The sequence below is a fragment of the Diceros bicornis genome, chromosome 9 (genome assembly GCF_020826845.1).
Source record: "Diceros bicornis minor isolate mBicDic1 chromosome 9, mDicBic1.mat.cur, whole genome shotgun sequence".
NCBI lineage: Eukaryota > Metazoa > Chordata > Mammalia > Perissodactyla > Rhinocerotidae > Diceros > Diceros bicornis.
The window spans coordinates 13760674-13832762 of record NC_080748.1 but is presented as its reverse complement, the minus strand read 5'-3'; the positions used below and the strand labels follow the sequence as shown (position 1 = coordinate 13832762).

The 72089-nt window shown below is 42.4% G+C and overlaps 2 protein-coding genes and 1 pseudogene across 2 annotated transcripts; 1 reads left to right on the top strand and 2 right to left on the bottom strand.

Annotated features, from left to right (window-relative positions):
• Nucleotides 1–13658: 13658 nt before the first annotated feature.
• Nucleotides 13659–45059, bottom strand: TEX26 (testis expressed 26). The gene is made up of 7 exons (XM_058547678.1): nt 44999–45059; nt 39560–39644; nt 34574–34739; nt 28814–28970; nt 21054–21230; nt 18929–19090; nt 13659–13840 (listed from the first exon to the last, which is right to left on the bottom strand). The coding sequence occupies exons 1-7, from the start codon at nt 45057–45059 to the stop codon at nt 13767–13769; spliced, it is 882 nt and encodes a 293-aa protein (XP_058403661.1). The 3' UTR covers nt 13659–13766.
• Nucleotides 45060–50794: 5735 nt separating this feature from the next.
• On the bottom strand, nt 50795–67934 carry MEDAG (mesenteric estrogen dependent adipogenesis). Its single transcript, XM_058547676.1, has 5 exons — nt 67445–67934; nt 57361–57470; nt 54436–54548; nt 53706–53991; nt 50795–51954 (listed from the first exon to the last, which is right to left on the bottom strand). The coding sequence occupies exons 1-5, from the start codon at nt 67714–67716 to the stop codon at nt 51830–51832; spliced, it is 906 nt and encodes a 301-aa protein (XP_058403659.1). The 5' UTR covers nt 67717–67934; the 3' UTR covers nt 50795–51829.
• On the top strand, nt 63546–65482 carry LOC131410374 (large ribosomal subunit protein eL30-like; annotated as a pseudogene).
• Nucleotides 67935–72089: the final 4155 nt, after the last annotated feature.

The following is a 72089-nucleotide window of genomic DNA, read 5'->3' as shown; positions in this document are numbered from 1 at the left end:
TGTCATCTTGTAGATGCCTTCCCCGACCACCCAACCTAAAATAGCAGCCCCTCTTGCCTCTCTATCCTTAGCCTGCTGTATTTTTCTCCACATTCCTCAGTTCAACATCGTATTATATATTTATGTGGTATTTTATGTATGGTATACATATTTGTATTACATGTATATGTTTTTCTTCATACTGTTATAACTGTCATTGTATCATACATTTGTTTATTAGTTTGCTATCAATTTTCTCCTTTCAGAACACAAGCTCCATGGACATAAATTTATCTCTTTCCTGCAGAGATTCTGTGCTATGGCACAGCTGAAGGATGAATGAGTGGCACTTCCCAGTTTGCCAATCGCTCCCAGATGCTTCATCTACTTAATCTTTGGGAAAACCCCCTGAAGTGCTGTGATCCTCATTTACACATGAGAAGAAGCCCAGATAGGATGCAACTCACCTGAGATTTCATAGACAGTCCCTGATACAAACATTTCTCTTTTGAGATGTGCCAGCTCTGCTCTCTGTCCTGAAGTGTCCTGAAATGTTGAAGTGTGGGGTCCTTGGAACTTCACTACAGCTGCATCACCAATGGCCTCTTCTGACTTTTTATAAAAAGTATGCGATGCTCTGACTCTAAGTACCACATGTGAGATATCTTCCAGTATAGAACTATGATGTCAACTCCTCCACACACAGTGTACTGTGGCGGACATCTGTGTATTTTTGTTTTGTTTATTTTACATTTATGTGAAGGTGTACAATTTTATATAAATGGGATTACATCATTTTGTAATCTACTTTTTTCACTTAGCAAGATGTCTAGACTGTGTTTCATTATCAGTAAATATAGACCTAAATGTGTGCATGGTGTTCTACTCTGAATTTACTTAGTCCCCTATCGATGGACATAAAGGTCATTGGCATTTTTCTGCAGTTTTATACAGTGCTTTGATATAAAAAACAAACAAACTGGGCATGTAACTTTTCCCATTTGTGCAAAGATCCCCTTAGGGTAAATTCATCAAAGTGGAACTCTGAAACATATTACTGAACTGATGTCATACTGGATTAGCTGGGCCCTAATCCAGTGTCCTTATGAGAAGAGGAACATTTGGACAGACACAGAGGGAAGATGACCATGCAAAGACACGAAGACATGGAGGATGTCATGTGACAAGGGAGGCAGAGGTTGCAGAAGTGATGCATCTACAAATAAAGGAACACCTGGGGCTACCAGAAGCTGGGAGAGGCATGGAAGGATGCTCCCATAAAGGCTTCAGAGACAACATGACCCTGCCAACACCTTGATTTCTGACTTCTAGCCTCTAGAACTGTGATAAAATAAATTTCTGTTGTTTTAAGTCACACAGTTTGTGTACTTTGTTACAGCAGCCCTAGGAAATTAATACACACCCCAATAATACATGTTTGGCTCATCTTTGCCAATATGGCAAACATTTGCCCATTTTTCCATTGAGGTGTTTGTTAATTTCTTATGGACTTATAAGAACTATTTGAATATACTACTACTTAGTTATAAGTGATACTAATACTTCTTCAGTTGTCTCTCATGTTTATGTTAGGGGTTTCTGGGGTGGGTGTTGTTTTGTCCATAGTGAAGTTTTAAATTTTTAGGAAGATAAATTTAGTAGTCTCTTTATGTAAGGATCTGGTTTTTGCAATATGCTTAGAAAGGGCTTCCCTAGCCAGAGAATTAAAAAAAAATAAATTCTTCTAGTAGTTGGATGATTTCACGTTTTTAATATTTTACATTTATTTATTTCATCCATCTGCAATTTATTTTTATTAAGGGAGTGATATGCAGATACATCTCTATTTTTTTTTCAAAGGTTGGTTTTTCAATGACATTTATTTGATAAGCCATTTTCTCCCCATGGTTTGGTACTGGCATCTTCACTATATAGCAAGTTCCAGATATATTTGAGGCTTTTCCTGAAGCCTATTTTTGTTCAATTAATCTGTTCATTTTTTCCTGCTCCTGTAACATAGTTTAATATGGTAACTTATAGTACATTTTAATATTTGTAAGAAATTTTCTCCTAATTATTCATCTTCTGTATCAAAAATTTCCTGGTTATTCTTGATATTTATTCTTTCCAAATGAGGGTTAGAAATTTTTGTCTGGTTACATACACACACATACATACACTCATGAAAAATACTGTTGGAAATTCTACTGATATTAAATTCATAGGTCAATTTCGGAAAAAGTATTATTTTTACAACATTGAACCTTCTGTATAAAACTGCGATGCCTCTTCATTTACTCAAGTCTTACACTGTGTTCCTTAGTGAATTTTATGAGTTTTCCTCATATGAGTCCTGTATATTTCTAATTAAATGTTATCCAAAGTATTTTATGGAGGATTACAGTTACTATAAAACTTTTTAAAAATTAAATAAAATTTAAAAATTAGTTAATTGATTACTGATTAATTACATACATCAATTAATTTTAAATGTTAATTTCTTTTAAAAAATATTTTATGATTTCCTTATTGAGATATAAATATGTTGTAAAATTCACCTTTTTATTTTATTTTTTCCAGTTTTATTAAGACATAATTGACATATAACATTGTACAATTTTAACATAATGATTTGATATATGTATGTATTGCCAATTAGTTAACATCTATCACCCTCATAGTCACAAAATTTTTTCTTGTGATGAGAACGTTTAAGATCTACTCTCTTAGCAACTTTCAAATATACAATACTGTACTGTTAATTATAGTCATCATGCTGTAAATTCCATCCCCAGAAATTATTTATCTCATAACTGGAAGTTTGTACCTTTTGCCCACCTTCACCCATCTTCCCTGCCTCCCACTCCCCTGCCTCTGGCAACCATGAATCTGTTTTCTGTTTCTAGGAGTTTAGTTTTTTCAGATTCCATATGTAAGTGAGATCATACAGTATTTATCTTTCTCTCCCTAACTTATTTCACTTAGCATAACGCCCTCAAGGTCCATCCATTTTGTCACAAATGGCAGGATTTCCTTCTTTTTTCATGGCTGAATAATGTTCCATTATGTATACTGTGATAATTCACATTGTCGTTACCATTCATCAGCTGATGGACACGTAGGTTGTTTCTATGTCTTGACTATTGTGAATAATGCTGCAATGAACGTGGGAGTGCAGGTATCTCTTCGGGATGATGATTTTGTTTACTTCAGATGAATGCCCAGAAGTGGGATTGCTGGATCATATGGTAGTTTTATTTTTAATTTTTTGAAGAACTTCCATACCGTTTTCCATCACGGCTGCACCAATTTACATTCCTACTAACAGTACACAGGGGTTCCCTTTTCTCATATCCTCACCAGAATTTGTTATCTCTTGTTTTTTTTGGTGAGGAAGATTGTCCCTGAGCTAACATCTGTGCCAATCTTCCTCCACTTTGTATGTGGGACACCTCCACAGCATGGCTAGATGAGTGGTGTGTACATCTGTGCCGGGGATCCAAACCCTCGAACCCTGGGCCGCTGAAGCAGAGCACATGAACTTAACCACTACGCCACTGGGCCGCCTCCCTCTTTGATAATAGCCATTCTAACAGGTGTGAGGTGATAGCTCACTGTGGTTTTGATTTGCATTTCCCTGATGATTAGTGATGTCGAGTACCCTTTCATGTACCTGTTGGCCATTTGAATATCTTTTGGAAAAACAACTATTCAAGTCCTTTGCCCATTTTTAAATTGGATTATTTGCTTTTTGCTGTTGAGTTGTCCTTCAGTTTGGCTAAAGAGGTATAGAGAATCAGCTGGGCCGCTAAGTGGCACAAATTAGCATGTAGCAGTACCGGGAGCAGAGATCACAAATAAACACCCACGGGCCACTTCATGTCCAAGTTATGTTTTGGCTTGCACATTTTAAAAATTTGAATTAGTTGGAAACTGTTAAAAGACAGAACACTTCAAATAAAAACCATATTTTTGACTTTCAGTTTTTGCTCAGCAATTTAGAGAGCTGGAAAGGGTATGATTCCCACCCTTATAAGAACAACAACAGAAAGCTGGACAAACTGCAAGTTCACAACTTTTCTTGCACCCATCAGAGAGTTGAAGTCACAGGGCAACCAACTAGCCCCAAATCTAAGGAGCAACAGGCACCTGCAGCGAGAGAGGGGCACTAGCATTTGCTTACCTGGGACAGAAACAGCTGGACACCAGAAAGGAGAATTCCGCAAGAACAGGCTGTTACCAGTGATTTGCTACTGGTGATTTGTAACTACTTTGTTAGTGATTTGGTAGAGATTGAATATGGGCTGGCGAGAGAGTGTGGACCCCAATGAGGCCACAGATACAGGGGGAGTTCACACTCCCTTGCAGAGTTCTCCATGGACCCCACCAGCAGCTCACAAAAGGGATTGGTGAACCTCCAGAGAAATCATCCTTTATGGTATAGGCCTTAGAGAGAGCAGCTACTACAGCAGGAGCATGAAAGCCTACCCAGACCCCTTTCTTCATCTCCCCTGTGGAATAAAGCTTTAATCTGTACGGGGAAAGGAAATACCATTGCCCTTAGGGCACAGGTGAAAACCCATTGCTGCTGGGGGGAGGAAACAGAAAATACCCTCTACTCATGCGGGAAGGACAGGAATAAGAACTGGGCCCGGAACTATAGCAGGGAGAGGCAGGAGCCCTGAGAAGGCCACGCCCCAAGACCCAGGAACATAGTATCTGCCTAAGAATAAGGCTTAACAAAAACAACAGAGAATACTCCCACCAAAGGGCTAACAGGCCCTTGGAATAACAGTAGAACACTGCTGGGAGAATTGCAAGAGTGTGGAGACATAGCCACACGGAGGTGCATTGTAAAGGAAAGACCTAAAGCTGAGGATGCAGCAGAAACTGAAAAGCTTTCTGGAAAACCAGCCACCACCCTAAACACAGGTTTGTTAGAGGAATTTGAAGCCTGTGGTGCACTGAGGGTAACCATAACAACAACAAACCTCAAACCCAGCCCAACTCCTGCTTAGATTAACTAACCCTCCCACTAAAGGTCTACCAGAAGGAAAAGCCTTAGAAATGTTAAAGGAAATTCTTTTGGCAGAAGGGATAGGGCATCAGACAGAAACTTATATCTATACAACGAAATGCAGAGTGCTAGAAATACAATGAATGATGGTGATATAAAATTTAATTTTTCTAAAAGAAAACTGACTCTCTAAAAAATAACAGGAGTGTATAATATATTTATAGCATATGTAAAAATAAAATGTATGACAACAATAGCACACAAGAAAGAAAGGAGGAATTAAGCATATACACATTTAAGGTCCTTAAACTACATAAGAAGTCGTAAAATATTTGGTGGTAGACTCCAATTAATTAAAGCTGTATATTGGAGAAACTAGGAAAAAAACTAAATATTTTCTAAAAAAATGTAGAAAAGCAGCAAAAATAAAATAGTGGAGGGGCTGGCCTGCTGATGTAGCAGTTAAGTTTGCACGTTCCGCTTCGGCAGCCTGGGAATTGCCAGTTTGGATCCTGGGCGCGGACCTACTCACTGCTCATCAGGCCATGCTGAGGCAGTGTTCCATATAGCAGAGCTACAACTCTACAACTATGATACACAACTATGTACTGGGGCTTTGGGGAGAAAAACGAAAAAGAGGAAGATTGGCAACAGATGTTAACGTAGGGCCACTCTTCCTCAAAAAAAAGAAAAACAAAAACCAAAAAAGCAGCAAGCTTTCACTAAAATAAATAAAATAGTGGAGACAAAGAGGGAATAATAAAAAACGATGAGTTAATCCAAGAGTAGGCAGAAAACAAGAAAAAAAAAAGAACATATGGAACAAATGGAAAACAGATATCAAGAGGGCGGATTTTAATCCAACCATATCGATAATCACATTAAGTATGAATGGCCTAAGCACACCAACTAAGGACAGAGATTGTCAGATTGGATAAAAAAACAAGTTCAGCTATTTGCTATCTACCAGAAACCCACTTTAAACGAGAAGATATAGATAGGGTAAAAGTAAAAGGATAGAAAAAGGTATACCACTCTGAAACTAACCAAAAGAAAGTTGAAATAGCTACATTAATATCAAAGTAGGCTTCAGAATATGGAATATTATCAGGGATAAAGAGGGAGATTATATAATGAAAAAGGGGTCAACTGTTCAAACAGACATAGCAATATGTTTGCACCTAACAACAAAGCTTCAAAATACATGGGGGGAAAAACTGATAGGACATAAATGATGAATAGATAAATCCACAATTATAGTTGGAGACTTGAACACTCCTCTCTCAAATAGAAAATCTATAAAGATACAGAAGATTTGAACCACACTATCAACAAACTTGACATTTATAGAATGCTCTACCCAAAAGCATATACACATCATTTTCAAGGGCACATGGACCATTCACTGAAATAGAACATATTTTGGGCCATTAAACAAACCTTAACAAATTTAAAAGAATAGAAACCATACAAAGTATGTTCTTGGACCATAACAGAATTAAACTAGAATTCAATAACAGAAATATATGTGGAAGCCTGGATTTTTGTATGTAGTACAGTAGATTGGCACAAAACACTTTAAAGAAATATTTTTAAATGAATGTTGAATGAAGGATAAAGTTTAAATTGTCAGAATCACACGCCTTGGATACTTCTTTTCTGGAACAATCCCACTTTCATGCAATGTGATTGTTTTTTATTAAGATGATTCTTTAAATGAATAACTAATTTCACTTTATGTTTGTGAAGTGTTTCATAAAATTACATTCAGAAATCATATTCAGTACTTGGCCACACACTGTGCATTTGCTTTTGGTTCAGAAAGGCTGACTGGCTGTGTTGGTTATACTGTTTGGCCTCCAGATCCCTTTAACACCCTTCCCTAGCCTCCTCTGTGCCACTGGAGGCTGACCCTTTGGGCTGCGCCTCTCTCGATACCTTTCTGGTGGGCTTGGTCAATGGGACCCATCGACAGGAGGTCAGATTATATCACAGGGGAGGAGAAAGCAAGAATGGAATATTTCTCCCCACCTCTGTTTCATGTCTTTAGCCGTGGCTCTGTCCTCCCTGACTACAGGTCCCAGCAGACAGCGGATCCTCCACTTCTCTGGCTCTGACTGGACTCCAGTCACATTGTCCATTCAGGCCCAGAGATGCTCACAGCTTCCTCCCATTGCTTGTCTCTGCAGGCCTCACCCTCAGAAGTAGTCCCTTCATTTAAGCCCCATCCTGTGAAACAAATGGGGTAGATTCTGTTTCCTGCCTAGAACTTGACTGAACCGTCAACTTTAGCAGGGGCAATTGGCTAATTAGGTCAATCCTCTAGGTCCGTGGGTCTTCCTCTTTGCTGCACATTGGAATCACCTGAAGAACTTTAGAACAGACTGCTACTGGGTTCCATCCCCAGAATTTCTGATGTAATTGGTCCAGGGAGTGGCCTTGGTATTAGAACTTTTAAAAATCTCTCCAGGCCATTCTACTGTGCAGCCGAGGTTGAGAAGCACTGCTCCGGCTTGCACACCTCCTGTACAGAGAGGAGATTTTTAGCTCTTAATGAAAACTCAATTAATTATGCCCCATTCTGATTTTTTTTTCTTTTTTCTTTTTTTTACAAATTATTGCAGTCTTCAGTTTAAAGCAATGTTACTTTTCTACTCTTCCATTTGTGAAAATATTTTTTAACAAAATAGAATAGGCTTAAATATATTTATACAACAATTTCCTCAAGAGGTTAAAAACAAAGAACAGATGTCTCTAGAAAGCATAGAAATGTGCCATGTGTACTTTTTTTGATTGGCTGTGTTAGCGGAGGCGAGTTTTGTGGGAGGGTAGAAAGGGAATCAAAGAGCCGTCAGGGGATTCCACAGGAGAAAAAATTTCAGAATCATTATCTGTGTTGAAACACTGCTCTCTTTGAAATATAATAGAAGTACCGGCGCTGCATAATTAACTCACATCAATGCACTGACTGAGCTGGTCTTGACAATCTGCTCTGAGCAGGAACCATATTAAAGCAATCATTTACACCTTTTGGCACATTAAAATAAGCAGCGGCTACTGGCCTCAAGAGAACCTTTGGAAGCGTTCAATGTTTAAAACGCCTTCACCATTTGGCAGATTTTAAAATACAAAAGAACCACAACTGCATTCTCCTATTTTAAAAGACAACTTTACTTTTTAAATACTACACATTTGTTAGTGGTGCTCCGACTTAATATTTTTTAAGAGGGAGAACTGATTCCACCAAGCTTTTCATTTCATTTTGAGGATCCAGAGATGTCTCATCTAAACAGACACCGTGCCTGTGTCAGTTAGCTATTGCCACAGTCACCTCAGTCGCATGCAGCGAAAAGTATTTCTCACTCACAGCTTGTGGGTCACTGGGGCAGGTCAGCTAGGTAGCTGTATTAGTCCATTTGGGCTGCTATAACAAAATCCTGTAAACTGGGTAGTTTATAAACCACAAACACTTATTTCTCACACTTCTGGAGACTGGAAATTCCAATTTCATGGTGTCAGGAGATTGGTGCCTATTAAGAGCTTCCTGGTTTAGATGGCCATCTTTCCTCTGTGTCCTCACATGGTAGAAGGGGCTAGGGAGCTCTGAGGGGACTCTTTTATAAGGGCACTCATCATAATTATGAGGGCTCTGCCCTCACGACCTAATCACCTCCCAAGGGCCCCACCTCCTAATACCATCATCTTGAGGATTAAGATTTCGACATATGAATTTGGAGGCAGGGGTCTGGAGGGACACAAACATTCAGACCATAGCAGTAGCTCTCCTCCACATGTCTCTCATCCTCCCCCTGGGCCCAGTGGGCAGCCCAGGCTTACGTCTGCTAACATCCCATTGGCCAAAGCAAGTCACGTGGCCAAGCTCACAAAGGCTGGAGAAATACGTTCCATCTTTAGTGGGAGGGACTGCAAAGTTACACAGCCAAGAGTGTGGGTACAGGGAGAAATGAAGAATAAAGGACAATAAACCAATTTACTACAACAGTCTATCAAATAGTACATCCCAATACTGTGTGTGCAGGTAGAATTTCTGGCTCCAGAGTGGCAGTCACTGACCAGTTCTAGAACTCTGTATGCAAGATGCCTTCTGTGTCCAGACAGATGGTAACACTCATCCATAGGCTGTCTGCCACAAGGCCATGGACCTGATGTTGGCTTTTCTTGGCTGTCCTGCCATTAGAATACCAAAACTATCTGCCAAGAATTAACGAGGGGTTTTTAAACACTACTTTTTAAATACTACACATTTGTTAGTGGTGATCAGACTTAACATTTTTTAAGAGGGAGAACTGATTCCACTAAGCTCTTCATTTCATTTTGAGGATCCAGAGATGTCTCATCTCTGTGTCAGTTAGAGATGGGGGGTGGGGGTTGAATAGTTGAAGCGCAGGGGCCATCTAGGGCAGTGAAACTCTTCTGTGTGACACTGTAATGGTGAATATGATACTATGATTTTGTCAAAACCCACAGAACTTTGCAGCACAAAGAGTGAATTTTAATGTATAAAAATAAAAAAAAAATTATTTAGGAAGTCAGGGATCCCATTTGGGACTCCTAGGATGCAGAGCCCTCTCCTTCTGGAGGTGGGTGGAAAGATACAGCCACATGTCTGCAGGGGCTGAAAACTCTCGGACAAAGCTTTGCTACCGCAGTTTGAAGAAAAGGATTAGCATAAAACCAAACCGTGTTCATGAGTGATCCACAACTTAAATCAACAGAAATTTATTGAATATTCTGGAACACAGAAACTAGAATAAGAGAGTCCATGCTGCCAGGAATTGGTGGCACTCAGGCCATGCATGATTTGACCCCTGCCTCCTTGACCTCCATTTGTGTGTTGTCCCTCCACCCCACCTCTGGACAACTCACAAGGATTCAACCACTCTGCCTTCTGTCGGTTGCTAGAACACTTCAAGATCTTTCCTACCTCGAAGTCCTTGCCTTGCTGTTACCCAAGCCAGGAAAGCTATTGCCTCATCTCTTCATGTGGCTGGCTCCTTCTCCTTTTGAAGGCTCAGCTTAAACGATGGCCCCTCATAGGAGTCTCCCACTGTTCTCTATCACAGCACTGTTTATATTGTGTGTAGCACTTATATTCTGTAATTATAATGTTCATTTTTACTTGTTTATGATCTGTCCCTCCCTCCAGAATATAAGCTCCCTGTCTGTCTTTTCACAACAAGCATATTCCCATTACCTAAAACACTGCTTGGCACATAGCTCAATAAATATTTATTGAATGAAGAGGCTACTCATTTTTTAAGATTTGGTTCAAGATCCCAATGGAGTGTGGACCATGCTTTGGAGTGAGTGTTGTGAGGACAGTCAGAAAGTCTCACACCACACACACTAAACTCAGAGCGAGTCCATATGGAATTACTCGTTGGCCACAACTACAGTCCCTAGTACACCCAGAAAGGCATAAACAGCAACTTGATGCTCAGGTGCTGGCCAAAAACTGCAAAGCAGGGCAAACACAGCTACTAGGTAGAAAATTACCCCTGTCTGGAAGAGACACAGTTGGTGTCTTACTGTTGCAATACAAATGGAAGCTGAAAGTAGGACAGGTCCAAACAAGAGATCCATAAAAATCCGTAGTGGTCAAGCTGCCTCTCCATGCAAGTCCTGCAGGCGGTTGTCATTCAGGGTGGGGAGGGCAGGAGAGGTGCCCACACAGGGCTTCCAGGTAAGCAGAGAACAGAGTGAGGCAGAGAAGCCTTGCACCCACTCCAAATCTCTAAAGAATTTGTGGCTTCAGACACACTCCAGACCTCTCACCACCACCAAATTGAACATTGTGAGAGGGGCTTGGGTTGTGTGTGGAGCCATAGACGCTTCAGAGATTTGGAGTAGGTACAAGGTTTTATTGTCCTTGAACCCTTGTGCCATGAGAGAGCAGGAGGCTCAGAGCCATAGGACAAGGCTGTCTGCTGGAGCACATGGCAAAGATCTCAGACTCCAAGGCTCTCTGATGGGCCCCAGATGGGCAGATGTGGGAAGACTCCTTCCAAAAGGGCCATACCTGTCGACTTGTGGCTTGTAGTTCTTAGAGGAGCTGCCCAAGCCTGATAACCATATAAAACCAGGAGGGGTTTGCAATAGTGGGATAAACTTTCCCCAGGCTGTGCAGTTGAGAAAGAGTTGTCCTTCCCCTCCTTAGAAGAGGCCAGAGGGAGCCTGGGACTCTCATCTGTACTTCAGCAGGCAGGTGAACTCCTTCTCTGTTAGCTCAGCCCTTTTACTGCTCATCCAGTAAATAAAAACTGACCAGCCTTCCCTAAGACTTTTTTTCCATGGCCCAAGAGGCCCCAGTGGACTGACCTAACTTGAGGGCATAGTCAACCCATGTTCCCCATTTATGGGAACTCTATGTGTTGAGGGAGAAGACCAAACCCAACAATTAGAAAATGTGGCACCAATTAAGGCAGAGTCGATGGAGAAGGTAAAGGATAAGTTTAACAAAACAGGAGTGACTTTCAAGGAGATTCAATTACAGAGGAAAAGAAGACTTCCTAAAATAAAAGCTAAAATAGAATTTGATGCATGGATTTTACAATGTGGTAAACAGAACAGTCACTGCTAAGAACCAAACTGATGTCCTGAGTGAGCAAAAGGAAAAACTATCATAAAATGGAAATTAAAAACATTAAAAGAGGGAAACTATAAAGAAAAAGACAAAAAACTCTAAGGATAGATCCAAGAAGTCTCTGATGCAAATATTACTACATTCAGAAGGAAAAAGAGTACCAGAGAGAGTAACATAGAGAAAAAAAGTCATAATAAGAAAAGGTGAAATAAAAGAAATTTCCTGAAGTTAAAGAAAGATTTCAAATGAAAATGAACATAGCCTCAAAAAATTACTGAAATACGCCAAAGGAAAAGAGACAATCTTATAAACTTTCAGGAAAAAATCAGATCACTTATGGTGGTAATTGAACCAGACTAGTATCTGACTTACAAATTACACTCTAAACCAAGAGACAATGGAATGACTGTGGACTATTGAGAAAATAGGAGTAAGATCCAAGAATTCTATACCCAGCCAAGATATCATTTAATGCAAAAAAAAAAAAATGATATTTGGGGGCAAATAAAGATTCAATGTGTTTCCATCCTTGTAACCCATCTGAGGAAATACTTAGAGACTATTCCAATCAAATAAAAGTAAATCAGAACTTGGATCTCATGATTTGGGAAAACAAGAGAATGCAGGAAACCGTGATAGTTAAATATAAATGGATAACATTGATGACATGACTGAAAATTTATATGCCTTAAATTTTCTTTAAATAGAAAAGGAAATTGTAAGGAAATTCCTAATAAAAGCTTAAAACAAAAGTTCCAAACTAACCCAACAATGAAGTGTGTGTGTGTGTGTACATGTGCATGAGCATGTGCAGGGGATGAGGCCGGAAGTACAATATGGAACGGAAAATAAAAGATCTCCTATCAGTGACTGGGGATGGGAGGAACTGTGAAGGCTAAGGTACTGTGCATAGGGATTAGGTAATTTTTATATATTAGTAGAGAAATCTAAATTTAGTAATGACCATGTGTGATTAAAAAACACTACTAGTATAGACAAAAATAGTATAATTTAAAAATTAATAGTGTAAGAAAGAAATGTGGAAAATTAGGAAAAGTAAAACTAAAAAGAACAACAAAGAATAGCAAATAACATAATATAGAAATCATAAAACCAAGCACATTAAGCATCGTAATTACTGTGTACTGACTAAATTCTCCTTTCAAAAGAGAAAGACTCTCATATTAGTTATAATATATAACTCAGGCATAAGGTATTTTCTAGAAACACACCAAAACAAAGTTACAAAGATTAGAAATTAAGGGAAGGCAAAGATCTACTAAGCAAACGCAAAGAAAACAACAAACCCAGCATGAATTGCAACACTGACATCAATTAAAATGTAATTCAAAGCCGAAATCATTAACAAGGTCAAAGAGGAATAACATACAATGGAGAAAAAAAATCAATGAGGAAGTTCTGTATAAGTCATAAACATTGATAAACAACATAGCAGCCACACGTATATATACGTATATGTGTGTGTGTGTATATAAATACACTTATATATAAATAAAATCTATATACATATATATATAAATAAAATCCCAGAACTACAAGGCGACATTGATGAAAACATTTTTATTGTGGGATTTTTAAAATATTATTCTTTCAGAATTTGACAGTTCAAGTATACAAATAAGGCAAAGATATAAGGGGTTTGAAAAATACAATAAACTACACATTTTTTCTCTTCTTTTACTGATGTGATACAGAAATGAATTATATACTTGGCATAAAAGAAAACTTTGCTAAATTTCCCAAAATAGATATTTTTTTTGTACTTTCTTACAGGAAATCAACAATAAAAGGATTTTTAAAGTCCTCTAATTACTGGAGAATTAAGAAACCTCTTCCACATAATTCCTAGTTCAAAGAGGAAAACAAAATCGAAACCACGAATTAAGTATCAAAAAGAGAATAGGAAAACACATTATATCATTGGATACTTCATATCATTGGGCACTATTGGATACAGTTAAAGGTATGTTGGGGAGGGCAAATTTATAGCCTTAAATGATTTTATTGTTTAAAAATAAAACAAAATTACACCAAGTCATGAGTATCATATTTGGAAAAGTTGGATCTTATTTTTCCTTAATTACCAAGAAAATTACCCAGTAGGCCCTAGTGCTTCCATTGATTTTCAGATTTCCTTCATTTGAACTATTTTCCTTTTTCATTCATCCCTTTGTCAATGTCACAGTGAGAGCGAATAAAGCGATCAAGAATTTGTCTGTCTGAAAATTATAAAGAAAAACAGGAAGAAAATTTCCATTTAACTATTTAAGTGCTAAATAGAGAAATTCTAGGAAGGAGGCAAATATCTGATAACAGTACTCTAAATAAATATTTGATGAGACTAAAATAATCTAAGAGAATTATGTCTAAGAGCTAGAAAGGCACAATTGTGTAATTATTGATTAAAAAGAGCAGATTTTATATTCAAAGGATCAGCAAGTCTTCCCAGAAAGAGTATGGGTTTTGGAATGAAACAGACTAAAGTTTCAGTTCTGCGCTGCAAGTATTAACAAGTCGTTTGACCTCTCCATTTCTCCATTTCCTTGTCTTTGAATACAGGTATAGTACTTACCTTGCACAGTTGTTGGAATGGATTAGGAATGCTATGTGTGAAGCACCTGGATGGTGCCTGGTCCTAAAAGACACTCAATAAATAGTATAGCCTTATCCTTTTATTACTGGGTACACAGTAATAAATAGTGACGATAAACAAACAATAGAGACTGCTGTTCCAAAAGTTTCATTGAAGCCAGGACTGTTTTTCTGCTCATCAATGTTAGTATACTTTGCTATCTTTGAGTGATGACTGAACATGAGAAGGCCCTTCAACTCTCTGGCCTCCATTTCCTCACCTGGAAAATGAAGGAGTCTGTCTGGTTTTGAATATCTATGGTTCCCTAATCCTAATTACGTATTTTTTTAATGGTACAGAGTGGAGCTGTAAAACTTTGCTCACTACTAGCAATAGTCATCTGTGCAGCCAAAACCAAAAGAGAGGAAGAATGCAAGTGATAACATGTTATCACGTTCAATGTCCATGTTGTCACGCTCAATGTTACACGTGCCAGCTCAGGTCTATAGATCAGGTGAGTGTGTGTGTGTGTGTGTTCCTTGTTTACTCTCCAATGATATTTGCATTTATTTGTTTATGTGATCTCATATTTAATTTTGAACCATCCCTACCCTACTCCATATCTTTTTTGACCTCAGCATTTTTCAGTTGAGGTATATTTTTCATAAAGTGGAATGCACTGATCTTCCATGTACAGTTCGATGGGTTGACCCTTGCATACATGTAACTCACATTCATATAATGATATGGATCATTTTCACCACCCAGAAAGACCCATCATGCTCCTTCATGGTCAATACCTTCTACACCAAGACAGACACTGCTTTGATTTCCTTCATCGTAGATAAGTTTTACCTGTTGTAGACCTTCGAATAAACGAAATCATACAAAATGTATTATTTTGTGCTTGGCTTCTTTTGGTCAGAATAGTGTTTTTGAGGTTCATACATTTTGTTGAACACATCAATAATTCGTTCTTTTTTATTTTCTAGTAGTATTCCATTTTGTGAATATACCACAGTTTGTTTACTCATTCTCCTGTGATAGAGATTTGGGTTGTATCCAGTGTGCGACTATTAAGAATGAAGGGATTATAAACATTCTTGCACAAGTCCTTGTGTGGACGTGTTTTCTTGCCTCTGGAGTAAATACCCAGAAGTGCTATTTCTGGGTCATGGAGTAGATATATGTGTAACTTTATGAGAAACTGCCAGATCTGTCTCTAAACTGAGTGTACTATTTGATACTCCTACCAACAATGTATTGCTCCATATTGTCAACATTTGCTATTTTCAGTCCTTTCATTTTAAGCCTAAAATGTCTCTATTTTAAATCTTATACCAAAGAGTTAATTTTAAATAAGCAAAAAATAAAAAATCTTTTTGATACCAAAGATAAGCATATAAGATAAATCAAGTTTGGCGTGAATTAATAAAAAAGATGAGATTGTGTCAAATTTAGGGTCAGCTTAAATAACTGGTTACAAAGGCTACCAGCTGTACTTCAAATGTTCCCCATATTTACTAAGTACAGATGCAGATTCACGCCCTGTGATCTTGTTTACGCTGTTCCTGGTTCTTAGGATTGGTCCTGCTTCTCCTTCTCATGCTGATTCATCCGTGACACTTCAAGGATGCCTCCTCTGAGCAGCCTTCCCTAACTCTGTGTCAACCCACAGCTTTGAGAGTACCCCTTACAGGCTTCTAATATACCCAAAGACTACTTAGATTACAGAGCTTATGACATTATAACTATGCATCTGTCTCCCACACCCAACAACGAATTCCCTGAGAAAAAGTATTTGTGGTTTATTTATCTTTGTATCAAGTGAGCATTGTAGGTATTCAATCAATGAAGTTCATTGAATGAGTGAAAAAATGTATGCTTAACAATATTGGCTCACACTCCAGAAGGAAACCCCCTTTGGATAGCCATATTCCTGGAGTTTTAACTGGAGGAAGAGATGGGGAGGAAGTAACAGCTGCAAAACTCTGAAAACCAGATTTCAGACCATTTTGTCTTTCAAGGGGGGAATAAGCGGGAGAAGACAGTCTTTACCAATAGATAACAGAGGCCCAAAGGGTAAGCTGTTGGGTAGTCTGAATCACTCAGAGATTAAAACAATTTTCAAAACAAAATGACCACTAAAGACATCTAGTCCAATTTCCTCAAGTTATAAACACAGAAACTTAACACCACATAGTGACACGCAGAGTTGTTGGAAACAAAAGGTTCGCCTTCAGCTGCTCCCCCTCTCTTCTTCCCCAATCTAATGTGACGTCCTGGGGTTTTCTCCCTCCTACCTCACTCCACCATCTCCCCAGCCCCCAACTTAGGCCATCATGCTGCTGCTTCTCCGTTCCCTCTCTCTTTCAAAATGTACCTGTTCTGGGCTCCTATACTTACTGTCTAAGAGGGATAGATAATCCAGTAAAATAATTTAAACTGAGGTGATAATTCAGCGTAACATATCTGCCAGGTTTTCTATTCTCTCACATACTCGATCAGCCCTACCGCACATGAGCTCTGCTGAGATATTTGTCAGCTGAAAGGCATTAGCATCATCCCCAACACTGGAAAATGACAAGAGGTTTGGGGCGTAAGAATTCAAAGGGAACCTCCTATTAGCTTGTCAGCCTCTAGCATAGCTGGCATCGATGAGTAGGTCATTCTAAAGCAAAGCTGAGAAAGAGAAACTAACCCTCACTGGAAGCAGATCCTATATACGCCCAAGTCAATGCAAAATGGCAAGGCTCTGGGGAGAGAGCACCCTGCCCCCAGTGCTGCCCTGAGGGCACCAAGAAAGCAGGGGAGCTAAGAAGAAACCAAAGCCTAGATTGGCCTAAAACTACTTTGTCAGTTAATAGATCATGTCTCACCTGTCAGGCAAGAGAAGTCCAACTGGGTGGACAGTGTCCACGTGAAGGATCAGCTTACCCTAGGAATCTTGGAGAAAGCAGATCTGAGTTGAGCAGAGGCTGCCAGAGCACTCTGAGGAGTCCTTAGTTCATCGTTAGGGGGCACTGCTAAGGCTCGGATTGCAAATGACACACAGACAAGAGACAGAGGTGCCCAGCAGCCACCCTGGTTTACATGTATGCAGGAAAGGGATGGCTCCCTCCGTACTGAGAGTCCCTGGGCGGAGGGGAGCATCTGCTTTGGGAAGACAGAAATACTCCTTTTATAGGGTCAAACAGATGTGGCTTCTAAAGGTGAAAAGGGCACCTTACAAATGCAGATGATGGTTTTATACATAGGACCCAAAGCTGGGGAAAGGAAAGGAAAGCAGGCCTGAGCTTGCTGTCTAGCTTCCGCCCTGCCTCCTGGGAAGGTCTGACCAGAAGCCCTCGAGGAGCTCTTGGTTTCCTTCTGAAGTGTCAAACCAGCCTGGAAGCTTCTGTTGAGAGGAATGAGGCTCCCAATGGAAAACGCAGACTTCTGCTTCTGCCTGAGAGTGAGGCAAAACATCTGCTCCTTGTACTTCCTTGCAACTCAACATTCGAGCTCTTGTAAGGGCCTTTGGGCCATCAGCCCCCAGTCTGTGAGACTGGGAAATACCCTCTTTCCCCCCAACACACACACACACACACACACACACAAGCACACACTCTTTTCAGTCTTGTCTAAAGTAGGGTTTCAGTCTTGTGTGGGGCAGGAGATCCCAGAATAAAAGGGTTTCAACGAGGATTTCAGAGGAGCAAGCTCTTCTGATTGTGGCTGGGAACAGGCAGAGCACAGAGATTGAGGACCCTAGAGAGGTAGGATGCAGGGAGCAGTTGGAGGGTTACTGAGTAGCTGGTGGAAGACCTCAGCTTAAGCCTGACCATGGGGCACAAAATGAGTCAGTGACCCCCACATAGCCTAGAGCTCAGAGTGGGGTGCAGAAGATGGTCCACTGAGTGAAGGAAGAAATACTAGAACCTCTACTATATTTACTTTCTACTTCCTCCTTTAACATTCTGTATGCTTTATAACACACATAATACATTAGTGTAGTGGTATATGAATACACTTTACATAAATATGTACATCTGCATTGGAGCACGTGCTCAAAAACGAGTAGTAACAAAGTGTGTGATCACTAGCACTGGGTGCTGAGGGGCAGCTGTTGGAAGAGTTTAGTTTCTTCTCCTCCAACTCTTATTCCCTGAGTTGACACTTACACACGCTCAGACTGACCGGTTGTCCCCAAGAGCCTCCCAAACAGATTCCAGTCATTAGGCCCTGAACTGGGATAAGTCTCTGCTCTGTGGCATGAACCAACACTGTCCTGGGAAAGGAATTTGCCCTCTTTGAAGATGTGATACATGAAGATTCTCTTTTACCCTAGAAAGCCTGTCACAAAAAAGCTCTACCAAACAGGAAATAAAGATACCCAAAATAAACCAAACTATGAGATAGTGCAAACACCCACTGGAGAAATCAGCTAACCTTAAGAAAAACGAAGTCATCTTGGAGCAATTCAACCACAGGCAAAGTGAGATCAGAAATGAGTGAAAAGCTATATGATTCCTTTTTAATAAGTGAAGATATAGCCACTTGGGGCCTCTTTTAAGAAAAATTTATTTTCAATGGGTTGAAGTTTGCAAAAGACTGTGGCATATTTGAGGCAATAGTTTTCTTTTTGTGAACCTTTAACCTCACTGGCTAGAAGTTGGAACAATTTCTATTTGGCATAAAGCAATGTATTATGATCTGTAAATTCATTAAACAGTAACTCAAGACCTCATCTTACCTTTGTAGGAAACACTCTGAAGGTACTCTGTGATTTGAGCCGGAGTAAACGAGTTTAAAATCGTTAAGAAATCCAGGTAGTCTTTCCCATAGTCACTTTGGTACGTCGTCTGCTTCTTTGTGCGCTCTTGATTCCTCATGTGGCTGTACAGCACCGAAGGGACTAGGGGAACGCAAGGGAGGGAAAGAAACAGAGGCTGTCACTGAGCAAAGAATTCCTGCCCTTATTTGTTGAACATGCCTCTGACAGTCCTGAGCCCAACCTGGAGCTTAGTCAGCAACCTAAGTGGTACTGGAAAGCGAGGCACTGTAGAATGACTCCTCCTGGGACCCGGGCTGTGCAGATCTGCTGGGACTCAGGACTATTGCTGCTGGAGTGGGAGTGGTTGGAGATGAAGGCCAGAAGGTTGAGTTTGACCGCCATTTTCAGAAAAGAATTTCTCCCTGAAGTCAACCCTTCTACAGGTCAGCATGTTAGGATGGTAGCATTCAAACCTGCTTAATAAACAAATGTTTTCATAGCAGCTTCTTTCCCCTGCATGCAATCTCCTGTGCAGACTTGGACTAACACACTAAGAGGCCTCCCTCGGGGGCTTAGCCATCTTAGGATGAGCAGTTTGGAAGAACGATGAAATCTACAGTCAGCACTCATTGTCCATTCAGACTAATGGAGACATGAGGTGCAGGCAAAATCACAATCACTTACATTTGATTCTGAATGTTGTTCATTTTAATGTGGGTTCTGATAGTCATGGAATTATCATGAAAAGAAAAAACAATGATGACATGACGTGAGAACCTAATTTCTACAACTTGCCCAATCTTTGTAAACCTTAAGGACATCTTAAATACATTTTTCAATTCCAGGTGCCCCATTTAAAGGGACCATTGGCCTGATGGAGGTGAAGGAACTTGATGCTACATCCGGAGAAGACCGTTTGTAGGGTCTGGAAATGCATTAAGTGGAGAGAAGACTTAGAAGGCATATAACAAGGTTTTCATAGAATAATAGATTTATACTAGTTAACCACTCTGGGAAGAAGTAGAACCAATGGCTAGAAGTTTAGCAAGGAAGATTCTAGCTGTTGAGAAATTTCTTTGTTTTGTTTTGTTTTGTGAGATCAGCCCTGAGCTAACACCTGCCAATCCTCCTCTTTTTTTGCTGAGGAAGACTGGCCCTGGGCTAACATCCATGCCTAGCTTCCTCCACTTTATATGGGACGCCGCCACAGCATGGCTTGACAAGCGGTGCATCGGTGTGCGCCCAGGATCCGAACCGGCAAACCCTGGGCCGCCGGAGCGGAGTGCGCGCACTTAACCGCTTGCGCCTCCGGGCCAGCCCCTGTTGAGAACTTTCTAAGAATGAAGGAGCTGCCTTGGTGGATGAGGCACTACACTGAGGGGTTTGAGCAGGGACGATATCACCCCTTGGCTAGGATGGGATAGACACTCCAAGTCTTATACATGACCTGGGGTCTAGACTAGGTAACTTCTAGGCTACCTTGTAACCCCAAGATGCTAAGCTTCTATTCTGTGATTTTTGTCTAAAGTACTACTTGATCCCAACTCCATGCCAGGAAGAAATCGCTATCTCAGACTGACTCCAAATTATCTTCTTAACCAGTAGCTTGGAAGTGGCTCGGTCATGGAACTTTTAAAAACTTTTCTGTTGAAAACAATAGGAATCAGGATCCTAAAAGAACACTCAAATAGAGTGGGTGCTAAACCTGAAGATGCTTGAAGGCTGTGCCTTGTGGATAATCTTCCAGTGGATAACTGACAAGTGTAATTTGATTCCCACTAACCTCTCTTCCGGTCATCTTATAGCAACTAAATCCTTCCTTTGATTTTATAATGGGGAGGTGTCCCCCAATCCCAATGACTGCCCCTTCCAGGCACATAATGCACTCGTTTCACGGCATCAGCAGTCAGTTCTCTTCTGAGGCTTACTCTCTCCCTGGGTTTGAGGCTGAGCACCACAGAGGCATAATTTCAATTCCATACAGGGATCACTGGCATTCTCCATGACTGTTACCAAGATCGCCTGCCAGGGCCCTACGCGTTGAGGAATCTTGGAGCAAGGACAAGATCTATGAAGTTGTTTTAAAAGCTGCAGAGGTACTTACCTAGACCCTGAGAAGCAATTGGTAGGCTTGAGTAGCATCCATATTTGAAACTAAAATCCTGAAACTCAGGAATTTTAGCTGGAACTTGGTAATTCCGTCGAAATTCAGTGTCTGCAGGTTGGGAAAGTAACTTCTTCCATTTCAGAGACATCTGAGAACTTTGCTCAATCTTTGGAGCTGGGGTCAGGGTACAAACAGAAGGCAATAATTATTCCTTATAAACTATTTCTAAATAGCATCCTATTTTTATTCTATTTTGCTTCCGGCAGTAGCTTCCAATTTATTACACTAAAACCCTCTCTTCTTGTATTAGAGGAATGGCCAATGTATTTTTTATGGATATTTCAAGCAAGAAATAATTTTCTGCTTTATCAGGCATAGGAAGTATATGCTAAAATGATTAGCAGTAGTTTCTAATGAATATCTTGTTTGTCAATAAGGAGAGCTCTTTTGTTCTGCTTGGGGGACACAGAGGCATTCCTCACTCCAGTAGGCTGCCTAGTCCCCGGGGCAGGGGTCGGTGGCAGAGTGAGAGATCTTAGATAGGGCTAGGGTTGCCATATAAAACATAGGACACCAGATAATTCTGAATTTAAGATAAACAATGGATAACTTTTTAGTGTAAGTATGTATAAGTACTCGTTATTTACCTAATATAATACACTGTAAATCATTATCCAAATTTAACTAGGCATCCTATATTTTTATTTGCTAAATCTGACAGCCATAGATGGGGCAGTGCATGTCATCTCCATTATCTGGAAAAGAACCACTCGAAGCTTATCCCTTAATGATGGAGAGTTAAGTAACATTGTCATTAGTGGACAATAGCACTATTATTTCTTTGAAATAAGTCTGCTAACAAATATTCATTAAATATATAATCATTAATATCAATGAAGCACTGACTAAACACCAGGTTCCACAAGCACTACTGGGTCACAGAGGAGAGGGTCACAGCCATCTCACTTAGAATGAGTTCACCACTAATTCTCGCTACAAAGTGTTGGTTCAGAGGCATATCATACAACACCAACTTTATTCAGGACAAAGATGTTAAAAACATGGATTTCATGGCACATTTCCAAACAGTGCCAACTACTATTGATACTAAACTCAGTTCTTGTTCCAAATTAGTTTTTCAATAGGTTTTTACAAAATAAATTCAAATGTATATTGTATATCAAACAATATGTGATGTCATCTACTGGCACCCAAGAGCGTTTTAGTATTGATTTTAAAAAATGATCTCGGTCTAGATCAGCACAGGGGGAGAAGGTTCACTACAAGCTGCCTCTTAATTTAGATGACTCAGGAAGAGAGGATGTGGGTACTCAATGGCCTTCATAATGACCTCATAAACAGCTGGAAGAGAAGACAAGGTAAGAGAGGAGGAAACACTAGGGCTCAAATTCAGGACATCGCTTAAGACATTTTGGAAACTCATCTAGTGTTGTTCCTAGTAAACACCATCTATAACTTGGTTTTTGTACATTACCAATAGCTTTATAGGAGAAAAACAAATTCCTGTTGAAATGCTTGATCATATGCCTATCCTCTCCCTTAGAGCTACCGCTCAAAAGAGAACGTTTTCAGTTCCTGTATGTGTTCTGTGCCAATGTTAAAGATAATTAAGTCATGGCTCCTACCTTAAGGCAGCCTCAAACTAATGTGATTAGAAAGATACATACAGGACAAACATACATGGAATGTGATATCTTGCAACTATAACACTTGGAACTGTGGTTCTCACATGGAGATAATACATCAGAATTACCTGGGATGTTTTTTTCCAAAAATATGCCTGCTGAACCTCATCCCAGACACGGAGAAGCTCTAGACATGGAATTCAAGCACTTATATTGTGAACGAGCTTCCCATGTGCTTAACAACCACTGATTCAGAGCTTTAAATAAGGTGCTATGGAAGCCCAGACAGAGTGTGATGAGCTCTGCTAGAGGAAGAGAAGGAAGACAAGAATTAAAAGGCAGACACAGCAAAGGGCGTGCTTTGACAGTGGGTCAACACTGAAGCAAAGGGTGCATAGTGTGTCCGTGAAACGTAGACTGGCTGGCAGGAGTGTGAGGTACACAGGGCAAGGAGGAGTAGCTGCGGGTGAAGCAGGAGAAATAAGTTAGGAACCAGGCTGTGAAGGGTCTTGAGGGCCTGGTCCACGCGCAACAGGATGGACCAGCACAGAAGTGGAGCAACTGGAGATGAAGACCCAGAAAAGACAAAAATTAGGGCTTAGACTTACTCTGAGTTCCTTTGAAGATAAAAATTAAGTCTTATTCTACATTGATCCTTAGTACTTATCATAGTAATAGACTTTATTAAATATTTACTAAATTAATGAGTGAACAGAAGAAAAAACTTAGAAACATAATTGTTAAGGATTAGCAACTAATCTGAACCACGCTCTAGTGACTGCCTGTGTGATATATGCTTAAAGTAACTCTTAGTTCTTGGTTCTTCTCAACTAACGCTTTCATTGTTTTTATAACATGTTGTCATGTTAATGAGTTCCTTTGGCATGACTAAAAAGAGAAGTTCCTGATACAAAGGGACCCAACCACCACCTGAAGTCCACATAGTGGTACTGACGTATGGACAGACAAGATAACCACGACCCAGAGCTAACCTGACCCGACGCTAACCACACCTCCAAAGCCTGGACTCCTCCCAGGGAGCCATTCCTGCTCCTTGGGAGCTCAGCTCCCACTGGTTTCTCTTCCATTAGATAATGGTGATGATATCTATACTAGAGTAGTAACAGCCCAAAGAGAGAAACTGATCCATTTAAGATTAGGTATGGCATCTGCAGAAAGGCCCAATCCAAAAGTAAATCTATAGCAAGGACTATTCAAAACCTCCAGGACCATTGACACATAATCTATAGCCAAGGAAGAACTAGTTCTGCTGTCTTTATCTGCTGTTCTAATTCATCAAAGCCAAGCTCTCCAAGCCTGAATGTGAAAACAAGCACCATTTAGTGCTTCTCATTCGTTCGCTTTAATTTAATAATGAGGATACAAAGGTAAGACATGGTCCCTGTGCTTCAGAAGCATAAAGTGTTAGAGAAACAGATAGAAAAAAAAGGTAAGTACAATATTATGTGATAAATGCTGCAAAAGAGGTAAGAAGATGATCTATAAAAACATATGGGAGAGGCCACCAACCTAAACTTGGGGGATCAGAGAAGACTTCAGGGAAAGAAATGAACTTTACATTTAGACTTCACTTATGGACAGACATAGGCTAGAAGAAGGAAGGGAGAGATGTTCCCCAAGGAGAAGCAGTGTGTGTGAAGGGCATGAGGCTGTAGGGGGCACAGTGAGTCTGGAAGACAGAAGACAGTCAGTCTCATAGTGTGGGGGCTAGCAAGGGAGAATGCTGGAATGGTGAGCAAGGACCACATTATACAGGACTCATGTCAAGGCATTTAGCTTTTATCCTGAGGACAGTGGGCAGTCAATGAAGGGTTTTAAGCTAGAAGGTGACGTCTATTTGCACATCCGGAAACTCACGATGTCTATAGTATGGACAGTGGATTAGAGGGGACAAAACTGGAAAAGGGAGTTGAATTAGAGGTCATCCAAGGGAGAGACATTGGTAGCCTGCAGGAAGGCGGTGGCTATGGGGAGGGAGGGAAGCAGATGGAGGTAAGAGATTTAGGAGGATGTCTTGACAGGTCCTGGGTATTTATCTACGCGTGGGGAAATGGTAATTTGCGCATGCTGAAAGGACAACTTTGATGGGAAGCTCACAGGCATCTTTTAAGAATGCTGACATTTCAAATGTTTTTCCATGACCCTTAATGTTTATCTGCAAGTATGGAGGTCTTTTGATTCCATTCCTATCTAGCTTCAAAAAGTGTACTTCACATATATTCTTTCCATCATTCAGCGAATATTTACAGAGCGCTCCAATATACCAGGACTAGACCATCTATATGGCACTAGATCCTGAGTGAATAAAGGCCTTTGGGGAGCTTACTGAATAGTGGAGGAAAGAGTAAAACAAAAAGAACAAAAAGCCAGCATCAGTAAACAAATGACTGCAAAATGCAAAGTGCTAGAAGAAAGCAAATGGGGTGGTGGCACGCCTCTTCAGATAAAATAGTAAGGAAGGTCTCACAGGCAAGGTGGCATGTAAGCTGGAGTCTACAGAATGACAAACTGAAACCACAGAAAGAGCTGAGGGAAGAGCATTTCAGGCAAAGGAGACAGCCTGCACTCTGGCTGAAGGTGGGAAAGAAGTTGGCATCTCAGAGGAATTGAAAAGAGGCTCATGTGGCTGAGCCTAGTGAATGAGGGGGATGGAGCAAGGAGGAATGGTGAGAAGCTAAGCAAGGGCCAGGCCAACTTTGCAGGACCTTATGGACCAAGAGAAGGAAGTGGAATTAAGATTTATTTGAAGTGCAATGGAAAGTCAGTGAAAGGAAGCAATAGAATAATATGATCCAGTTTAGATGCGTGAAATATTATCTAGCTGCCATGTAGCAACGGAATTGAAGGGACTTATAGATAATGTAGGAAGATCAGCTGCCAGGGGAAGGAGAAGGTGATGACTTGGAACCCCCATGAGACTTCTCAGTCCCCAGATATATGAAACTAGGAGTCTGAGGAGAGGTCTGGGGAAAAGATACAAATGTGGAAGTCCTCAGGATAGTTGCTTTTTAAGGAATTGTGAACTCTAATGAACTCTAATAGTTAGAGGTCATACAGAAAAAAGAAGGAGAAAGAAGGAGCCAAAGAAGTAGGGAAAACCAGGAGAGTGTGGTATCACAGAGGCTCAAAGGGAAGAGAGTTTCAAGAAAGAGCAAGCAGCCAACAACATTTAATGCTGCTAGAAGGTTGAGTAAGATGCAGATGGAAAACATCCATTGAAGGTCACTGGGGACCTTGACAAGAGCAGTTTCAATGACAGGATGGGGGCAGAGATCAAATTGGAAGGGGTTGAAAACTAAAAGGGTGAGCAGTGCTTCCCATGAAACCCAGTGGATTGTATCCGTGTATTTATGACTCCTCCCTCCCCAAACTTCATCAGAATGATAGTAGATTAGAGAGGTTAACACATTTTTGGAAGATGGAAACCAAATGGAGAGATGACAACTGAATTAGCAAAGTCCATAGAGGAAGTTGAAACTAAGTGACTACAGAAGGGCATAACAAAGAAGTGAGCTAATCCACACTGTAGAATTCTAACGGGCTCACACTCAGAGGTGACAGGTACAGTGGAAGGCAGGTAGTGAGGCTCAGGGCTGAAAACAAGAGGCCTGGGTGAAAGCTTGGATACAGAGTGGTTCAAGTTCCCTGGATCACCTACTTAACCTCACACAGTCATGTGACTATCCCTTTCTAACCAGAGGTTTATTCAACACAAAACTGAACCAAAGAAGCTCTGGAATCTGGGACACCAGGAACAGTAGGAAGTGGGTGTAGTAAGATGCTGGACTGGAAAAAAGAGGGGTTCAGTGAGAGTCTGCACAGCAAGCAGGAAGATCTCAGTGCCTTCCCCAGTCCTGCTCTCAGAATGCCAACAGTCAAGTGTTTACCTCTCTAGAAAAACTGATCTACAAATACTGGCATTTGGGAGTTTCCAAACAAAAAGAGAGCTCATCACCTAATCACCGAAGTCAAGTGCCAGCTAACAAGCCCCATCTCTGTTTGTAGTTTCCAATCAGATTTGAGTACTTCATTTGTAGGTTTTGTAGACCCTAGAGCTTAATATTTTGGACACATCCACTTTAAGAAAAAGAAGAGCCCATGGAAGTGAGATTTAAGTTTTATTACCTTCATAGTTAATCTGCCTCTGCTCCCCTTATGTGAACATAAAACCAAATTTTTGTTAAACCATTAAGTCACTCAGAGAAAACAGAGATGACACGAAAAACAGATAAAAACACTGAAAACTAAGTATAATGTAAATATCCTAAAATTTATAAGAGAATTACCGCATCTATAAAACAAGAACAGAATGCTATTTTAAAAAAATAATCAGAGAGAAGAAGGAAGAGAGCTTGGAAATTAAAAATATGACAGCTAAAATTAAAATTCAATAGAAGAGTTGGACTAAAAAGTAAAGAATTTTTCAAATAAACAGAAAAAAATACAAAGAGAAAGATACTAGCAGAGAAAAGTTAAGAAAATTGGAGGATCAATCCAACTAACAGGAGTCCCAGAAGAGAAGAGAGAAAAGAGAAGGGAGAAAAACAGGAAAAGACTATGCAGGAAACAGTTCCCAGAATTGAAGGACATCAGTCTCTAGATTGAAGGGGCCCCTGATTGTCCAATATAATTAATGACTCAAGATTTTCACTAATGCATACAATTGTTAAATTTCACAGCATCACCAGTAAAGAGAAGATCTTAAAAGTTTCTAGGGAAAAAAAAAATACAAAAGAATCGGGAATTAAAATGGCATCAGTCTTCTACAAAGAAATCCTGGATGCTAGAAGTCATTTGGAGGAATGCATTCTGAGGGAAGATGATTATCATCCTAGAATTGTATATCCAGCCAAACTATCAAACAAGTGTAAGGAAGAATAAAGGACACTTCCAGATTGGGAAGAGCACACTCAGAAAAGTTCCTCCCATGCACCCTTTCTTAAAAAGCTACTGGAAGATGTGCTTCAGCAAAATGAGGGAGGAGGAACAAGAAAGAGGAAGATGTGGACCCAGGAAATGAGATCCAGTGCAGGCAGAGGCCAAAGAAATGCCAAGAATGATGAAAAAGGAAGTCTCAGGACATGATTGGGCAGCAAAGCTATAGAGCAACAGTCTAGATTAGAGGAGAATGATGGAGGGTGTCAGAAAGAAGATCTCCAGGAAAATACTCAGACTGATAGAATGTTTGAAACTGTATTTGGAAAAAACCTTGGTAAGTGTGTGACAAAGTATTTGGAAAAAATTAGTCACAGGCAGACAGAAAACTAAGCATCTAAAAAAAGTAAATTATTAACTCTGGTTAAAAAGGAAAAGAAAAAGAAAAGAAAAAGCAAAAGGAAACTTAATCACAAAATACCACCTGGCTCAGCAGTAAATGTTTACATAATCATATTATATCATATCATCGTAATCATAATATAAACACTAGCAAGTGAATTAACCAAAATTTTGTAATATAAATATATTGAGAGGACGGATGGAGGGGGAATGAGAAAGTTATAGGATAGCCAAATTCTCAACCACCAGAGAGGAAGTCAATGATAACGTCTAAAACTGATCAATCAACAATAGCAGTACAAGCATATTACTTTAAAATGTGGAGGCTCACATAAGAAGAAACAGTTGAAAGGACTGAAATTGATTGCCACAGGGGAGTAGGACTGGGAGTGGAGATGGTGGGCTGAGGAAGGGCTCTTATTTCATTATAAGCCTTTAGGTAACTGTTTGATTTAAGTACGTGCATGCATTTGTTTAATAAAAGTAAGTTCTGATTTTTAAAAATAGTAAACAAGTAGTGAAGACTTGGAAACAGCACGTTGAACTCGACCCCTTCATCTTCACCTGGCTCTTTCGTCCTCATCCTTCAGGCCCAGGAGGCCTTTCCTGACCTCCTCCCCAGGTTTAGGCTAGATGTCCTACTGTGCGCTGCCACAGCACCCTGCATTTCCCACAACGTGCATCTTTTTATACTCGACTCTTTTTGTTTGCTAAATTGCCTTTTTGCCGTGTCTATACTGTGAGTTCCTCGAGGGAAGAGACCATATCTGCGCTCACCACATTACCAGGGAAGGAAAAGATAAACACGTTTACCTTCCGTTCTGTCCACAAAGTCTCTTCTAGTATGGGAAACAAACTGATCTGATATTGCCTTCCCAACCTCTTCCATTGAAGTAGCGATTTTCCAAGGGAAGTAGCTCTTTCCGGATGCTTTTGATCGACCTTGAGGTAGTGTCCAGAGAAAGGAGTCCTATCAACACAAACACAATTTTCAAGAAAATCCACATGGGTTCACCCAGTGAAATGAAGAATATGTATGTCTGTGTGAACATACTCTTCTGAGTCCTCTACACCCAGGGACCACTCTGCAGTTGCAGTGTATGCAGAAGCCTGTCAACAGGAGCCAGCAGTTTACCCAGCTGTAACAAGGGTCCTTTGTCATTTCTTTGACTTTCCATGTTGATGACAAGAAAATGTGACTGCAAAGTCCAAAGAGTTGTGCCTCCCACGAGAACTCTCCAGATAAGACGAGAAGAGAAGACGCATGTGAGTTCTAGCTCTGGCCACACATGCCTGAGGAGCAGAGAAAGCCGCTGCTTCCTCTCAGAGCCCCAAGTCCCGAGAGACACCCTGCGTCACATGCAGAGGCCTCAGCAGCGTCCTGTAGGACGGGAGGGCAGGCTTTCTCTCTCCTTCCCCTCCAAAGAGACTTCATGATTATAAAACTTAAAGCCTCTACCACCTCTTTCCATCTTCCCTCTCTCTCATAACCTTGCTTCCTATTTCCCTGAGAAGATGGAAGCCATCTGAAGAGAACTTCTAGAGCCCCTAGACCATCCCCAGCCAGTGCATCTGCACTCACGCTGTGATGGGAGAGGAGCCTGGGTGCTCCTAGCAGGGCCCTCCCCACCATGTAGTACACCAAAGTCCACTGCCTTTAGTCTACTCCAGCATGTCACCCCAGCAATTTTCACTTCTCTCTTGCAACTTCCATTTCTCCCTCTCTACGATGTCATTGCCATCAATATCCTTCATTTCTCCCATCTTAAAAAGAAAAGCTCTCTTCACCCTACCTCCCCTTCTAGTTACTAAGATATTTCTCAGTTTCCCTTTACACTGTAATCCCCTTAAAATAGTTATATATACTCACTGTTCCAAATTTGTCTTTTAAGTCTCTTTTAATCTTTACTTTCCTTCTCCACGCCCTTCTTTCTCCTATAATTTCTCTACTGAAGAAACCAAGCCATTTGATGTGTAGAGGTTCCCATAGTCTGGATTTTGTTGATTGCATACTCATTGTGAAAATTAACAAGTTCCTCTGTACCCTGTATTTCCTGCAATTGGCAGCTAGATCCAGAGACTGATTTAAACTCAGGTTAGATCCTGTTGACAAGACTATAAGTGGTATCTGGCAAGACCGTAGGAGGATATAATGTATAGTTGTTTCTCTCCATGTGATGTTAGCAGCTGCTGATGCTCAATGCCTAGATTAATAGATGCAGAGGGGTAATATTCCAATTCTATCACTTCCTTTTAATTTCATTTATTAGTTAGAATATCTCTATACAGAGACATTTCCCCTTATCTACCATGTGGTTTGCCATACAGAAAAGGCAGGGCAAAAAACTTGATCTTTTACGTTTATAAGTTTTTAAGATAATGAATTGGTTTCCTATCATCCTCTGAAAGTGTCTCAATTTTTTTAACAGAATTTGCAGATTTAAGCATATTTGATGTGTTTCAATCCATTGCATATATCGTCCTTATTGAAGCTCAAATTATCTTATCTTTGGTCAGTGGGAACTTCTTTAATTTTGACATGACTCTAGTAGTTTTTGATAGTTTTTTTGCTATCTGGCATGACAAGATGTTCCAGACTCATCTTGTACATTTCCTGCCCCAGATCTAGAATCAGCCATTTCTCCAGGAAGCCCTCCACCTCACTCTAATCAGGCATTCCTCCCTGCAGTTCCACCAAAACTGCTCTTGTTAGGGTCAGCAATGAATTCCATTCTACTGGATCCAATGGCCAAGTCTCTAGCCTCCCCTTACTTGAGCTGCCAGCAGCATTTCACACAGTGATCAGTCCTTCTTACTTCACTTTCTTCACTTGGCTTCTTTCTAGTACAACACATACTCTTGGGTTTTCTCCTTCATAACTCTGCCCCATCTCAGTCTCTTTCGCTGCTCCTTCCATGCTCCACCATCCTTGACCTCTTAATGATGAAGTGCTCCAAGGTTTGATCCTCAAACCTCTTCTATTTTCTAGCTTGTTGATCTCATCCAGTCTCATTTTATTTCAACCATATGAGATGACTCCCAAATTTATCTTCAGCTTAGACCTCTCCCCTCAAGTTAGATCCATATATCCAACTGGCTTCTTAAGATCTCCTATTGAAAGTTTACTTAAGACACCTCAAACGTCACATGCCCACAGAGCTGAACTCTTGAGTGTCCTCCTAAGTCTAGAGTATTCCACATTTCAGTTAATGGCCACTCTATCCTTCCAACTGTTTAGACCTAAATCCCTGGAGTCATCCTTGGTCCATCTCTTTGCTTCACATCCCACATTCTATGCATCAGGAAACCTTATTTACCTACAAAATATACTCGGAGTCTGACCACTTCTTCCAATCACTGCTAACACCCTAGTCTAACACTAAAGCCATCATCATTTATCTCCTAGATTACTGCAATAGCCTCCTATCTAGTATCTCTGCTTCCACCGTTACTCTCTTACAGTCTACTCGCAGCCAGGGTGATCCTGTTAAAACATGATCATGTTATTCCTCTTCTCAAAAGCCTGCAACGGCTCCTCATTTCTTTTGTAGTAAAAGTCAGAGTTCTTGCAACGGCCTACAAGGCCCTACATGATTTACTCCCCCCACCTCAGCACACGTCTATCCCTCACCCCTCACAACCCCCACAATCTCTATCTTTTCTGTCCTCTCCTCTTCCCACATTCTTCTTCACTCATCCCACTCCAGACACCAGGACTTCCTTGCAATTTCTTAGATGTCAGACATGCTCCTGCCTCAAGGCTTTGCCTCGAAAGGGTGAGAAGTTCTCAACCCAGATATCAGCATGGCTTTCTCTCTCGCTGCCTTCAGGTCTTAGTTTGAATGTCACCATCTAAATGACACCTCCCCAAACCATCACAGGTAAAATTGCAAACCCTTTCCTCATCCACTCCATTCTGAATTCCCCTTACCCCAATCAATTTTTTCCATAGAACTATCACTTTCTAACCTTTTGTGGCACATTACAGTTCGCCTGTGCATTATATTTATCATCAATTGTCTGTCTTCTCCTACTAAAACGTAAGCTCTACAAAGACAGGGTTTTTTTTTTTTCCTGTTTTGTTCACCGCTACATCCCCAGACCCAGAAGAGTGCCCGGCATGTAGTAGCCACTCAATAAATGTTGGCTGTTTAAATGAGTGAATAAAAGGTAGTACATGTAACCATCCACTGCCTAAAGGGTTTGTGTGCGTGCACACACACACACACACACACCCCACCCCCAGTCACTGCTAAGCCCAGGTAAATGGTTTTTTCCAATACCCTGAGCAGGAATTGCCCTCACCAGTGACCTCTGGTGGGACACCCCATAGATAGCAGAGATATTTGACCTGGTGATGGATCTCTCTTTCTTGTATCTGTTTCCCAAGCATCTAAGGTACATCTTTCAGGTTTTCCTCTATGGCTGCTCCTTGGTTCCCATTTAAGGCTCTTTCCTCACCTTGCACCTCAAACCTGGGGATTCCCCAGGGCTTCTTCAGAGGCACATATCTTTACCATCTACATGCTCTTCCTGGCAGTGGTGGTTACTCTAAGGTGTCACCTGCCTCCGTATACACACAAGCCCTGCCAGCAAAAGGAGCCATCCAACAGAGTCAGCTGGAGGGTCTCGTGATCATGGGTCAAGTCCTGACCTGCCTCCAGCCTGTTTTCCCCCCTGGCTGCCCACACCTTGATGCATTACAACTGCTGCAGACATCAGCCCTCGTCTTCCACCACCCTTTCCTCGAAGGAGGCCCAAACCACCAGTCTGCATTTTAACTCCCAGGGCTATACTCCTCCTCTGTTCCTTAGTGGCAGATCCTCTCTGTTAGCAGAGAAGGAGACTTGCTATTCTCATCCTAGTCCAGGCCCTGAGCCACAGTCAAACTATTTAACAGAAAACAAGATAAATGGCAGATAGAAAGGCCTCAGGAGAGTAAACAATGCAGCATACCCTCAACTCGGGTTGATGCAAAGGGCATTCGTGCGCTAGCAGGGTCTGCAGTCTGGGGGCACTCATTGGTTGAGAGTGCAGAGGGCAGTCTGCCACACTAGCTCTCATTGGCTGAGAGTGCATAGGACACCCTACCACACTGGCTTTCATTGGCTGGGAGCCTTCAATAACACTTACAGGGAAAATAAATGCTGTGTGTGTATATGTATATATATGTATACATATACAATATAATATTGTAACTGACTATTTTACATTAATTTTAAAATCTTAAGGAAAATATTTAAGAGGTAAGTAGACTATAATAAAGGAGTGCCACGAAGAACCAAGGTAAATGGGGTATGTGTGTATGTTCTAATGACCCCCAAGTCTCCACCTACAGCTCACCTCTTCCACATGAGTTCTAGGTCTGTATATCCAAGTGCCTGTTGAACACATTCTCAGCCAACATGTTTTCAACTGAACTTACATTTCCCCCACGCCCTTCCCCACCAAACTTGGTCCTTCTCCATCTTTCAGCTTAGTAAACAGCATCAGCATACAGCCAGCCGTCCAAGTCAAAAACAGGAACATCATCCTTCATTTTTTTCTCTTCCTTGTCTTTCAGTCATCAAATCCTGTCCATTCTACCACCTTATTTTCTATTGAATGCATCCAGGTGGCTCCATCCCAGGTGGCACCACTCCAGGTGGCGTCCAAGGAAATGAAACCCTTTACTACAATTGGGTATTGCCTTTTATGATGGGATAAGGGTATACAGTGCCAAGAAAATAGAGGGAGGTCAGTTATTTCCATCCAGAGGAGAAGGAAATCAGAGATGGCTCTCTTTAAGCTGAGCTTTGAAGAATCTATGAGTTTCCTTGGTATACAGGAGAAGGGCATTCTAGATAAAAGTCAACAAAATGATAAAAGGTCTGGTGGTTTGAGAATGCATAGTATCAAACACAAATACTTGTGTGTGACTGTTCATAGCAGCATTATTCATAATAGGCAAAGGTGAAAACAACCCGAATGTCCATCAATGGGTAAATGGATAAACAAATTGTGGTATATACACAAAATAGACTATTATTCAACAATAAAAAGGAATGAAGTACTGATAGATGCTACAATGTGGATGAAAACATTATGCTAAGGGAAAGAAGCCAGAAACAAAAGGTCACACATTGTATGATTTCACATATAAAATATTCAGAATAGGTCATCCACAGAGATAGAAATCAGATTGGTAGTTGCCAGAGGCTAAGGAAGAGGGAAACAGGGAGTAATTTCTTAATGGATATGGGGTTTCCATTTGGGATGTTGGAAATATTTGGGAATGAGATAGAGCTGGTGGTCGTAGAACATTATGAATGTACTAATTGAAGTGAATTTTTCACGTTAAAGTGGTTAATTTTATGCTGTGCGAATTTCACTTCAAGTTTTAAAAATCTTTAAAAGAATTTAGGGAATAAGGGAGAGGTAGTTAGAAATAAATGGGAGAAGATGGGCAAAAAAATAGTCTAAGAAAGATCATAACTGTAGATGATGAAGGATCTTTGGCACATATTCAAACTCTCCTTCTTATGGATTATTGATACAGTACTAAGTTTAACAGATAAGCAGATATTATCTTACTTGCATGGGGTGAGATTGGTGGCTCCCGACTCCTCTTGAAGTCCCAGTTTTGATCAAATCTTCTTCGGAACATGATTTCCAAACATACTCATCATTGTACTGTGTCTGATTGGGAATAGGATCACTAAGTGAATATGTATATCCTAATCTTCTGATACTTTTTTGACTACAAGAAAAGATGGTGGAAATTAGAGTAAGGGATTAAATACCCAAATCTCACAACAATACACGTCAAATAATTTTACTCGTTACATTCTTTTAAAGATTGGCTGGCTTAAGACGTGATGCCAGAAATAACTTAATTTCCAGATTTCCCTGAAAAGAAACAATCCTGTATCTTAGGATGGCTCTTAGCAAAAGTATGGGAGACCTAAAATGAAATTCAAAGAATAACAATCTGGAATTCATTGATTTTTTAAATTCATTTGTTTAAAGAGCTGAGTACTGTCCTATATAAACAGTACTTCAATGTAACCAAACAGTCTGTGAAGAAAAGTTTCTCTCTACAGAAGTAAAGAAAGAATTAGGATAGCACTGGTTTGCAAATCCCTGATGAAATAATGCATCGAGGCAATGATCAGCAGTTTCCATGCACAGCTCAAAAAAAGGGACCACCAGATACTATGTGCTCTGGATGGACATACACAACACCACCTATTAAATATTTTTGCCAAAATACCTGAATGTGATGAAGTCTTTAGAATATCAGATTACAGGAAATACATGAAAAGAGGAATATTTTAAATGACATAATGGGGATGAAATCAGATCAATGACTGTTTCTTCAACAAAGAAATTCTCAGAAAAAAAAAAAAGAGGGGAAGTAAGAGACATAGTAACCAAATGCAATGGGCAGAACTTATTTGGATTCAATTTTGAACCAACTGGTGTTTTTTTTTTTTTTTGGTTATTAGACAGCTGGGGAAACTTCATTGCTGATTGGCCATATTCGATACTAAGGAATTTTTCTTTCAGGTAAGATAATGGTATTGTTATGTATTTTTAAAGAGTCTTTATCTTTTAGAGATAAATAAAAAATAGTTAGAATTGAAGTGATACATAATGCCTGAAATTTGCTTCAACATTATTCAGTGGGAAGGCTGGGTGGAGGGTATACATAAAAAGCATCCACCTGTTGTTGATTATTGAAGTTGAGTGATACCTGGAGATTCATTGTATATTCCTTTGTGTAGATATAAAATATTTCATACTGACGCTTTTTTAAAAAGAGGGCTGGGTTAGATGCTGGTTATGTCTGTAAGAAACCAAACATCTGGATCCATCTGAATGATGGACTATTTTACTTTTCATTCAGATGTGTAGGGTCAGGTGGGACTGTAGTCCTAAATCAAACTAAAGCAATCAAAGGTACATGAAGATTTGCCAAAGGGAATAAAGCACAAAGAACTTTAAAGGAATAGATTTTCTGATCTCCATTTCTCAATGCACTCTTTCCTGACATGTACCTGCCTGAGAACAAACCTGCAGACCTGCTCATCCTTTCTTTCCACAGCCCTTTCTCCCCTCCCCACTTCACCGCAGGATCTTCCTAAGGTGCAGCACACCTCAGAGTGTAAGCCTCCAACCGTGAGAGGGGTGCCCAGTGCAGGGAAACTTGGTCATAGTGATTTCGGGGAAGCCGCCTTGTAATTCAAACTCCACACACTTGCCGAGGGCATCTCATGTGTATTCCAGAGAGGGAAGGGTGGTGCCATAACCAGGGCATTATGGCCTGTACGGAGATGTTCTGAATTTAGCTACAATGCAGAGTGGCATGGCAGAGAGTAAGGTCCAGTTTTCCATCCCCTAACAATTATAAAATGTTCACCCCTCTTTAGGGAAAAGCTTCTGAGAGGAGAGCAGAGAATACAGAAAGCTTAAAATGGCTCTTTCCCCCACATATTTAAAGGTAAGCATCTTCTCAGCTTTTTTTAATCCCTAAGAGATGTCATTAGCTGCAAAGCAAAGCATCTCTGAGTAGATGAAGCAGTACATGGTGGCAATGCTGATTCTTTTAAATACAACTGGGATCCTATCTGAAACTACCAAATTTTTAAAGATTCACTGGATAAAACTGGTACATAAAAATCTCGTGATTTTTTGTCAGATTTTGTATTCATCATTCAATAAGGTATTTAAATCTTGTTTTTTAGCCCAATCATATTATGAAATATTTACTCCAATACAGCTAGTCCTCATTTTATTTTATGTTGTAAAATATTAACAACACATGAATGTGTATGCCAGCTTGCCAGACCAATTAATTTTCTTCATATATAACTTTCTCTTTCATTAAATGCATAGCAAATGCTTTATTTGGTGTCTAAAGAGAACAATGAAATTGTTTCTGATTATTATACATGATTATTATTTAGTTATTCCCAAAAGTTAAGCACCAGAGTTCTACACACATGAGAATATATTTAACCACAGTACATCATATTTTTTTAATCCTACTCCTCACTTCACAGAGAACTTATACATTTAGCTACACATTTCATTGCATTATTTTCATTACTTAGATATAATTAGTCATATTAGACCTGAATCTTTTTATACTTCCCTGTCTACTTTTAATAATCTTCTCTAAAATATGCATTCCATAATTTATCAAGAGTTTTCATAATATTCCTCAAAACATATATTAACATCTATTTGAACTGGAAGTGCAGTCAGATTTTATTTTGACAGGAAGTAAACCTAATTTTGCTTGTTGGTTTGACAAGGACTGATTTTACCCAGTAGGTAAACACGGTATAAATTGTATGCGTTAAATTTTCAGCTCTAAGATTTTGATAAAAATATATTTAAAGTATGTGATGGTAAAAGCCTTTTATCAAAAAAAAAAAGATTGCATTGGAAAACATTTATTGAAATTAATGTTCCTATTTTTTAAGTTATTTTTGAGTATATAATATCAAACAAGTTTCCTCCAAGTGAAAGAGTAACTGACGTAGTAATAGTCATTTGTTAAGACGTGCCTTTTCAGTATACTTCTCAGAAAATGAGATAGCGAATAGCTCAATAACTGGACGACAAATCATGTAATTATTTGCTTTCAATAAAATTGAAGGAGTACCCAACCAAGTTGTCAGCCAATCAATCATTAAAAATCACCTTGTGATTTTTGGCATATAACTCAGAAAGAGTTCAGAGTACCAAATGACAATGAGACACTAAAACTCCTTTCAGTCACGTCTGCTTATTTATGTGAACAAGGTTTCTCAACACTATGTCTATAAATTGTACAAAAAAAAAGAAGAAGAAGAAAAAGAAGCAGAAAAAATTGATACTGAATGTGGTCTCATTTCAAAAATAATACACTCAGAACTGGATACATAAACTCATTGGAAACAAAACAGCCCCATTTATCTCATTAAGATGCAGTTCCAAAAAATTTACTTTTTGTATTTAGTAATTATTAATATTTGTAACGTGTTTATTGCTTTGAGCAATTGTGTACTAAAAACAATTGTAATAACTCAATACTTAGGGTCACATAACATGTTTAAAAATTAATTTCAATTAATATACTAAATTAGTTGCAAAGAAGTATAATGGAGTGATCAATAAACTGCTTTCGAACACAAAATATATTACAGCAGGGTAAAATTCTACGGAGGAAGTGGAACAGGAATAAGAGTTCAAGACAGAAAAGGAATGAAATCAATTGTCTATTAAGGAAGAGCTTGTGTCTGTATTTTTTAAAGGATCATAGTGTGCGTCAATCTGCTAAGGTGTTTAGATTACCCATTGATCATATTCAAAGGAATGACTTAACTGTTTTATTTTAAAATGTCGATATTTAGAATGCACTGGAAGTTTTATCTTTTGCAACTACTTAAATTTACAATGAAAACTTTTCTGTGAACTTAAAAAATATGTGAATTTGAAGACCACTGACCTAGATTCTGTTAGTGCCCATTTGTTTTTGGCTTTCATCCCAAATGTTTCTTCTCCAGACAACTGTTACTGTCTGGGAAGCTGGCATAGTCATTACCATCAGATGATAAATCTCCCAGTTAAGGACATAACGTGACTCAGCGGGATAGCCAATAACGCGGAAACCAGGAGGCCTGCAGCCCTGCACTTTTTGGGAGTCTGTTATATGTTGTGCTGGGGGAAAACGAATGAAAATTTTTTTGAGTAATTTCTTTGTGCTAGTCACTGAACTAGTCTTTCATTCTGTCCTCAGAACAACCACCAACCATAAAACTGAGCCACAGATGGCTTGTCACTTGCCTAAGGTAGCAAAGACAATAAGGGTTAGAGTGGGGAGCTGAGGTTAGAACCCATTTCTGCCTGACTCCACAGCCACAGTCTTGCCAATACACCATTTGACTTCTCAACAATTTGAACTTTTCAGGTGAAAAGATCCTCTTTACTGGGAACAATTTACAGGGTAAACACAGGTAAGTGAAGGTTCTCCATGCTGAGCTTAGAGAGGCAGCTGGGGGATAGAAATGCTCACTCCCCTCTGTTCAGGTGGAATTGGAGGGAAAGCTGCAAGCCAACACTGCTTTAGGAAGCCACAACTGGAGGAGTGAAGGGAATGGGAAAGGTGTGGCCTTCTTCAGCTTACAGACGAGTGTTGACGACAGAAGTGCTAATGACTCTTCATCCCTCCCTTCCTTCAGTTGTCACTGCCTACTATAGATCAGGTAATGGATTCAATTCATACTTAGTGTCTAGGTAGGACAATTCTAGGGAACCTATATACTGGCTCTGTTGTAAACCATGATACACAGTGACTTTATAAAGGATCCATGTGTCAGTTTTCTTAGATTTCCTGCAGGAGGTTTGGACACTGTTTGAAGAGGGGATCCTCTCTGATGCCTGGAGGAGACCTGTGCATGCAATGGGTCCTACCTCAGTGCATTTCCATAAGCCTTCTCTGATTACTCTATTTGTTTTGAATTCTGAATAGTAGAAGACAAGTGAACAACTGAAAGTGTGTCTATCAGTCTGACTCCAGTGGGGAGGTACCGGATTAAAGCAGGCGCCACTCCTGTCTTAGGTGTAAATGCAGTCTTCATCGTGGTCGCGTAGGAATCCCAGCTGGTGTCGCCTGCTGGAAGTACGATAAGGCAGTTTTAAATGTGTCGAACTAGCATATTTTGATCAAATGTTGCTTTAATAATTAAACAATTTTGTAAGAGAAAAACATTCTGGATAGTAATTTAAAGTTTAAAGGAATAAAGGCCCACTTGTAGCCTCTACTAAGAGGGGAAACTCAATTTAATTATCTGAGTTTCCTCCTAAATAAAAATATGTGTATCATTTTTCTTGAGAAGTCATACGTGCTATGTTAAAGAGTTCCAGCGATACATAAAAATATAAAACAGAAAGTTTACTTGACATTCTGTCATCTTAAGAGGCTCACTATTACTGTTTCAGTGACCGACTTTTCATGCATCATACGAGCCCTGTAAACACATGAAACGATTTTACACGAAGGGGCTCCCAGGTTACACGTCAGGTTTTACCCTGGACACTTTCTCCTTGCTTCTTCCTCTCCCTGCACTTTATCACCCTCCTCCCCATCCCTCCTTCCAGGTAGCCTATGTTAACAATATGCCTGTTTCTTTCCAGACTTTTATACCTGCTGATATAAGCAGATACAGATTTATATACACAGATATAAATACATTGACATATTGGGTTTTAGTTCTTGCCATTTTGTTTTACAAAAATGGGCTCATATCATACAAAGTGTCCTTTTCTTCTATCTGTCATTTAACAGAGTCGTCTGGGAACCCCCTCCCACTCATCTGGTGTAGCTCTAATTCATTCTTTGTAGTAAGCACAAGATTCTGCGGTGTGGATGGTATTTCAAGCTATGCGAGCAGGTGAGATCAACAAGGGAGGGAGCGTAGTTAGAGGAGGTGAAGTCCAAAGGCTGAAGCCTGGGGCATGCCAATGCCAAGAGCCTGGGGCGATGAGGAGGACCAGGGAAGGAGGCTGAGAAGAGCCGTCAAGTGAGGTAAGAGGAAACCAGGAGCGTGTGTGTCCCGAAAGCCAGAGCAAGACAGTGTTTCCAGGAGGAGGGAGGGGTCGCCTACCGTGATGCTGCTGGCAGGTCAGGAGGATGAGGACCGAGAGCGAACCGTTAGGCAGACACTCCAACAACGGAATTTATCTGTCCCAACCTCCCACTGTCCACAAAGTACCACCAAATTTCTTGGGAATAAATATTTTAAATTTAATTCAGTCATTCTCTCATTCTTCGTATCTGTTGCTTTTTATATTTCACTAGAACCTGGGTTGAAACGTTCCCTCTAATGTTTGAATAAACTGCTGGGTCCATCACCTCCCCTCTAGAATGCTGTAGCCACCTCATGGCCTGGGTTTGTTCCTACTCATACATCCTAAATACAATTGCTGTGAAGTAGCTTTCTCAAATACAGCTTCAATTTCCAAAGACCCTTAAGATCTCCATGCCACTGCCCAGCATATAGGGCCTGACCACATATTTTGTTTTTGCCATCTGTGTACTGCTTACTGCTCATCCCCCCATCTCTCCCAACCCGGTCTTGTTTTTGGTTTAACAGGCCCTTCAATCCCGCCAGGCAGTTGGATCTGCTCATCTGTGACATTTACCCATTGCCTTCACACTTGTTGAGTTTCGCCTCCACCTAGAGGCTTCCCCAGTCTAACCAAAGCCTCAGCCCCTGCACGTCACACTCTGTCCTCTGCTTACACTGACTCTTGGTGTCCACACTCTGATCCTGCTCCATGAGAAATGACATTAGCCTTGATTCTCCTGCTTAGTGAGAATCACTTTATGCTTTAAAGCATTTTATTCCAATGGTAGAATTAAATGTCCTTTGTTAAGAGAATTTCAAGCATGGACAAGTAAGTGGGAAGAAATTGTGAGACAGTGCTGCTCTTAAAAGAAGCATTCATTTAACCTGATTTAACCTCTGAGTTTGACTCTTGGAAGCATCAGGAAGGATCCTCTGCGCAGAGACCACACATCACTTCACCCTCTCTTTCCTAAGGCAAACAACACTAACCTAGGCCAGATCACTTTCCTTTTAGGCCCAGATATGCCTCAAAAATCCTGGCAAAACAGCGCTCCAGGCAGCATCTCCCAATCAATCATGTGGGTGACCAAGACGCACCTCTGGGTGTCCCTGTCTGAGGTCCTTCCCCGTCTGAAGACAGGCTGGGGCTGGCAGTTGGCAGCCTTCTATTGCTGAGAGCCTATTCCAGAAGGCGGCAGGTGCAGGAGGGGGATGCCTGGCTGCTTCTAGGGCCCGAGACCAAGTAGACCTCCCTCTCTGTAAGTCTAACTCACACGGATGATAAAATGATTAGATGCACACTCGATTTCCAGTACATCTTCCTTTAATTTAATCTTTAATGGTTTTTCTTACAACTCTTTTGATAGTTCTGTATTTCTATGCTTTTTACTTCCATTGACACAGCTTCTGAAAATAAAATGTTATTAGAATTAATCCTCTTCATTAACACAAATATTAATTTTAAAATTTATAATACTAATATTCTAAAACTCTGCTTCCAGTGTGTGCCACTGCTTTCTTTTGCCTTTATTCTTGGTAAGTAAGTATCTCAGTGTCTTTCTCCGTAACTCCATGATCATCTCTCCTGTGATTCTCTCTTCCTGTTTCTCCCTTCTCTCATTCTCTGTTCACTCTACAAACAAGCCTGAACCCCACCCCCGCCATGGACCAAGTCCCGTGCTAGGCAGTGGGGCATAGAGACCCTGTCCTGGCCTTGGAACTCACAGGCAAGAGAACGAGCTAACAAATATCCAATGAGCACAAGTTTATAAATGGGCTGATGTCCTGTGTGTCACAGGAAGACCGAGGAGGGTGTGATTCTCTCAGCTTAGATGAGAAGAGAGGCAGCAAGGGAGGGTCCAGGAGGGACTTCATAGAATAGCTGGCACATGAGCTGGGACTTAATTTAGAAGGACTTTGACAGGGAAACACAGGAGGACATGGAGGGAAGCATTTTACTGAGGATGTAGCATGAGATATGAAAGTCTGAGACACGACAAGTGGCCCAGTGCTAGCGAAGGGAGGGAGAAACGGCTGACGACAGGTCAGCGAGGGCTTGTTTGCTGTGCAACATCCTTGAGCTTTATTCTGCTAACCTTGGTGACCCCCTGGAGGTGTTCACAACTACGAAAGTTTATTGTAAAATTTAAAAAATATTATAAAATCGTAACTAACGTGTATATTATATCACAATTCTACAAAGTCTTTTCACATACGTTATCTCATTTTATTCTCATAATAATCTGATAGATAAGGCAGGTATTAACAGTACTTAATAAATCTAACTTCACCTTGTTGTTGTGAGGATTAAAGAAGATGATAGATTTAAAGCATTTATAGTAAACTGAAGGGGGCTCCAAAATGTCCGTAGACATAAAAGTGCCAGTGGCTCTCTACTCTTTTTATGAACGTCCATATCTTAATTCAACCTGTGAATGGTATCTTATTTGGAAAAAGGGTCTTTGCAGATGCAATTAAGGATCTTGAGATGAGGAGATCATCCTGGATTATCCGGTGGGCCCTAAATGCAATGTTAATGTCCTTATAAGAGATTAGAGGCAGAGGGAGATTGAACACAGAAGAGGAGAAGGTGATGTGCCCGTGGAGGCGGAGACTAGAGTGATGAGGCCACAAGTCAACAATGATGTCAGCTACCAGAAGCTGGAAGAGGCAAGGAAGGACTCTCCCCTAGAGCCACCAGAGGGAGTGCCGCCATGCTAACACCTTGATTTTGGGCTTCTGGCCTCCAGAATGTGAGAGAGTAAATTTCTGTTGTTTTAAGCCACCAGCTGCTGGTTATTTATGACAGTCCTTGGAACTAACACAGCACTTGAGTCCAGCCGACAGCAATAGTTCAGTAGCAGTTAGTCCATAGTAGTCATCCTCAACCTCATCCTATTTTTGGACCAAAGTTGGGCAGTGACACATCAGGCCCCCCTTTTGGAGGGTGACACTGGTAACAGTGGAGGATAGAGTAGCACAGACTGGCTATTATTAGAGATGAAGACTGAATGTGAAGAGGCAAACTCACCCGGGGTGGGAGGGGGGACTTCGGAGGCAGAATCAATGAGACCTGGTGTCAATGAAGCTGCCCTCCCTTCTGCTTGTGCAACTGGGACCCTCCTAACTGACCCAAAGTCTAGGAGGAGAAGGAGTGTAATTTTGTACGTGTTGAGTTTGAGGTCCTTCTGTGACATGCAAATGGATCTGGTAGACAGTTGGATATTTTTGTCTAAAAATTAGGAGGAACCTCCCAGTTAGAGTAAAGATTAGAGAGCCATTGGCACTTTTATGTAGACTCAAAGCCCTGTGGTACGATGTGGCCCCTCACGTAGAGGATGTAAACTGGGAAGGATAAATTTTGGAGGACTCCAACATTTCCCAGACAAGAAAAGACAATAAAAGAAACCAAGACAGGGTGGCTAGAAAGGAAGAGGAGATTCAAAGGGAGGGCAGCAGGGGGATCCTGGGGCAGAGGCTCTCTCCTCTCTCTCTCCTCTTTGCCCTGCCACCACATAGAAACTGGGTGTTTTAAATATTTTTTGTACTAATTAAGTATTTTCATTTTCTATTCTTAATTTACAAAATGAATGGAATGAAAATACCCATTTCGTTCATTCTCGTGAGACTACAATTCTAGAGAATTTGCAGTTGAACAATACCCACTGCTCTATAGCCTCCGTAGACCACAGTTACCCAGCTAGACGGTTGCGGTGGGTTATTACTCCTCTGAGAAAGGCCAGGATGGAGCAGACTACACAGTAATCACACCACCAGCATCACAGCTAGAGTGGCCCTCCCTCCACTGACACAAAAAGCTGAGTTGGTAAACCTGCTGCATTTGCATGCAAAATTAGTATTAAAATCGCTACATCTGTTAAATACAAAATCACTTTGAAAGCAAAATCGGCAAAGGTTAGGAACGACAGCTGAATGCCGTCGTTTCCAGCCTCTGCTACAGCCCCGTGGGGCGTGGCTGCCTCCGCAGATCCACTTGGGGGTCATTTCTCGGCGTTCTGCACCTCCCCACGCGGCTGAGTCTGCTCTCTTCAGAGCTTCCCGACCTCCCTTCCTTGTCTTTGGCCTTGTTCTCCTGGAAGGGCACTAGTCCTTCTTTTTTCTTGTCCTCTCCTAGCCAAGCATTTCATGGGTGTTTAAAAGCACCTGCGCGTTTTCGTGAGGGGTTTGGCAGAAAGGATGGCGAGGCGCCGGAAACGGGCAAGGTCATGAACAGCCCTTCATACTCCCTGACTGCCAGCCTCTCCTTAAATTGAGTCCCACCCACAGGAGGGAGGCAGACACCCTCAAAGACCGAAGCAGCCTTTGCTCTCGCGCGTACTCCCTCTCCAGGAAAGACCCCACCCCCGCCGCCCGGCGGCTGGCGGGGCCACAGTCTTACTTGGCCGGATCTTGTGGCCGCATTGAGAGGGGGCCGGAGCCTCGGGCTCAGGCTGTGCCATTCTTGCCCCAAGGGGCAGTCACGGCGCCCCTTCCTCCACCGGAACCGGGTGCTGCAGGCGGCGTGCGGCTGCTTTGTGACGCGTCGCCATGGAGACGCGCGTCACTTTCCTGCAGCTCAGCCCCGCGCCAACGTGTGCGGGCGGTGTAGGGCGCTTCCCAGACCGGGTCGGGGACTGGGTGCGGGAAGTAAAACGACGTCTTTCCAGTCATATGGATACCTTACTTTCACGTATTTGTATAGTTCTTGCAATGAGCTCTCCTAAGCATTGTTTTGTATATTTGGGGAGAGGAGAAAAAGAGGAGTAGGTTGAAGAGAAAGTATTGTCAGATTTTTCAACTGCAAATTTTCATCTGTCCATAACTTTCAGCTTAAGCAAATGTGGGCAAGGGTGTCACGGATCTTCCAGTAATTAGGAACCAAGTAAGAGGATAAAATCACAAGTCATTTTGTGTAAGGAGAATTAGAACCAGAGTTTCTGAGACAGTTTCGTGCTACCAGACTGGTCATGCTGGCACAGGAATTAGGAGAGGGCAGACGGGTGAAAAGTGTGCTTGGAAACAGGAGTGGGCAGGGGTGTTTGTGACACTTTCTCCTCACCAGGCCCTGTTCCTGGCACCAGCCATCATGTTTTGTGATTGTCGATGTAATTGTTCTGCCCCCACAGATTAAACTGTCACCCCCGTGTATGTTAGAGTTCTCCCAGGATGTGGAGGGTCTTGTATCTTCATATTCTTGGCACCTGCCTGATAACTTGACACACAGTAGGCGCTTGGGGATGTTGAATGCCTCCAGGTTAGGACACAGCCGTTACCCACTTGGGTGCAAAGAGAAGGCAGAAAGCACCCAGTGGAGACTGTGGGCAACATGTTTAGAAAGCAATTTACAACCATTCCTTATCCTTTAAAGGGGTTATTCTGATATAGGACCTTAGGTGAACCATGAAGTGTAACGAAGGGCAGTTTATCAAAGGAGACGGAATAAGCATCAAAATAAGGATCCCAAGTAGATGGGCATGGAATTTCTTAAAAATGAAGAGCTAAACTAGACTTTTCCTAGAGCAGATTCCTATCCATATAATGGAACAAATATAACACATTTTATATTCCCAAATTTTAAGCAATGAATGGTAGAACACATTAGAAGGCATAGACTTCTGTCAATGTTATTAAAAGGAACGAGTCTAAATTAGGATTTAGTAGTGGCATCTAAATTAAGGAAAGTAACACCCAATAACAGATTACTGTCTGGAAATGGTAGAGCTAATTAGCATAGCATAATTTAAGAGTAATATATTTTTAAAATAAAGCAGTGAGTATGTATATAGAATTTTTTAAGTGAATTCTTATTAGTATCTTACATTTGTTTCCTCTTAGGCAAGCTGTGAATTGGTGGGCTAGGCACTGAATTGAGAGACAGATCTCTTTCTACTTTCTACCTGGGGACCCTTGGGGTAAAGCACATACCTTCCTTATCTGTAAAATGAGTATACTAGTACCCACCTCACCGGGCTGTAAAGATTAATAATTCTAATGATAATTTATAAATTGTAAAGCCATGCAAACCTAAGGAATTGCTCTTTTGTCCTATTGCTATTCTGAGCTCCATTCTCTTTATAGTCTTTCATTTCTGCTTCAAAATGGATTTTTGGTGTGGATCCACATTATTGTGAGTAGTACAGCACGATTCCTGCCTCTGAATCTGAGTCACTGGAGGAAACTCCTTTCAATGATTAAGTAGAAGTTTTTTTCCTTTCTTCTTTCCCCCCACAAACAGTGACTGTGCACTGAAAATGAGCTGGATGATGACATATTAAGGGCAATGACTTGGGAATTATGGGAGCTTGAGGAGATTGTCCTGGAAGAGGAGATGCCTGAGCTGAGGTCTCAAGGATGCCTGGGAGGCAACCAGGTGAAGAGGCAGAGGTGCCACAAGGCAGCCCATGTACTCCAGAGCCCCTGAGAAGCTTGGTATTGCCATATTGTAAAGAGTTGGAGGGCGGAGGGAAAGCTGAGAGATGGCGGGAGCAGAAGGCCCTGAAGCCCTGCTGAGAAGCTTGGACTTCACTTGAGCATGAGGAGAATTCACTGAAGTGGGTTAAACAACAGAGTGAAGGGCTCAGGTCGGAAGTTTAAGTAAAGTCCGTCTCTTTTTCCAGGAGTAAGAGAAGCAAGGTTCCCTATCACCTGCCAGAATAAGTTAATCATACAGAAATTAAGACATCTAGATTACTATATGCCATTTACAGAGTTTTGAATAGATCAAAAACAATTGAGAGTAGTTGTATTGAATGGGTTAGATGTTAATTGGTTGTTTCCAATTTAAATTATTATAATAAATTTCTTTCTGCACACACACATACGAATACATACGGAGGGAACATGATGTGAAGTATAAAGACAGGGGTGGGTGGTGGAAGGAAGAGACAGCAAGTATAGAACCCTCACATTTTGGCTGAGAAAGAGAAGAATTCTCTAGCTGGCAGAGAGGGAGTGGGTCAGGTAGAGAGTTATTACTTAAAATGAGAGAGGAATAACCAAGTTCATAGGCCAAGGGTAAGGAGCAGGGAGAGAGAGAGCTGACGCTACAGGAAAGAGCAGGTGGGATACAGGCCTGGATAAGACAGGTGTGCTAGCACTCTGCTCCTCAAACTGAGTGTACCACCAACAGCTGGGCATCTCGCGAAAACATGGATTCTGAGTCAGTAAGTTAAATGGGGCCTGAGCTTCTGCTTTTCTAACAAGATCCCCAGGTGATTCATACAGCTTAAGATGGACAGATCTAGAGCCTTGTCCCAGGACCAGCAGCCTCAGCCTCACTTGGGAGCTTGCTAGAAACACAAAGGCTCAGGCCCTGCCCAGACCTACTGAATCAACATCTGCAGCTTAACAAGACCTCCAAGAGATTCCTAGGCACGTTCAAGTTTGAGAAGCCCTGCTCCAGGTAATAGGAGAGGTAAGGTTGTCTCCCAAATGAGAGGGAGAATGGGGAAGAGTTGATGGGAGAATTTAAAGAGCAAGCCAATGAAGGAGGTGTAAATGACTTGGCAGATGGCTGCTTCAAAAGCCCAGAAGAGGTCACAATCTACAGTGATGCCCAAGTACTTTGGATACAAACAATCTGAGTGAACCTTCTCTGGCTTGGTTGTTATATTTGGGCAAAAGACTTTCTATTACTATGTAGTATGCAATGCTTTTATTCAAGTGTCTTCGTGTAAAAAAAAAAAAAAGAATATTGCTTTTTCCCCTTTGTTTTAGCTGATTGATTAACTCATAAAACATTTTCTCAATTTCTGTGATGGACCCTATTATTCAGGGTTCTCTAGAGAAACAGAACCAACAGAGAGAGAGAGAGAGAGAAAGAGGGAGAACGTGTGTGTGTGTGAGTGTGTGTGTCTGTGTATAGGGAGAGAGAGATTTATTGTAAGGAAGTGGCTCACATGATTGTGGAGCCTGACAAGTGCAAAATCTGCAGGGTGGGCTGGCAGGCTGGAGGCCCAGGCCAGAGCTAATGTTGAGGTCAAGTCCAAAGGCCATCCATGCAGAATTCCCTCTTGCTCAGGGGAGATCAGTCTTTTGTTCTACTCAGGCCTTCAACTGATGGGAGAGGCCCACTCACATGGTGGAGGGCAATTTACTTTACTCAAAGTCCAGCAATTGAAACATTAATCTCATCCAAAAACACTCTCATGGAAACATCCAGCATAATGTTTGACCAAATATCTGGACAGACCCAGATCTTCCTGAAGTCATCTAGTTCATATCTGCCACTAAGAGGGGTTGTGGTTAAGCAGTCCAAATGGGGTTGCTATCTTTTTATCGAAAAATCCAGAAAAGGAAATTCTGTAATATTCTCTATTGCATTAGGACAGTCCAACTTAATGGGGTAAATTCTGAGCTTTAACTTGCCACTCACCAAACTTACTTACGTTTTATCCAAATAAAGCCAAAACAGCCAGTTCAGACTGTTGATTCTATCAAAACCTCGTCAGTCCCGTATAAACGTCACCTCTCCTGGGCCACCCCTGTTCTCTCTGATCCTCATGTTTTTCTCTTCTCTGAACTCTTAAGAAGTAAGCTGACAGGGCCAGCCACTGGGCAATTACCAAAGCCTTGTATTGTTAGTTCTCTCAAGCGTATTCAAGTAGTGAATATCAAGTGTTAACACTCATTTTAAATCTGTTATACCAGCATTTATCCATCCAAATGAATGCTCTCTTCTTCAAAGTAATAATTTATTCTAACGACACTGCCATTGCTTAAAGCATTTTTGAAGTTCTTTAAAAACTCCCTTCAGAAACTGATACACATTCTTTTGAATTTCTTAAATAGGGGCATAACGTTGCTCTTTGAAGATAGATTGGGTATTTGAAACAGTAAAAAGACATTCGAGCTGATAATTAAGGTAGGCGATCAGGTTGGGCAATGTTATCCTTTAGCCAAAAATCAAACTATAACCATGAGGTAATGAGGAAAAAGAACTCCCTCATTCTGCAGATAATTTCTGGATTTGCACGCTTGTTGGAATAAATTAACAGCCTCCAAGGTGACTCTTTCACTGAGAGCTTCGACAAATCAGTCACTTGGATAAATCAATCCTTACATATTTGTTTACAACTAAATTTTATAGTTAGATTTCATTAATTTTATCTCCAAATTGGATCATAAGCATCTTAGACGTTTTCCTTTTTGAGCTTCTCTCACGATACTTATTTTATCTTTCTTATTCGCTTGTATGCCTGTCTTCTCTTACAAAACTGGAAGGCCCTTGACGCAAGAGCCATGCTTTATGCACCTGTATACAGCAGCATCCACTGCAGTGTACTGCACACAGCAGGCACTCAATTCTGCATGTGGAATGAATGAATGAATTAATGGATGGATGAATTGCTTAGGTCATTGTTGTCCTATAGATTTCTATTGATCTTAAACTGTTAAAATATCTGAATTAGGCCACATTTAGACCCAGACTGAGGCCTCTTTTACCCTGGAAGATCCATCCCAATAGACTTTTCACCAATTTTAAAGATTGCCTGATATCACTTCTTTGTGACATTTACTAATAAAATACATTAGCACAGTGTATATTTCCTTGTAGGCAGTTGATAAAACTTTGCTGAGTGAATACTGAATGAGTGAATGCATTTGGTCCAGAGTCAACTGAACAAAAGTTTTTAATGACAAAAGACACTTTCCCGATCTCTAGTTCATTCCTGGAGTGATTACTGATGATTTTTCTTCATTTAGCTACTTTCAAAAAATCTTCTCTGTCAGTTTTTGTGAAGAGTTTCTATTTCCTTTGGGAAGTATTTAATATTTGATATCCACCTACGGTTTGTTTGCACTGGTGTAAAACTTGTTTTATTGATAATACTCTTCATTTCACACTGAGTCGAATAAAAAATGTTTATCCTCTTCTGTTATTAAGGAGCATTCCCCTTTCCTGAAACATCAGTATCAAATTTTGTTTCTTTTCTCCAAATACTTCATAGACTTGTTCTTCAACAGGCTCTTCTTGAGAAAGTGGCTGTGAAAACTACAATTCTTATTGTAATTTAGTAAGTTACAAGGCAAATATCCCACCTGCAAACCACAATGGAAAGACTGGTCCAAGATTAGACCAAGACATTTGGTCACAAATCTGATCAATTCTATGTTGAATGCTAAGAAAAGTTTTAATTGCACAAAGATAGTACATAACATTTCAAATATAAATGAAAAGACAATCAATAGTGCTATCAAAATGTATAACACAGGAACTTTTTTTAAAAAGAATAGAAAAATTATACTTAGGACCCATAAATCTTCTTCATTATAAGCATATGTAGCAATTTATTCATGCAGGTTTTTATATGTAGATAGGATGATTTTTTTTTTCTTTTTGAAGAATTCCATTGTAGCTATGGGATGAAAAAATGTATTGATGTAACAATGTATTATGGTAATGTAATAGCTTTCTTCTATTTTGCTTTTAGTGTTAGGATTGCTAAAAGCTTATTTAAAATATCCAACTGACATTAATGTGCTTTCAATAAAAAGGACACTGCTGTATGCATTATCCTTCCTCTGTCGCTATTTGATACCGCATCGCCTGGCCTCTTTCTACACAGGCCACTTTGTTAAGAGAGAGGCCAAGGGAGGTGAAATTTCAGGCAGGGGGTGACAGGGTGACCATCCTATCAACCTGGTCAGTCCTCCAGCAGACCTTACCTCCAGTGTTTCTCCTACGGTATTCCACAGGCAGGAGGAGAAACAGGCTTGCCTTCCAGGGAAAGCAGCCCCAGGCTTTCTGCCCAGCCAGATTTGCAAGGGAACAGCACTGCTGACCCCACGCTTGCTGGGTTTGGGTTCAGACAAGGAGGTCCCAAGCTGAGGGCCAAACCCTGATTTCTGAAGCCTCACAGGTCAGACTGCTCCCGTAACGGCTGCCAGGAAGACTCCCAGGATGCCAGCACACTAAACAAGTGTGCAGGGTGACAGGACTTTGCCGCTCCCTCTGCCTCTTTGGAGAAGTGTTAAAAGGAGAGGATACCCCCCGGCCATGGGGCCAAAGCCCTCCCGTCCTGAAGTCAGCTGCATCAGCATTTCCATGATGCATGTCCAGGGCATCACCCCAGAAATGGAAGACTGGAGCCCCCCACAGATGCCAAGGAGGAGCAGAGGGATTGACAAGGGGGTGGAAGTGCCCGCCTCCTGCCTCCTCTCATCCCCTCGCCCTTCAGTTCTGGCACAGGCCTGGAGTGTAGGAGTAACTGCAAAATGTTCAATCCAATCAGATAAATTGGTTGGGTGTCTCTTCAGATTCCAGAACACTTGGAAATGGTAATTCTGCCAAAAGAGGCTCTGTCAGAGATGATCTGGGTGACAGACTGCAGTTAAAAACTTCATCTAGTGAACCTGAAAAAAGTCAACAAAGCATGCATTATTACCACCACCGAAAAAACAAAAACAAACACCAACAGTGCCTTTAAAACTCGTACAACATGATATGTCACCATTTCAATAATTAATCGAGAATCCTGGCTTCCTCAGAAACACTCAAAAAGCTAAAGAGAAATGTGCTGCTTTTTGTTTACCATAAGGACACAGACTGTCATTTGCTTTTCCCCGGGCCAGAGTGGATTTGCAGTAAGCTGCACGTACTCTTTCTCACGTGATGACAAAAGGCCCCCATGTGGGGAGTAGATGCCTAGGACAGAGAGCAGTTTTTGAGAGGCCGGTGGAGCTGCGCTGTCTCACTGGGACAGAGCCTGTAGAGGCCGGGCTCGGCCTGCCTGCCAAGGCAGCTGATGCATCTCGGCTGCATCATCTGCAATGCACACTGACAGCTCAGGTCGGCCTGGAAGACTCCCTCCCCAGTGCTCTGCAGTGGAAGTGGCCCCAGGGCTGGCTCAGGGTAAATCTGAAAGGAAGCACTGTCCAGTTTCATAGGCTCTTCAGTGTCTCCATGATGGCAGTGGACACCCCAGGCAGCCTATGTGACAGAGAGTGAGTGATGGTGAAACAGTAAAACTCTGCCCAGGCTGCTGCAGCCAGTGGGTGAGGCTGGAGGGGTGTCCCAGGAAGGACTGGCACCTGGGACCTTGCTGCAACTGGGCAAGTTAATCTTCCCCCAAAGGGATGAGCATATAATCCCCCCGCATGGCTGCAATGGAGCAAAGCACAGAAACATCTGTGTAAGGCACACCCACACAGAGAAAGCTAAAGCAACGTGGAGGGAGGGAGAGAGAGGTAGTGGAGGAGAGAGTGAGGAAGGAGAGAGAGAGGGGCAGAGAGGAGGAGGGGGGAGACACAGACAGACAGACTACTTCCACAAGAAATAGCTAGGAGTAAGCATTTTTTCTATAAACATTGGAAGAAAGCAACAACTGTCATTAAATGCAATTAATGAGGGCTCTGTGTTTTACATCTAAACTTTTTGAAAACTGCAAGTTCATAGAGACTGGTGTCTGTTTGTTTTTGCAATTAGCAGCGAGAGTCCTGGTTCAAGGGAGTTGCTTTCTCAGCCCAAACCAGCACGGACAGAGAATGGGCAGCAGAAGACAAATCCAGATGAGACCTGATCAATGTCACAGCCACAGCAGACTGAAAAGTCTCGCCAACTCCTGGGGAGGAGGCACTGGATATTAAAATCTAGAACCCACCATATATGATCTGTAGTTTGTTAAGTGAAGCATTCTCAAAAGTTATTCTCTTACGGTCTTACAAACTCTGGAGAGCTCTTTCAAACATTGTTAAAGATAGATATCTCCATCAAGTAGATTCCTCCCCGAATTGAACTTTTAGTTAACATTCTGTTGCCCAGAATATGCACATAAGGAAAGCATCATTCTTTCACAATATTTAAATTATTAATAATATTTGAATGAGTATTAATATGTAATTAATAATATATTTTAAAATTATTTTCTGGGTGCGCTGCACAATATAATTGCTATGTCAGAAAACTTTAAGAAGCCTAAAAGGAGAAGTCATTAGATTTCTTTTTGGTAATAGACATTTCCCACTTCTTACTTTCTGAATTACATGATATTTCCCCTTTATTAAGAGGCCTTGCCTTTTCAATTAATGGACTCTCCTCTCCCATGACTTTACTCTCCACTTTCATTGAACTACCCTGCTGAGGTACTGGAGAATTGTCAACATACCTCTGGAAGTTACACTGAATTTTCGGTCAGAGAAACTGCTCCTTCGGATTAGAGGTTCACTCATTTTCTCCAGAAACAATTTAATTGTCTCCTTCTTTTCTGGGCTTGTACTTGACAAATTCAGAACTTTTCCATTCACGTTTACAGTGGAATTGCTGAGCCCAAACCAATAGAAGAAATCAAATAATGCATCAGCTTTGAATTCATATGCAAAGCTTAGATTTTCTCCATTAACCACCTCATTTCCTGGAGGGAAAAAATTCTTTACTGCCTCTTGAAAATCAAACTGAAAGAGAGAGAAGCATTTCATTAATTTCATGGATATAAATATAATGTTATATTATAGAAGTATATATTATTATAGAATTATATTGTAGAATTAACTGCCCAAATATCCAAAATATCACACCCCTTATTTCTCTTTCACTCTGACAGATATTTTTTAACTGTTCCCTTTATTTTTTTTTAAACAGACCTTTGCATTTGCATCATATTCCATCTAGAGACCTTGAATTACTTGGTCAAATTTACATTGATTCTTACCCCATTTCTAATAAGTTGCTAGGAACTAAGTTCATTTTATTGGTGGTGATAATGGAGTAATAGAGAACTTACACGTCTGGGTACAGTTAAGTGGCAGTTACGGTCCAGGGCCTGGGTCCTTGCATGAAACACACAGACCCCTCTCCATGTGGTTGGCAGCCCGGGATTCAGAGAGGCTGAAGCTTACCTGAAGCCGGTAGCTTTCCCCAATCACTGAGGAAATGACCATGTCCATCCCTTGCTCTATCTGTCTTCTTATCTTGGGGTGCCTTGTGTTCACAAGAAATGCATAGGTCCTTTCTAGAAATTAGGAAGCAGAATTCAAAAAGAAGTATGCGTGTGTGACTTACACATGCTTCTTGTATTTGATAAAGCAGTGATTCCCATCTTATTTGGAGATTTTATTCATTTATAACCTCCCTTGCCGCTCCTTAACACCCTCGCTGCAAAGCCTAAGCAGATTTCTAGAAATATCTGCGAGAATTTTGCAGGTTTGAAGGAAGCTCTGGGATATTGTAAAAGTAGGTTAGAAAATCAGCTCCCCCGAGGCTGCAGTTTGTCACTCAGTTTGCGTCTCAGAAACCAAGAGTTCCATTCTATAATTATCACAGAGGAGAACTGAGCCTCCAGCGCGTGCATCCAGCATGGGGAGCTAAAGTGAAAAATTGAGCTGGCTGGTTCTCACATCACTGCCTCACTGGATATTTAAACTGCAGCTTGGCTCTCACCAACACTTCCTCATCTACAAAGCAGGAAAGCAGGAAAGCAGCAAAGTCCAGGGAAGGAGGCGGCCTCATGCCCTCCTCTGTCCCTCCCATCTCTCCCCATCCTCCCCAGAGACCTGGCATTCATTCTGCCAAAGGGCTAGTCTAGGGCTCTAAGGATCAAAGCACCTTGAGACTGATTCTCCTCCCATGCCCCACCCCACACAAGAAGAGAAGTCCCTCCCCTTGTTCAAATAGTACCATGCCTCTGTCCTGGCAGACAGTTGTTTTTGTCGTTATTGTTTGTTTTGTTTTTTTTGGTAATCCCTTAAATCCAATTCTGTCCAATTCTACATAATCTAAGCAAAGGGAAGGTTATTTACTCATTAAGAAATTTGAAATATTATTAACCAACAACCTCTTGACTTTTCCAGGCCCTGGAATCAAGGTCCACAGCCTTCATTACTCAAGCAATTTTTCTAGGAAGACCCATAACACAGACTGTCACCCTCTGTTCAAAGGCCATGAACCAGCCATTGTGTGATTTTGAGAACTGAACATTTTGTATTGGCTTTGAGCGCCAAACCTGTGGTCCACCAATAACAAGCGTTGCATCCTTGAGGAATACGTTTTGAACTAACCTTTGCACTAACGTTATTCAATTATTTCTCCTACCCCAGTTTTCCTTTCTCTCAAATTATTTTTTGGGCACTTTAGATCTAAACTACCCCATATCCTCTTTGAGATAAGAGATAAACAAGGCAAGTAAGTTATTTGACACCTTAAATTAACTTTTACACAAAGAAAATCAAGACCTTTAGGCTCACTCAGGGCCGCCACACTCCACAGTTGTAATGGTTGGGCAGACTGTGCACTGCAAACTCTAGGGGAGGCCACTCACATTCACAGACAGCATCTATTTGTATATATATTACGACAAACTTCTGGGAAGGATTAGTAAATTGTCTTGAGTTAATGGTGGCTTTTTCTAATTTGCACAAAAGTGTAGTTTAGAATAGCAGCAGGTCTGGACGTGTTGCCTTAATCACAATTTTCATAATTTAAACTTGACCATCTTAAGCTTCTGTATCATAGAATCTCTTCATTTCCTGGCTTTCCTCACAAGTAACCAGTACTGGGTTTCTGTGCCTGCTTCCACAATAGTTTTGTCGCACAACTGCGTACCTTTTGTAGGCCGCCCACAGATACCTCCTTGAACCACTCCCTGCACTTTCATTAAAATGTTAAAATGGAGAGGGCTCTTATTCTTTCTTAAGATTCCTCCTGAGAGATGGACAACGCAGGAGATGTACTTGATACATCTGTGAATTACATTCCCAGAGAACTCTCTGGCTTTCTGCTCATCAACAAGCCAAGTAACAACATGGGCTCAGATGCTCTAACGAGCATCGCTTGTTCTCGTGTTCTGCTCCTGCTCCTCCTGCCGAGAGAGCGTCGTGACTGTGAATTGTGAAGTGAGCAAAGGATCTGAATGATTCTGAATGAAAGGAGCAGAGAGTCAGCTCCACGAATCTGAATGAGAGCGAATGTTTGAGGAAATCTATTTGGAATTTGTAGATCATTTCTTGTTACCTTGGACTCATTTTAAGAATGTTAATTAGAGGTAAGTTTAAGAAATTCTCCCTCTCACAGAATACTATGCCCATGACTGTCTCCACATATTACTCTGAGGAGCAGGAAGAAGGGAAAACTGAGATCTTTTCATATTGGAATTTGAGTTAATATAGCTGTTATCAGTTAATGGCATTTCTTGGAAGAAACAATAGAGAGATATGTCTAAAATTGAAATTCAAAGGCCATAGCGTGAAACATAAAAGCATCTACAACTGCTATTTGTTTCCTTTTTCTTAGTTTCCTCATCTGTAAAATGAGGACAGTATAAGTCCCTCATGGGCAGGACGACCATGCATCCTAATTTGCCTGAGTCAGTCCCAGTGTACACCTTTGTCTCAGCATAATTGTTAACAGTACCTCCTGTCATGCTCACAAATGTTCTCATTTGGATGATAAGCCTTAATTAATGACAGAGCACGTCTTGCATACCTAAGTGTTTGTTGATATGTGGTAGACAGTATTATATATCATCAGCTTCATGACTCCATTTTTGCAACTCCTACAGGCTCAGAATGTCCAATCACTTCCTGCCTAGACAGGAAGTAGAAAACAAAGCCCAGAGACAGATGGCTTCTGCCCCAGGCTCATTTAGAGGTTTGTTCTGCAGGCTTGTGCTGTGCTTCAGACAGCCTACCCAACAGGCTTCTCTCTCACAGCCTTGTCACAAGCTGACCCTCACCCTACTTTCTCCATGCCCAACTTCTACCTCACCAGCAGGCCACAGTCCCCAGCGCAGCAAGGCAGAACCAAATCAAAAATATTTATACACCTACCTTTTGCGGTGTCTTTTTTGGTCTGCACATTAATAAAGAACAGCATTGGTTTGCTCAATATAGTCTCCCTGTAGTCTTTATAATCATAGTAGTTGGTCAGTTCCACATATCTATGAAAAAAGCAGAGATAATTGCAAATTTATTGTACCCTCCCATCTAAGTCAGAAAAGGGATGTACTGGACAGGTGCCTGCCATGTCCACAGATCCTTTGAGGGAAGTCCCCTAAAATGTGTTCTTTCAGAGACAGTCATATTTTGTACCATCTAAATAAATGCCCCTCCCCTGGTTGGCTGAGAGATCAACGTGTAACCTAAAGGTGGTCATTGTCCTTGGGGTGGCCTGGCACCAACAACTGGCTCTCAGGGGCAGCCTTTACCAGATGATGACCAGTACCATCTATCTTTTGGGCTATAAGAGTTCATTTGAAGCTATAAGGGCTCTAGGTCTCTCTAGGCTAGAATGAATTACACTCACTAAGTGGAATTAGCTGGGTCTTCTCCAGTGCAGTCATCCTGTCTTACTGGTGGGTCTGAAATTTTCCTTTCCTTCTCTTTCCCTCTTCCTTTCTCTAATTTCAAAATAAACCCAGCCCCCTCCATAGATTACACAATCAACCAATATTGATATGAACTAATTCCCATCTCTCTGATCCTGAGTTTGTGCAATTAAAGAAAAACAAAACTAATGTTGGACTTCTGCCCAGGGCCCTATGAAATTTCGCTTCCTGGGTTTTCATTCATAATTCCAGCCTGGGAAGATCTTTTGCATTTTGACTCTGTCATCCAGCATGTCAGCTTTCTCTACAAATTTTCCAAGCAGTCTTTCTATGTCTCTGCTCACATTGTTGATAACAAGACAGATCCATGTACAATTTAGCTTCCTTCAAGAAGTGGCTAATTTTCTAACCAAACCCAAGCTCAGATGCCGCATGGCCACAGGCAGGCTGAATGGCATCCAGCAGGCTGGAGGACGCTCCTGCCACAGTCTCTCTTCGACACGGAGCTGGTTCCCCACTGACGGGCACAGCTGTGAGCATCTGCACGGAGTGAATGGGCTGGCCTGGCTGACAGCACGGCTGCTTGTGCGACACCGCAGTGCTTACTTCTTAGAGCTAGTCACGGCCAGAGACAGCTCGAGTGTTTCTTTCTGGCTCGTTGTCCTTCCAGTGCCTGACATGAAAATCACAGCCTTGGAGAGAGCCCCACTGCAGGGAGCCGTGGCCACACCGTCCTCTCACCTCCCTCCCCAGAGCCCACTTCCCACAACCTGCTTACGAGACCACGACCCAGGCACGGGTCAAGAGCACGTGGGAGAGTATCTACCCCGGAGTCAGAGAAACGCAGCTTCCGCTCTCAGTCTCCCAGCTTGGTTTCTTAGGAATCTGTGTCATTATCTTTTTTCTGGGATTGTCAGACCTGATTTTGAGAGCTTTTAAAACCTGACCCCTGATGGAGCCTCTAAAATGCTTCCTGCCTTCTATTTTACCAGGCTTTTAATGTGGTCTCCACCTCCCAACCTGGGCACTGGGGGTGGTTACGGGACTGGTCCTGGGGTGGGGAGGCGGACACAGGACTGGTGCTTTCCAGAGAAGGAACGGGGGTGCAGGTGATGTTCAGGGGCGTGGGTGAGGAGGGCAGGAGAAGGGAGCAGAGGGTGGGAATGGAGAAGGGGCAGGGACCTGGGGGATGGACCAGGTAAGATAATGCAGACAGGGGTTCGTATGTCTTCCTTCATCCCACCCCGCCCTCGCCCTCACCTGGGCACAACAGTGTGGAGTGAGAATGGGGCGAGGTGGGCACCTGAAGGGGAGTGGCACTGTGTTCCATGTCAGCAGAGAGGGGACTTTCTTGTTCTTTGTCCCAGTTGACCAACTGCCAAAAGATGCCGGAGAGAGGAAGCAGTGAATGAAGGAGAGGGAACCACCATTTGCTGGGTTTATTCACTCTCATTCACTCAGTCAACAACATTCATTAAGTGCTGATTATACACTGGGCACCAGGTAGGCATTCACGTGTGTCCTCTCACATCTGAGGAGCTCAGGGCCTAGGAGGCGGGGATGGGGTAGAAGGGTGGCAGTACCTGGGTTGCCTGTGCTCTCCCACCCCCTCTGCCATCCATCTATTCAGCTGCCAAGGACCTGGTGCACGCAGGCAAGAGTGGGGTGGGAAGGGGGTGATGTCTGTGGTTGCAGGGCATGCTGGGAGAGATGCGGAGGGAACAAAGGGGAAGAACACTCTTGCAGCAACAGAAGAAAAGAACAAGTCTGATTGGAGGAAACATCAAAAAGATAGACGTGTGAGGCCGGGAGGGAGTCAGGTACCCCTGTGATCCATCCCAGGGAGATCTTCACATTCTCCCTCTTGTTTATCAGGGAGTTAATTTACAGTCATTTAAGCATTTAATATTTTCCTCAAGGCAATTCCTCTGCTATCTCAATATCCATAGTCTGATTGTCATTCTCCAGGGCATTCACATGGCATTTGTGTACAGTGCACCCAGAAAATCTGCAGTTTTGATTACTATTCTGATGACACAAATGACAGTGCAATACTTGACTCTGCCTACAAAATCGATTGATATCTGATTGAGGGTATCATCAGTAATAAAAAGACGAAAATCTCAACTTAGAAATGATCAGTGGTTGGGAAAATAATCCGTTTCCCCCAGAATCCTGTGGAAGACTTTTTTTGAATGGTATAGGGCGCAAAGAGCTGTCATTTGGCGTGATCAGAGAAGGAGGACTGGGCAGAGGGTGGGGGGCTTCTGGATAGTCCCATATTGAGTTTAATGCATAACCTATACATAACTCATCCCTTTTAGAGTCTGAATTTAATAAGATGCCCTGAATAATAAGACTATGCTCAACATAATTTAACCTTCCTTTGATGATTTAGAGGCACTTTTAGGATCTTAACAGGGCTGTAAACATCATCACAGAGCATGTCAGTTATCACTATGCCACAGATGTGTGAAAATGCTGCTTATATGAGGGCTCTGATAACAGCATTTACAGACAAGAGATTGTGGCAAGATCCCTGCTTAATAAACTCGCTATTTAAACCAGGTCACAAATAAGAAATACCTCCGTAATTCATCCATTCCCAGCCGCCCAGTTATGGTCCAATTGTTAAACACCTCAAAATTCCAGCAAAATACACAAATGTGAGGATTCCTTTGGAATTCACTGTTACAAAATTTCGTTATGTAAGTCACAAACATACAAAAAGATTTAGGACCTAGTTGTTAAGTCTCACAAATATTTAAGTACCTGACATTCAATCACTGGTTTTATTTTAAGAAGAGACTTAATAGACCACATGAGGGACTAGTTATTTCATCTTTAATCGTGCATATTTCTGAATTACTAATGCAAATATTGCTTCTGTATACTAGATATTTATTATATTTGCTGAAGTTATCATTAGGGATGAAAAGCAAACAGGTTAAGATAGTTCCTTTAAAGCCTCATCTCTTCAGTGCTTTTACCCTGCCTCTGAAACGCTTCTAGGCTGAAACTTTCTATGCCTGGCTTCAATCCAAAGATTGAAAGGCAGAACAATGTGGTGGAAAGCATAGTGATTTGAAATAAAAAGATCTAATTCATGTCCTAATTGCCTGGCTGTGTGAACTCAGTCCCAGAGCCACAACTCACTGTGACCTTGAGTGAGTTTCCTAACCCGTCTGAACCTGTACCCTCATTGTAAAAGGATAACAGTACTGCCTTCCATTTGATGATTGAATGCAGTGCAAGTAATGTAGGCATATGTACCTGGGCCCATGGTGGATGCTCCAAAAACATTATTAGTGTCTGTAATCCTGGCCAACTCTGTTGGCCATGGGGTCAAGTTCTGTAAGATTCTGACACACAACCAGGGCTGTGTTCATTTCAGTTAACAGCTAACAAGGACAATATGAATATCTGAAAAATAAGGAGCAAGAGTTTCTCTTTCCTTGTTTCAATTTCTTTCCTCGTCTTTTCAGTTTGGAAGGCTAAAGGGAACAGCTTAACAAGTGCAATATCTGAAAGATGAGACCAAGAAAGAACTTTGTATTTTTGCTCCTAGCAAATCAGGAGTGACTGAAAGATCACCCACCCTCTAACACGTCTACCTTCCTCCAGAGGTTCCTTCAGATTTCACATCATCTGTAGCATGATCTGAAAAGTTGCTCCAAATTTCCCTTGGCTCTGACAGTCTAACGCTCAAATACAATAGGAATTCAGGGCCGGCCCGGCGGCACAAGCGGTTAAGTGCACGCGCTCCGCTGCGGCAGCCCGGGGTTCGCTGGTTCGGATCCTGGGCGCGCACTGACGCACTGCTTTGCAAGCCGTGCTGTGGCGGCGTCCCATATAAAGTGGAGGAAGATGGGCACGGATGTTAGCCCAGGGCCAGTCTTCCTCAGGGAAAAAAAAAAAAAAAGAAGAGGATTGGCATATGTTAGCACAGGGCTGATCTCCTCACACACACAAAAAAGGAATTCAAACCCATGGCTTCCAGCTGAGGGTGTGTGTGTGTTCACTTAAAAAATATGGAGAGTGGAGCTGAGAAAAAGAAGAACATAGATTGTAATAGTCCTTGTGTAGAAGACCCAGAAATTGCTTATAGCTTTCATAATCCTTTGCTGTGACACTAAACAAAAGCTTGCAGGACTTTCTGCCCTTGGGAGCAAGCAGGATGGCCCTGCTGTGTTTCCAGTGGGAACTTGACAGCGTTATGCAGAGCTTTACCCTAAGATCTCAAACAGCTCCTTCTCTTTCACTTCCTTCCCTCCTTCTTCCAGTGAGATTACACACAATTTTCAGATTTGTCACTCTAATGTCTGTGACTTGAATCAAGGATACACATGTTCACTCATTTATTCATTCATCAATTACTGATGCTCAGTGTGTGTGAAACACAGTGACGGGGCATGGAATGATTCACTCATTTATTCACTCATGCAAAAAACATTTCCTAAACATCTACCATGTGCTGGGCTCTGGGGACATCTCACAAAGATGAGAAAGGAAACAGTCTTGCTTTCAACAAGCATACAGTCTATCGGGAGATAGATAAGAAAATCACCATTTCAATATGAAATCATAGACGTCTAAGACCTTGTTGCTTAAAGTGTAATCATTGAACCAACAGCACTGGCATCACCTGGGAGCATGTAAAACTGCAGAACCCAGGCCCCTCAGATCCTCAGGAGACTGATGAGCTTATTTAAAGTTTGAGAAGCACTGGTCTAAGACACGGTCCCTGCCATTCAGAGGCTTACAAACTAGTCAATCATTCAAACACACAAACGCCCAAGGAATGCAGAGTTCTCTGCATTCATGTGTCCACACTCCATGGAGTTATGTCCTAGTTATTTAAATAAGAAGAAGCCAGGCCTGGGGTCAGAACCCTTCATCGAGCTGAGACAGGTACTCGGGGAGGGATCGTCCTGTCAGGCCAAACACACCGTCAATGGTTGGAGATGGGGACGCCAGGAGGAGTCACGGCTTAGCCAAGCCTTGGGAACTGGGGGGGCCACATCCAGGCTGCAGGCAGGCATTTGGCCCGGGCGAGCTGAGAGCAGGAAGCAGACCAGAGTGCGGCTGGCAGCCCTGAGCAAGGTTCCTGAGGAAGGAAGGCAGGGGAGAAGGCAGCAATGGCTGTGGCTTTGAATCACCAGGTCTGGGTTTGACTTCTGTCTCTGTGACTTCAGCAAGTTTTTAACCCTGCTGAGATTCATTTCCTCACCTGTAAAATCTGGCTAACAAAAGGTACCCCATGAGGTGGCTGAAAGATTAAATAATGTGTGTGAAGCACTTGGCTCATGGGGCTGCTTAATACTAATGTAAACTAACATTTGTCAAGTGATCAGTATGTGCCAACAACTGTTTTAAGGACTTTATAAATTCCAATTCTGAACAACGACCCTATAAGGCTGTTGGTATTACTATCCTCATTTGACAGCTGAGGAGACTGAGTCACAGAGATTAAGCAACCTTTCTAAGGCACTCAGCTAGTAAGCAGCAGAACCAGGATTCTAACCAAGGCAGTCCCATCCTGGCCCTCATGCTGGTCCACACTTACTCTAGACTGAATCTCCTCAAGTCATAGCTCAACACGTGAAAGATTATTACTTCATCATTATCATTGTGTGTCCTGTCGAGGGGCTGCTGTCCTGAGCGGGTTAGCAAATCCAAGACTCAGACATGGGGACCAAGGTGGAGGACCAGTGACAAGGACAGGACAGAGCCCGCTGAGCGCAGCAGCAGCAAGGGTGACAGTGCTGCATATGGAGCTGCGACCGCTTCCACACCTCCTGGCCTCAAGTCAGGGTCGCTCCCAATAGGCGGGTCTGGCAGGCAGACAGGCCAAGCACTTCCCACTGCGTGGCGGAGGTGAGACTTCCCCCAGCCAAAATCTCGGTGTGTTCCAGCCCTTCCTCAGGGTCCTTACTCTACCCGGATGAATGTCCTCCCCTCTCCCCACACTCTGCCCCAGGAGGCTGACCTCGAGGTTGGTGTGACTGTCACCCATCTAACAGCTGGTCGGATATGGGCAGGAGCAGGTCACATCTCTGGTTTTAGTGTCTTCCTTAAAACCTCTGGATTTATTTTCTCTTTTAGGCTGATTATATGAGATGCGTACGTAATTCCAGTTATTTACTTGTAGACTGGGGAAGTTTGTGAGAAAGCTGCTGCTGTCTATGGGAAGGCAGAACGATTTCAGCTTCGAGGCAGTCTGCTGAAAGCACAGGCTTTATGGTTAGTGCAACAGGAAGCCTGGCTCTCCTGCTCAGCAGCCTCCTACTTAGGTAAATTACTTAATCTCTCTGAGTCCTAATTTTCTCATCTGTAAAAAGGGGAAACAACCATAGTGCCGATTTTGTAAGCCTTTGCGAGCTAATAGCTGTGGAATACTTTACACCGTTCCTGGGACTCAAGTCAACATCAGTAGCCAGCATTATGATTGTCATACTTATGTTTATTACCCAAGCAGCCTCTTCCATGTGAGGGGACCACTGAAAAGAGAGAATCAGAGCTCCTCTTTGCCAAACGCTTGCCATCACACCTCACTAAGAGGCTGTGTTATAGGAAAAAAGGTAGGAGTGTGTGCGTTTGTGTGTGTGTGTGTGTGTTATTCTGAGCACGTTGTGTTTGTGATATGGATGGAAATCCCGAGCTTGAAAGAAAACAAAATAAAAATAAAGATATTGCCATAAATCCCCCAAAGTAAGAAAAATATTTTTACAGCAGGCTCTCAGGAGCTTTAAAGCCATCGCGAAACCTTCCCACCACCCTAGGTTTCCTTAGGTTTATTTACTAGGGACGTATTTAGAAAAATGTGCAAGTATCTGAAGACAAACTGGAGTCAGTTGGGCCACTGAAGCATCCTCTTGTCGTCTGAGCGAGTGAATCATGTGAATGTCAGGGTGAATAGCTCTCAGCCTTTCAGGGTTCCTTGGGAAAGGACCTCGTGAAAACCACAGCACACACTTCTGAGGGCGAGAAAAGAAATCCTGCTTACAGTGTGGGCTTATCACACACCAAAAATGTTTGTTGGATGAAAAAAACTAATTAATAGAGCAAGGATTCTTAACCTCAATCGAAGCATCTCATAAACTACTTGAATGGTCAGCCACACTGGGCATGTATCCACATTTCTGGGGAGAAGTTCTACATATGATTCTCAAAAGCTCTATGGTCCAAAATGATTGAGAATCATCACTTTGCCTTTTTGGCTCCCCAGCCAACCTGGCAGCTGCTCTTGGGTGGGGGCTGTCCCACACCTAAGGCAGGAATGCGGCGGCCAAAAAGAAGATGAAAAGTTGCTGGAGTCCATCAACTCTAGGCCCCAACTCATTGTGAAAAGTGGAAAGTACATGCTGGGGTACAAGCCGACTCTGAAGATGATAGACAAGGCAACGCAGAGCTGGCCAACCTCACCAACAACTGCCGACCTCACGGAAACCTGAAATACAGTACTGTGCCATGTTGGCCCAAACTGGCACCCGGTCTACAGTGACAACAACATTGAACTGGGCATAGTAGGTGGAAAAGACGACAGAGTAGGCACACTGGATATCATTGGGCCAGGTGATTCTGTCACCTTTAGAAGTGTGCCAGAATAGACCAGTAAAAAGTAAATCATGCCAAGCTTTCTTTAGTAAAACTCGCCAGAGCTTATTTATTGAAGGAAAGAAGGAAGGAAGTGGGGAAGGGAGGGAACGAATTACTGAACTACTGCTTTGGAGCAATATTTTGAGAGAGGAAGTTTGACGCTATCCCAAAGCCGAAGACAACTGGGTAAACTTGGCAGATCTGAGGAGCAGCACCTTCAGATGTCTGAATTCTGACTATGCGCTCCTCCCTCCTGATCCACGAGGGCAAGCCTCTCGCTGTTGTCCACAACCATCTTCCCTCTGTCTAGAAGGCTCTCTCCATTCAGACCAGGTGCCCTCCCAGTCATCCTTCAGGACTTCACACCCAGTTATAAAAGCCTACTTCCCCTGCCTTCTTATGTCCCCTAAGAGAAAGACAGATTGTTCCCTCCATCACCCAAATTATTCTCAGCTGCTCCTTGCTATTTCCCAGGGTAGGAAGCCCTCACAAGACTGCTTAGACACCGAGAACCTGGTATTCGTGGATTCCTGTCTGCCACCTGGTCATTGTTTATTCTGGACTCTAAACCGCCAGGGGACCACTGCTGTTTAATTTTCTCTTGTGTCGTAGGTGTTCAAAGCAAGAGTTTAACAACCAGACTTCGAAATCATTTAAATTTTGCAGCACTGTTTGCTAAGATTAGGGGAGCCAGCTCTGTCAAAAGCCTAACCTACAGCTTCAATTAATTCTGGACATTTTTATTTTTCATACTCTTTTCTCAAATACAAAAGTCATCTTCCTTATCAATTTTTGCAAACCTGCCTGATTTCTAACTCAGTTCCTCCCACAGTCCCCTGCTTATGGGTTGAAATTTTCAATTCACTGAGAAAGGGAGAAATTCTTGCTGGGGAATGGTTTTTCAGACACTCAAAGCCCTCACTATCTTTGTGTGGAAAAGCAAGGTTTGAAGGAGGCATTTTGAACATCTCATGTTGTTTGCTTGTCCTTCTTGGCTCCATCCCCCCACGGGGTGCCACAGCGCTGCTGCCTTCCCCAGCCGCAAAGTTTTATATCCTAACAGCTGGCCTGCTTACTCATCTCTGAATCAAACTCGAGACTGCACTGCCCGCTTCCCGGCACTCAGTTCTGCAGCACAAATATAGGATCCCCCTTCCTCCCCACCCCCGCACAGGGTGACCTCTACGCAGGAGGCCGCGTAGAATCAGGCGCGAGGCTCCCACCTCCTTTGCCCCACGACATCGAAGCCTGCTTCACAGATGGACTACATCCCTACTGGCTTCAAGTCGGCTAAGAGGTCACTTGGCTAAGTCAGGCGCTTTGGCCACAGCAGTTAAGCCTCTATCAAATTAAGTTTGGCCCAAGTTCCATGCCAGGATCCTGGAAGCTACACTCATTGCCACTTATTTTCCCAGAACTTATCTGCCCACACGGCCCTGAGTTGGACTTGACGAGACTTTGTTCCCTTCTCAGCCACGGTTAATTAATTTATTTTTTGAAAACTAAGGGAGACCAAAGATGGGAAACTTTGAACTTTTGCACGCTTCTCCACTGGGTCTGCTGGTAGTGCACAGAATCAAGCATCCTCTCCCTCCTCCGCTCTCAAACTAACGCCGGAGCGTCTCTCTTCTCTGTAAACATCCCTCGAAGGGTGTGCCCCCAATTTGAGCTCATCTGACCCACTTAAGGAGCCAGAAAGGGAAAATCATCAGTTACGGCTCCCCACCCTGCCCTCCCCCACGCGCTTGCCCCGATGCCCTCCTGGGCGGCTTCAAGCGGCAGGGGCAAAATGTCAGTGCAAAAGGCAGAAAGGACAGGGAGGGGAGAGAAAAACCTAGAAGCAGCACCAAGGAGTGGGGTTGTTGGGGGGGGATCCCCAGGCCAGATCTCGGGAAGCGAGGCCAGCCAGGGCTCCCGGGGACAGCAGCGGGGTGGAGGCCTCTGCGGGGACCAGGCGGCGGGCCGGAGTGCGCGGCGAGGCCACCCACCTCTTGATGTAGCCGCTGAGGCGGTAGAGCTGCCCGTCGAGGCGCACGAGGCCGTCACCGAAGACGTTGAAGCCCCCGCGCGCCGGCTCCCCGGAACCGGGCACCACGAGCTGGTCGCCGCGCAGCTGGAAGGCGCCGGGCTGCAGGCGCAGCAGCTGCGCCAGTGGCAGCAGGGCCAGCTCGCAGTCGCACGTCCACAGGCTGCGCAGCTCCCCCGACGAGATGGAGGTCAGGCTCGGCCTGGCCGCCGGCGCGCACGCCGCCCCCGCCATGCCCCTACCGTCGGCGCTTCTGCCGCCAGTCCCAGCCGGCACCAGACGGTCCCGAGAGGGGCCGGGCGCCCGGCCTCGGTCTGCCCCGCTCCGGGCTCGGTCTGTCCGCCTGGCCCGGCGCGGGCGCGGTGGCCGCCCAGGTGCGCGCCGGCCCGCGAGGAGCGCTGCTGGCGCCGCGCGGAGAAAGCGGCTCCGGCCCCGCGCGGCCCTTTTATCCGCCCTGGCTGCGGCTGCCGCGCCTCTCCCGGCCCTCGGGCACGACCTCAGACGCTCCGGCCGAGTTATCGTCTTCTCAGAACGTGGCGCGCTCTCGCCTGGCCGCGCCTGCTCACAGCCAAGGGTTACTCATCCCCCTCGGGTCCGCTGCTCCACGCCCGGGGCTGGGCCCGCCCTTGTAGGGCCGACACTGCCGGGAGCGGGGTGGGGACAGTCCGCCTCGGGGTCCTGGGTCTGACCAGTGGTGGGAGTGGAGGGCGCACAGCTCCCACCCGTGCCCAAGACACCTGATTGGAGGGACGCGAACGTCCCTCGGCCCGCTCTCTCCACCTGGGGCCCGGGGCCGTCGAGGCAGTGCTGGACCTCGGATGCCCACCCCTATGCTCCGCCCCAAGTTGGAGCCAGCTGCCAACCCCTGCCTCCCAGCCTCAGTTTTCTGCTTTTTTTCCCTCCAGATCATACCCAGCATTTTCCCTCCTCTCAGCCTTTCCTCGCATGATTCCTTCGCCTGGATTCCCTTGCATGTAGAAATTCCACTGATCATCATGTCACTTTCCCATAAAGCCTTTGTGAACTCCCCGTGGGTTTCATCGCATTGCGTCTCCTTGCTTCTCCTGCACGGTGGGCCTCAGGCCGCAGTGTGCCGGGTAGTGTGGACAGAAGGGACCCAGCAGTCCCCCTTCTCCCCTGCCTCCGCAGTAGGCTGAGCTCCTGGAGTCCCGGAATATGCTCATTTGTCAGTCATTTGAGCGCTAGCCATGTGCTCATTCTGTGGACATACTGAATGCGCTTGGTCCCCTGAGGTATGAAAGGAGGACTGTTTGATTCAATGTAATTCACTATTCCCCACACATCTACTAGCAGAAAGACAATTAGCTAAATTCTGACAAGACTAGAAGAATAAACTCAACCCCTGCCCTTGCCTGGCTTGCGGTCTGATAGAGGAGTAAACAAGTTTTCCAGCAATTACAGTGCACTGAATGAAAAGCTCTGCCGAGGAAAAACCCGGATTTGTGGGAGGAGAATCCAGTGCGGTTTTGAAGAGCTGGGGAGGTTTCCTGAAGTACTGTAATTTAGGACTCTAAGCCAGATCCTAATAATTGAGTAGAACTTAGAGAATACCTTTAATTTGTCTTTGTGTGTCCCCAGCATGAACGCTTGCATAGGTTTAATCAAGTCGAATGAAGAATCCTTCTATTGCGTCTCATTTAAATCCCAGAATATAAATGAGAGCTCCATTCACATATCCTTTCTCCAGACACAGGTCCCTTTGCCCTAGGATCAATTCCCATTGCTGGGCTTCTCTGAATAAATCGAATTTACCCAGCATGCATTGATCACTACTGAATCAACTTTTGCGGGGAAGAAAGGGGGATCTGCCTGTGAAACAAGCATCCAAGAGGATTCTTTCACAAAGTGAAGCCTGAGGATCATTGCCCGGAGGATGGGTGTGGGGTGAGCTGAGGCTCTAGGCAGGATCCAGAGGCTGGGGCTGTGTTCACAGGGAGGGATGTGATGCCAGGAGCTAGACCATCACACCCTACGTGGGCGTTCGTTTTCACTGCTAAAATTGATATAGTCACCACTATGCACCAGGCACCATCTTATGCTCTGAAGGTACCAAAAAAACACAACCCAATCAAGGTGAGAGCTATAATAGATGTATGGACTAAGTGCTATGAAAGCAAGGTCAAGAGAGGGGTTACCCCTACCTGGGAGGCCCCAGGAAGGGTTCTTTGAGGAGGTGACAAATGGGCTGGAGCTCTGCATACAGGGTAGGAGCTCTCAGGTGAAGGAGTACCATCAATAAGAAGCTGGGAGAGCAGATTCTAGACCAGTCTATGTGAAGAGAGAAAGTATGGTCTATTTGGGGAAGAGTAGGAAATTTTGTATGGCTAAAACAGACCATCTATTTGAGGTGAGAGAGGTAAGTTTTGTAAGAAATGAGACCAGAAAGGAAAGTTGGAGCCAGATTGTTACGGGCCCTCTGAGTTGTCTAAGAATTTGGATTCTTAAGGCTACAGGGAGCCTTTGAATGTTTTGAAGGAAGGAAGTGTTAGAATTATGCCTGAGATTAGATAGATACCTTTGGTTATAATTACATAGAACATGTTTTGAAACAGAAGATTGGAGGCAGAGAGACTAGTTAGGAGATTGATGTAACAATCCAGGTAAGATATAATGAAGTTCTGAACTAGTTCACACACCAGCTGTGGGAATGGAGATGACAGAAAGAATATGGGACATTTTTGAACTAAAGTCAGCAGGCTTTCATGAGCAAATAAAAGGAAGAGGGAAGAGTGAGACAAAGAGAAGAGAGACACATGTAGTCTCTCACTTGGGTACCTAGACAGACGGTGTAGATTTTGGGCTACTTATGGAACATCCAAGGGGAAAAGTTGAAGAGGCAGCTAGTTACTACTGGGTCTGAAGTTTGGGAGAGAAGATAGGGGTAATGATTGAAATTTGAACATCGTTAGCTCGAAAAGAAGAGCTAAGTGGATGGGAGCATCTAGCTGCTAAGTGACAGGCTAGGAATTTGAACTCCAGCCTTTAGTTTTCTTCCATAAATGTTTCTTGGGCACCTGCTATGTTCCAGGGCCAGTGCTTTGCTGGAGATTCAGAGGTGAGGAAATGGTCCTGTCCCTGGGTAACAGGGAGGAATGCAGAGATCAGCACAGCTGGGCTTCTTGCGCACGTCCAGATTTGTTGCTGAAATCTGGTTATGTTTTGCTTGTAGCATGTCTCTGATCTGCTGATGGAGTACACTCTCAACAGCAGCTCCAAAAGTTGCTTTCCCAGTTAGTAAGGTCAATGAGGGCAGGTCCATCGCAGAGCCACACCCAGTCCCACATAGATGGAGCTCAAGAACTGTTGATCGCCCTTAAACCTGCACTGTCTGTGGACGATTTGGCTTTGTTGAAGGGTAAAATGTAGCCTCAGAGTTTAATGTCAGAGTTACATGCACTTGGTTGAGATGAACATAGCAGTCTCTCCCATCAAAATCTGTTTTCTTTGCAATAAAATATCAACATTTCTTATCTGAATAGAAGGATTAAATGAGATTTTTCTTTGCTTCTCCATAGTTCTCTGATTTTACAATTTTTCTGCATTTTCCAAATGAGTGTGCTTTGTTTTGTAGAGAAGAATGATGTCAAGCAAAATAAAAATATTTTAAAGATGCTTTCCTGGTGTGTTATCTAGAGGTTTCATTTGATGCATTTTCAGTAAAACACCTGCATTTCTTTATGGGTAATTTATACACTATCAATATGCAGGGGGAGGATCTGAAAAAGTGAATGGAAAAAAACAGTATTCATTGTAACGTCAGACATTGCTAATCAGTGGAGAGCTACAGAGAGCTTCTCATATTTAGTTTCTTTTTCTTTATCAAAGTACCAACCAGGCAAACATAATCAAGACTAGTGAAGATATTTTCAGTCTTTTTTATATTGTAGGCTTATTTACACAGTTGTGTTCATACTGTAGAATTTTCATTCTGCTTTTTCTCATTTAACACTACATGCATATGATGTTTCAAAAATTGTCTTTGTAAGTAGTATTTTAAGCCGCTATCTTATTTTCCATCAAGAGGAGGTACTATTGTTTGTCTAAATATTTCTTTTCTCTTGATGTCTTTAAATTGACTCCAGTTTTTCCTTATAATAAACAATGCTGCAATGAACATCTTTGCACTTTAATTTTTTTCTGTATCCAAAATCTCAGACATGGAATTATTGAGACAAGGGATATGACAATATGCAAGGTTCTTGCAACAAGTACCATTGTTTTCCAAAAGAATGGCACCAAATTGTCTTCTCACTAGCCGAGAATTCTCATGGCTTTAAATTTTTGGTACTAGGGCTATGGACCTCATAACTGTTTACATTTGTATTTCTTAGGTTACAAGTGAGGCTAACAGTTTAGCTATGATGTTACCATTTAAATTCAGAGTTTTTGTAGCAGAGCAGTCACCCACTGGTGATTCTGTGGTTACGTTTGCAGTTAAAGCAAAGCAAGATAACGATCTTGCTATCCCTATATGCTCCCTTTGAGTGACTGTGCTTTGGTGACATCACCAGCTTACTGGCTCCTTTCCTCAGTTTTGGGGGTCCCGAATTAGTCAGACTTAGAGATCCTGATTCAAATTAACCAAA

What these genes read in the sequence shown, in the direction of transcription:
- TEX26 (XM_058547678.1), bottom strand. Translation starts at nt 45,059, where the DNA reads ATGGCACAGCCTGAGCCCGAGGCTCCGGCCCCCTCTCAATGCGGCCAC. An exon ending in AATTGCTTCTCAGGGTCTAG is followed by an intron (nt 19,091 to 21,053) that starts GTAAGTACCTCT and finishes GCGTTCCCCTAG; the next exon opens with TCCCTTCGGTGCTGTACAGC. An exon ending in TCAGAGTGTTTCCTACAAAG is followed by an intron (nt 13,841 to 18,928) that starts GTAAGATGAGGT and finishes TATAATTTTCAG; the next exon opens with ACAGACAAATTCTTGATCGC.
- MEDAG (XM_058547676.1), bottom strand. Translation starts at nt 67,716, where the DNA reads ATGGCGGGGGCGGCGTGCGCGCCGGCGGCCAGGCCGAGCCTGACCTCC. An exon ending in CTCAGCGGCTACATCAAGAG is followed by an intron (nt 57,471 to 67,444) that starts GTGGGTGGCCTC and finishes CTTTTTTCATAG; the next exon opens with ATATGTGGAACTGACCAACT. An exon ending in CAAAAAAGACACCGCAAAAG is followed by an intron (nt 54,549 to 57,360) that starts GTAGGTGTATAA and finishes CCTAATTTCTAG; the next exon opens with AAAGGACCTATGCATTTCTT.